General features: G+C 42.9%; 2 protein-coding genes across 4 annotated transcripts in view; both read right to left on the bottom strand.

Annotated features, from left to right (window-relative positions):
* LOC115139223 (kelch-like protein 29) overlaps positions 1 to 3,971 on the bottom strand; it is a 436,865-nt gene extending 432,894 nt beyond the window's left edge. The window contains 1 exon segment of the mRNA XM_029676375.2: positions 3,734 to 3,971. The gene's annotated coding sequence lies outside the window, so the exon portion shown is untranslated.
* A 20,525-nt stretch (positions 3,972 to 24,496) lies between these two features.
* On the bottom strand, positions 24,497 to 34,978 carry LOC115139225 (tribbles homolog 2-like). Of its 3 annotated transcripts, none has more exons than XM_029676377.2 (3): positions 33,629 to 34,978; positions 31,024 to 31,316; positions 24,497 to 26,796 (listed from the first exon to the last, which is right to left on the bottom strand). In XM_029676377.2, the coding sequence occupies exons 1-3, from the start codon at positions 33,902 to 33,904 to the stop codon at positions 26,328 to 26,330; spliced, it is 1,038 nt and encodes a 345-aa protein (XP_029532237.1). In that variant the 5' UTR covers positions 33,905 to 34,978; the 3' UTR covers positions 24,497 to 26,327. The 3 variants fall into 3 exon arrangements, with proteins under 3 accessions (XP_029532237.1, XP_029532239.1, XP_029532238.1); XM_029676379.2 differs by having other exon boundaries at positions 34,862 to 34,977; XM_029676378.2 differs by lacking the exon at positions 33,629 to 34,978 and adding an exon at positions 32,726 to 33,229.
* Positions 34,979 to 72,089: the final 37,111 nt, after the last annotated feature.

The raw sequence follows: 72,089 nt of genomic DNA, 5'->3' as shown, positions 1-72,089 counted from the left end.
TCACTGACAGAGCTCTAGAGTTTATCTGTGGAAATGGGAGAAACTTCTAGAAGGACAACCATCTCTGCAGCACTCCACCAAGCTGGCCTTTATGGTAGAGTGGCCAGACAGAAGCCACCTCTCAGTAAAAGGCACATGACAGCCCACTTGAAGTTGTGGTAGGGACTGGGAGACAAGTCAGGATTGAAGCAAAGATGAACAGAGCAAAGTACAGAGAGATCCTTGATAACCTGCTCAGGACCTCAGACTGGAGCGAAGGTTCACTTCCAATAGGACAACGACCCTAAGCACACAGCCAAGACAATACAGAAGTGGCTTCAGGGCAAGTCTCTGAATGTCCTTGAGGGACCCAGCCAGAGCCCGGAATTGAACCGGAGCGAACATCTCTGGAGAGACCTGAAAATAGCTGTGCAGCAACACTCCCCATCCAACCTGACAGAGCTTGAGGATCTGCAGAGAAGAAAATGGGAGAAACTCCCCAAATACAGGTGTGCCAAGCTTGTAGCGTCATACCCAAGGAGACACGATACTGTAGTCACTGCCAAAGGTGCTTCAGCAAAGTACTGAGTAAAGGGTCTGAATGCTTATGCAAATGTGATATTTCAGTTTATTTGTAATACAATTGCCATTTTTTTTTTTTTTTTACTGTTTTTCCTTTGTCATTATGGGGTATTGTTTATAGATTGAGGGGGGATGATTTAATACATTTTAGAATAAGGCTGTAACGTAACAAAATCGGGAAAAAGTCAAGGGGTCTGAATACTTTCCGAAGGAACCATAAAGAGAACAATACTTGTGCCCCGTCCATTCCATGCCAGCTAGACAAGCCATTGTAGGAATTATATACATTTGCATATGAATGGAGTGGAAATTAGCTGACTTTGTGATCTGTAAGGTATGTAACGTGTCAAGCAGATTACACATTTTCATTTACATTTTCTTTGCTATTTCTTAAACTAGCAATGTTTAAGACATCGATTTCATGTTGTTGAAATGTTAACAAGGTACCCAAAAGTAGTTTGAAGTAATGTTGTCATCTTATTAGCTTAACAAAACTTGTTTAAAAAGCTCAATTGTCGCAAAAATCAGATTTCTTTGCATAGCGGGGATGAAAAGAATGTCATTTAGGTCATCACACGTTGATATAGCAACGGACGCTAATAGTTTATCGAATTCCATTGTAACACTTTTTGGCAGGGACACACCATTTGTCATGACAGGCCCTACAACTGCAAGTGTATTAGTATAACAAACTGAAAAAAACTGCACATGAATTGCCTGCCTGCGTTTCATCCGAGGTCCTACAGAAGTTCAACCAGCCCAGCTCTGTCAGAGACCAAAATCTAACCAACACAGAGCCAAGACGAGCCTCTGTCTCAGAGATCATATAGTAGATTTAAACTAGGCATTCCCAACACACTTTAAGAATTCCCTGATGGTGATGTATGTTTATCACTGCAGAGAGGCAGACACACTTCATGATGCACTTACTGGATTAACCTGAAAAGATTCAATTACCAACATATACCCACACACACCCTTACTTTTCTGCCACCACAGCCCTACCCCTTCATAAAGGCTAGTTATTATAAATATCTAGTGCCAATCCTGCCCCTATATTAAACTGAGGTGAGAAGCCCCTGTTAAATGAGCACAGCTCTGAGACAAATGCATTGTCTCACCTCATCGACTCCAGATCCCCCTGCCTCTGAGATGACTGCTATAAAAGCCCTTAATCCCAGGCTTGATTCACATTACATGCTAGCTTTACCAATGTAATGTTGACCATGGGAGTGTCCCACTACCGTATCCTACCTTAACACCCCACCGTATCGTACCTTAATAAACACCTGAGAAGTGGGCTTTTAGTCATTGAGAACAATTGCCTTTTACAATACTGACCTGGTTACATCCACCTCAGAATGTATAGGAGACTAGCAACACACTATATGTTGCTAATATAGTGCATTTGTGTTTGATGAACAGCTAGGTCTGTTTCTGAGTAGATTGCGAGTTGAAGAGTAAGAAGAAAAACAAACATCAGTATTTTATAACGCACATGCAGTTCAGTACTGGTGTGTTACTGCTATAGTACATGGGTTATAATAAAGTTTAGTTGCAGGTGTCAGTATGTTAATGTATACCACATTAACAGCCAACTAGTGTACTTTATTTTTCAGTTTCATAAACAATGGTTGTCCAAAATGCTGCTTGGCATCTTAAGAGTTATCTTGTAACATGTGTTTAATGGTCCATGCACATTTGGGCTAAGGAATTAGGCTACTGCTGGCAGTGTGCTGTGAAGAGATTGTGCAGGGATTACTTCTGTGACGCATCAATATCCATCTCTAATATGTACAGAGAGAGTAATATACACCAACTGTATAATGTAAATGAGGATTCACCGCCTTGTTTAGCCTACATAGTGGACGAGCCTGGTGATGGGTTTTGTATCTATTCAATATCTCAGACAGTATTGTTATACATGGCCTTGCTACATAGCAAACATAATGCTGCTAGTGACAGCAACTAAGAGACCAGCCTGACCTCAAAGACTAGACGTAACATAGTAAATGTAAATCTGACTTTCAAATTCGTATATGTTAAGTTTGTTATGGTTAAATAAGACAGGTTACTTAAGCCAAAAACAAAAGGAGGTGGTTTAGTTGGGGAGGATGCAAATCAAAGGTTATTTGTTCACATCATTCAACTATATCATTTTAGTTAATTAGCAACTACTTATTTTTAGCTACTTTGCAACTACTTAACTACCATGTTGGCTAACCCTTGCCCTAACCCAAATCTTAACCCCAAACCGAGGTAATGTTAGCCACCTAGCTAACATTTGCCATACCAAATTGCAATTTATCATATGAAATGGATGATGGACACCTGCAAATGAACACATACCATATCATACTAAATGGGAAACAGATGTACTTTTACTATGTCATGTCTACCCCCAGGGTGAACAGGAGAGGATGTGCACAAGAACGTTTGGGGAAAAATAACCCCATCCTTTTTATTGGGGAAATGGAAGGAAGAAGAGCCCGTGACCTGACTTCTGCTTTTGGACGTTAACAAGGCCGCACTCCATCTTAACTCCTCCTCCACATTTACTGGATTGGTTGAACAGTGTAGAAGAGAACCTCCCTGGACATTTGTTATTATATCATCAGGACCTGAAAGAAAGAACCGCGCTGCTCAGGCGCATCTTTTACGCCTGCTAATTTAGGTTAGGCAAGAATAAACCATAAAGATAACTATACTCGTTCTAGCTGTAGCCATTCTCAGAACCAGAATCTAGGGTTCAGAACCTTATCTACCACTTCAACATGGACCTAGCTTGGGCTTTCTATTATTCCGACAATAGCTAGGAGTTAAATTGTAATAAAAAAATAAAAAAAATCACATCCAGCCCATGCCCCAGCCAACAACAATGTCACACTGACCCCAGTTATAAACCCTAGCAGGAAGTTCTCAAGCAGAGGGTCATGGCTAGAAGAGATCGCACAACATGAGAGCCGCAGCGCCCATTTGCTTAGATTATTTAGCTCAGCAAGGGGTGGCACAGATTAACCTTCACACACATTCAGGCAAAGCACGGGACATTCTCATAATGAGACAGGTCCTGCGTAAAGCGTAGCCTAAACTCAGCCTGACACGGACCACATAAAAAATGCATAAAGTAGGCCTATAGTCTTTCGTGCCCTGACACGCAGTTTATCCTTACCTCCCTAGTCGCAGTTGAGCTTCAGCACCGGCGTTCGTCCTAGTTTCACTGCCTATGCGACGCTTATCTTTGAATGATGTTTTAATCCAACAAAGACTGTTGCATTTTACGGCTAAATGTATTATGTTGCCTCTTGCTTCAGCCCTTCTGTTGCCTGTCAGGTGTCCGCTGTTTGCGGGCTACTGTCTCTCCGTTGACAATTGTGAGCGGAGTGGTCGGGAGTTTTGGCAGATGCCACAGAACGCGTCTTTATCCGATCCCTACTCAGCGTCGGTTGGTTAGATTCGAGCGAATGCCTGGTGGGACAGACACACCGTGTGGCTACTTTACTCCCCGATACCGCTCCTCCCCTTTTGCTTTGGCTTTCTACAGAGCCCTACAGCGCCTCTCACTTGTCTTTGTATAGAACTACATAAACTTACATCTTGGAAAGACTGCATCTTGGTAGCTTTATTTGCTGCGGTGTTCACTAAAAAGCAGAAACATTCGTTGCGGAGAGCTGTGGAGTCGACCAAAAGCCCACCTGAGGTCAGGTGTCCAAACGGCGGGAAAAATGTCATTTTTCCTAATCATGTGTACATGGTAGATTCTTTTGTGTCAATTAAATGGACCTTCTCCCAACATTTGAACATAATCCTACTAAGAATAATACATTTCAATAATTCATTTCTAAATTAATACAAATATATTTGTGATATTTTGGGCATGAAAGATATAAGAGGCCTAGGTTATATCGTTCCTCTCAAATTTGATTTGGGAAAATTAAGAAATCCCCTCTAGCCGCAATCAATAATGGAAGGAAATAACAGTCTCTCACAATAACGAAAACAAAGCCCTGCAATACATTTCAGAATATTTTTTTATATTTCTAGTTTTCCAGCTCTAGACCAGCAATATATGTATATTTATGCGCCAGAAATATATGGATATGTATGCGCAGTGGCGTGTGTCGGGTTCGCCGCAGGGCCCCAGTTGCGCTACACTGCATTCCGTTGGGCTTCAACTGACCTGAACGTGTTTCTACAGCTGACCCACAACAGCGTCCAGAGGCCTCAGCAGGTAGCTACTACAGCATGCAATAAAGTTTTTTTGTGTCGACTCAGGCACAAAAAGAGTGCTACATTTCTCAAGCTTCTGCAAGAGTTGCAAACACAGTATATTTCTGAAAAAATTACAATAATTTGTTATAGATGTTATCACATTTTTAAATGATTTAGATGATTTGTAGTATATTTTTTATGTCACCTTTTATTTATTCTGGAAATACCATGGTGTAAATTGTATATTTGGATGTGCAATCTCTTTGAAAAATAATATTAATGAAACATCAATATTACAATTTGTGAGTGCTCTGTGCACACTAGAATAAAGCACCAGGAACATTTTTCTTTATAGTAAAAATGTTGGCCTGTGGCAATTATTTTCAAGTCATAATCTAATTTTACGATTTAGTACTAAAGTACATATAATTGACAGTAGAATAAAACGGATATACTGAAATAAAGTAGGCCTATCAATTGTTAATAGCCAAAAAGAGGACACACTCAGAAATACTGTAACCAGATAAAACTGCTGACCCTGTGCACCCTATGAAGTGAACAGAATCTCAAGGCGATAAACAGAAGTAATTGGGCCCAGGGGGGAGGGAAGGGAAGTAACCCACCGCCTCATCTATAAGTGTAGCCATCTTTGTTTAAACCTCTTGCTGCTGATCTATTACCACCTCAATATATCCGCAGGGGTACTATATTTCAAATGGCTAAGACAAAGGAGCATGTGTCCTAAACAACCTACCTTGATAAATAAGGGGGGGTACACAAACGAAGACAACAACCCCCCCCCAAAAAAATTAGTATATAAAAAACGAATGAACAATATAAAAAGGAACATTGGTTTGGATGGACTACTGAGTAAATATAACGTGTTAATCTTCTCAGCAAACCACCTGATTAATCAAATACAATCCGACCCCCCCCCCCCCATCCATCCACACACACAAAACAGAAAAACACTTTTTTCCTCAGCAGCTTCAGTACGAATCCTAACTTCAATGCGTGACTGAGTGAACATTTGACTAAAGCAGAAGTAATTTCACACCTTTATGTGTGGCTAACAGTGAGGTGCAAGAAAGCAAAAGCTTCTGCATTTGTGTGCAAACTGCTGCTGATAGAACATGATGTCTGTCCTTGATAGTGGAGCTCACCAAGAGGAGCAATTGAATTGCTCCAGCATAGAAATAGAATCCATACCGCTGGGCTGATGGAACAAAGGTCAGAATAAAGAAAATATGTGGCATAGTAGTGGTCTTGAATAAAGGTTTCTGCTATATAAAATAAAGCATTCCAATAATGTGATAGGTCTACCATCAAATCGCCATTGTGATCATTTGGAGCCGCAAACTAAAGGTACTTGTAAGTTTAAGAACTTGGTTAGTGTCTCTTATGCCAATATTATTCAATAGGCGAAAACAATTGAACTGAAGATGTTTTGTAAAGATGACATAGAATTTTGTAGATGATTGTAATATTTTCAGCCCTATTTCTGCGTTAGTAAAATTAGAGGTATACGAGCAACTAACTTCACAATTTTACCAGATCTTGTATCCCACCAACAGAACCCAAAAGGACAAGCATTGACATTATTAACAGTCAACACACTGTTCTGTCATCAGTTACGTTAAGCTGCAGAATTAGAGTAAAGAATTGTGACAAAAAAATGAACACTTAGAAGGAAATTATCCAGAGACTCAGAGAGAGAGAGAGACTCAGAGAGAGAGAGAGAGACTCAGAAGAGAGAGAGAGAGACTCAGGAGAGAGAGAGAGAGACTCAAGAGAGCGAGCGACTCAGAAGAGAGCGAGCGACTCAGAAAGAGAGAGCGATCCAGAGAGAGTGCGAGCGACTCAAAGAAAGTGCGAGCGACTCAGAGAGAGAGAGCGAGAGCGACTCAGAGAGCGAGAGCGAGAGCGACTCAGAGAGAGAGAGAGCGACTCAGAGAGAGAGAGCGAGAGCGACTCAGAGAGAGAGAGCGAGAGCGACTCAGAGAGAGAGAGCGAGAGCGACTCAGAGAGAGAGAGCGAGAGCGACTCAGAGAGAGAGAGCGAGAGCGACTCAGAGAGAGAGAGCGAGAGCGACTCAGAGAGAGAGAGCGAGACCGACTCAGAGAGAGAGAGCGAGACCGACTCAGAGAGAGAGAGCGAGAGAGAGCGACTCACAGAGAGAGAGCGAGAGAGAGCGACTCACAGAGAGAGAGCGAGAGAGAGCGACTCACAGAGAGAGAGACTCACAGAGAGAGAGCGACAGAGACAGAGAGCGACAGAGAGAGAGAGAGAGCGACAGAGAGCGAGAGAGAGAGAGCGACAGAGAGAGAGAGAGAGAGCGACAGAGAGAGAGAGAGAGAGCGACAGAGAGAGAGAGCGACAGAGAGAGAGAGAGAGCGACAGAGAGAGAGAGAGCGACAGAGAGAGAGAGAGCGACAGAGAGAGAGAGAGAGAGCGACAGAGAGAGAGAGAGAGAGCGACAGAGAGAGAGAGAGAGAGCGACAGAGAGAGAGAGAGAGCGCGACAGAGAGAGAGAGAGAGCGCGACAGAGAGAGAGAGAGAGAGCGCGACTCAGAGAGACTCAGAGAGAGGGAGCGACTCAGAGAGAAAGAGAGAGAGAGACCCAGCGAAAGAGCGACACAGAAAGAGAGAGAACGACCCAGAGAGAGAGAGAGAGCGAGCGACCCAGAGAGAGAGAGAGTGAGACCCAGAAAGAGAGAGCGAGACCCAGAAAGAGAGAGCGAGAGAGAGCGAGCAACTCAGAGAGCAAGCAACTCAGAGAGCGAGACAGAGCAAGCAACTCAGAGAGCGAGAGAGAGAGAGACTCAGAAAGATAGAGAGAGACCGACTCAGAGCGAGAGACCCAGAAAGAGAGAGAGCAACTTTGAGAGCTACTTAGAGAGAGAGACTCAGAGAGACTCAGAAAGAGAGAGAGAAAGAGACTCCGAGAGAGAGAGAAAGAGAGAAGTAGAGAGAGCAACTCAGAGAGAGAGAGAGAGACTCAGAAAGAAAGAGAGACTCAGAAAGAAAGAGAGAGAGAGAAAGAGAGAGACAGTTCAATAATGCTGAAAACCACCATGTCTATGGCAATGGAAGCTAGGAAGGGAAAAACTAAAAGCGCCAAGTATTCGGATATCCCGAAAGCCCTTTTTAAAAGGGGAAGACTTGAACTTGGCAAACATTCATTTACAATGACATTTACTTACCCCTTGAGATGATGGAAATATTTCCTGCCTGTGTCCTTGTTGGAAACAGTTTCTCATGCAAAAATATTCCTAATTTCAAACCCCAGGGCCCTTTGAATTTTTTGTGACCCAATAGTGCCATTACACACAGGTGGCTAGTGCTGCACAGGCCTGTTTTAATAGACTTAATTTCTCATACAGCTGTGACATTGAAATATTTTTTCAGATGAGTAAAAATGTTAAATGAATATTCAGTTAATATATTCATAGGAGACATTCCATTCATTGAATATTCATCCCACCAATCTTCCTTCTAGAATCTGAGGACACACAAGCGAGCACACACATTCAACCCAAACCAATTATCGGGGGGTGAATTCCCCAATGAGGTGAACACTAACTCACACCCCTAATGAAGCCACAGGTGTCTCAACCTCTCGGCCAATGAACAGCTCTAATTGAGTAATTTCTGCAGTGTGAGTTGTCAACTGGCTTTAGTTTACTTACTTCAGCCAGGAACTAAACCACCTATTTCCCCCAAATATCTCACCTCCAGAGTCAGATGAATTGGTTTGGTCCAGACTATGATTGGCTGAGGCACATTATTTTGTGGCTGGTTGAAGAAAACACCCCGGCTCTCTCCAGGGCCAGGAAAGGGCCTAGGTGTTCGGAGAGTGTGGAAAAAACTATCCAATATCTAGCTAGGTGTTTGGAGGGGAAAAACATCCAACATTAACACAGGACTTGTACTCAGGTGGTATGTTGCAAAAGCTGTTTTCTGTGTCTGAGAATACCCCAGAGTGAATAAGGCCGAGCAAAATGAGTCTTTAGTGACATGCCATGTAGTAACAACTTTCCTTTTACGCCATTAGCTTTGGATGATAATGGATGTGAACAATAGCTGTTAAGAGCTTTCTGGAAGGAATGGTACTGCTCTGTCCAGAAGTGCCATATAAGAACATGTTTTATCCGGGATGAGTGCCTCATATCACAAAAATCTACACAAGGCAACAAATTACATGAAGTGTATGTCATTACTCCTGTTAGGAGGAAGTTAAACTGTACGGAAGCCCATTCAGAACAACAATCAAATCAAATCAAATGTATTTATATAGCCCTTCGTACATCAGCTGATATCTCAAAGTGCTGTACAGAAACCCAGCCTAAAACCCCAAACAGCAAGCAATGCAGGTGTAGAAGCACGGTGGCTATGAAAAACCCCCTAGAAATGCCAAAACCTAGGAAGAAACCTAGAGAGGAACCAGGCTATGAGGGGTGGCCAGTCCTCTTCTGGCTGTGCTGGGTGGAGATTATAACAGAACATGGCCAATATGTTCAAATGTTCATAAATGATCAGCAGGGTCAAATAATAATAATCACAGTAGTTGTCGAGGGTGCAGCAAGTCAGCACCTCAGGAGTAAATGTCAGTTGGCTTTTCATAGCCGATCATTAAGAGTGTCTCTAGAGACACAGCATGTCTGGGACAGGTAGCACGTCCGGTGAACAGATCAGGATTCCATAGCCGTCAGACAAATAGGGAGTTATTAGCTATGTAAAAAATAGAGAGTTCTCATCATTATTATTCGTAGCCGTTTATTTACCACCACAAAATTAAGCTGGCACTAAGACCGTCAACCAACTATGTAAAGCCATAAGCAAAGAAGAAAATGCTTACCCAGAAGCGGCGCTCCTAGTGGCCTGGGACTTTAATGCAAGCAAACTTAAATTAGTTTTACCAAATTTTTACTAGCATGTCACATGTGCAACCAGGGGAAAAATAATCCTAGACCACCTTTACTCCACACAAAGAGACACATACAAAGCTCTCCCCTGCCCTCCATTTGGCAAATCTGACCATAATTCTATCCTCCTGATTCCTGCTTACAAGCAAAAACGAAAGCAAGAAGTATCAGTGACTCGCTCAATACGGAAGTGGTCAGATGACGTGGAGGCTACACTACAGGACTGTTTTTCTAGCACAGATTGGAATATGTTCCGGGATTCATCCAATGACATTGAGGAATACACCACCTCTGTCATCGACTTCATCAATAAGTGCATCGATGACATCGTCTCCACAGTGACTGTACTTACATATCCCAACCAGAAGCCATGGATTACAGGCAACATCCACATCGAGCTAAAGGCTAGAGCTGCCCCTTTCAAGGAGCGGGAAACTAATCTGGACGCTTCTAAGAAATCCCGCTATGCCCTCAGACGAACCGTCAAACAAGCAAAGCGTCAATACAGGATTAAGATTGAATCCTACTACACTGGCTCTGACATTCATCGGATGTGGCAGGGCTTGATAACCATTACGGACTACAAAGGGAAACCCAGACACAAGCTGCCCAGTGACGCGAGCCTACCAGACGAGCTAAATGCCTTTTATGCTCGCTTCGAGGCAAGCAACACTGAAGCAAGCACAAGAGCACCAGCTGTTCTGGATGACTGTGTGATAATGCTCTCGGTAGCCAATGTGAACAAAACCTTTAAACAGGTCAACATTCACAAAGCCGCTGGGCCAGACAAATTACCAGGACAGGTACTCAAAACATGCGCGGACCAACTGTCACGTGTCTTCACTGACATTTTCAAACTCTCCCTGACCGAGTTTGTAATACCTACATCTTTCAAGCAGACCACCATAGTCCCTGTGCCCAAGAAAGCGAAGGTAACCTGCCTAAATGATTATCGCCTCGTGGCACTCACGTTGGTAGCCATGAAGTGCTTTGAAAGGCTGGTCATGGCTCCCATCAACAGCATCCTCCCTGACACCCTAGACCCACTCCAATTCGTATACCCCCCCAACAGATGACGCAATCTCAATCGCACTCCACAACGCCCTTTCTCCTTTCTTCAAAGGGAACACCTATGTGACAGTGCTGTTCATTGACTACAGCTCAGCGTTCAAAACCATAGTGCCCACGAAGCTCATCACTAAGCTTAGGACTCTGGGACTAAACATCTCCCTCTACAACTGGATCCTGGACTTCCTGACGGGCCACCCCAGGTGGTAAGGGTAGGCAACAACACGTCTGCCATGCTGATCCTTAACACTGGGGCCCCTCAGGGGTGTGTACTTAGTCCCCTCCTGTATTCCCTGTTCACCATGACTGTGTGGCCAAACCCAACTCCAACACCATCATTAAGTTTGCTGACGACACAACATTTGTAGGCCTGATCACTGACAACGATGAGACGGCCAATAGGGAGGAGGTCAGAGAACTGGCAGTGTGGTGCCAGGACAACAACCTCTCCCTCAATGTGAGCAAGACAAAGAAGCTGATCGTGGACAACAGGAAAAGGAGGGCCGAACAGGCCCCCATTAACATCCACGGGGCTGTAGTGGAGTGGGTTGAGAGTTTCAAGTTCCTTGGTGTCCACATCACCAACGAACTATCATGGTCCAAACATACCAAGACAGTTGTGAAGAGGGTATGACAACACCTTTTCCCCCTCAGGAGACTGAAAATATTTGGCATGGGTCCCTAGATCCTCAAAAGGTTCTACAGCTGCACCATCGAGAGCATCCTGACCGGTTGCATCAAGTCTACACTTGTTGGATTCGGCGCATGTGGCAAATAAAGTTTGATTTGAATATGAGAAACAAGCCTTAAATAACAGTATCTCTCCAGATTTAACACCTACACTCTCCCTTAAAGGGGAAATCTACAGTTGCACATACATTTTTGTCATATATTCAATATCATAATGAATTAATGATACTGTATATACCCATTGATTCTTGAAGAACACAACTTATGAGCTTAGTTCAGCTGTCATATCAGTGCGCGTCATATCAGAGACATTACTGTGCAGCCGTATTCATCGATCTGGCCAAGGCTTTCGACTCTGTCAATCACAACATTCTTATTGGCAGACTCGACAGCCTTGGTTTCTCAAATGATTGCCTCGCCTGCTTTTACCAACTACTTCTCTGATAGAGTTCAGTGTGTCAAATCGGAGGGCCTATTGTCCAGACCTCTGGCAGTCTCTATGGGTGTGCCACAGGGTTCAATTGTCGGCCCGACTCTCTTTTCTGTTTACATCAATGATGTCGCTCTTGCTGCTGGTGATTCTCTGATCCACCTCTACGCAGACGACACCATTCTGGCCCCTCTTTGGACACTGTGTTAACTAACCTCCAGACGAGCTTCAATGCCATTACAACTCTCCTTCCGTGGCCTCCAACTGCTCTTAAACGCAAGTAAAACTAAATGCATGCTATTCAATCGATCACTGCCCGCACCTGCTCACCCGTCCAGCATCACTACTCTGGACGGCTCTGACTTAGAATATGTGGACAACTACAAATACATGGGTGTCTGGTTAGACTGTAAACTCTACTTCCAGACTCACATTAAGCATCTCCAATCCAAAATTAAATCTAGAATCGGCTTCCTATATCGCAACAAAGCATCCTTCACTCATGCTGCCAAACATGCCCTCGTAAAACTGACCATCCTACCGATCCTCGACTTCGGTGATGTCATCTATAAAATAGCCTCCAACACTCTACTCAACAAACTGGATGCAGTCTATCACAGTGCCATCCGTTTTGTCACCAAAGCCCCATATACTGCCCACCATTGCGACCTTTACGCTCTCGTTGGTTGGCCCTCGCTTCATACTCGTCGCCAAACCCACTGGCTACAGGTTATCTACAAGTCTCTGCTAGGTAAAGCCCCGCCTTATCTCAGCTCACTGGTCACCATAGCAGCACCCACTCGTAGCACGCGCTCCAGCAGGTATATCTCACTGGTCACCCCCAAAGCCAATTCCTCATTTGGTTGTCTTTCCTTCCAGTTCTCTGCTGCCCATGACTGGAACTAATTGCAAAAATCTCTGAAGCTGGAGACTCATATCTCCCTCACTAGCTTTAAGCACCAGCTGTCAGAGTAGCTCACAGATCACTGCACCTGTACATAGCCCATCTGTAAACAGCCCATCTATCTACCTACCTCATCCCAATACTGTATTTATTTATTTATTTATTTATTTTGCTCCTTTGCACCCCAGTATCTCTACTTGCACATTCATCTTCTGCCGATCTACCATTCCAGTGTTTAATTGCTATAATGTAATTACTTCGCCACCGTGGCCTATTTATTTCCTTAACTTACCTCATTCACACTCACTGTATATAGACTTTTTGTTTTCTTTTGTTCTACTGTATTATTGACTGTATGTTTTGTTTATTCCATGTGTAACTCTGTGTTGTTGTATGTGTCATCTTGGCCAGGTCGCAGTTGCAAATGAGAACTTGTTCTCAACTAGCCTACCTGGTTAAATAAAGGTAAAATAAAATAAAAATCAGTGCGCCCATCAGAACCCAAAATATAAGCTTGTTTAACTCCAATGTTTGTAAACAGAGGAAACGTAAACAAACACTTTATAGCCTCAAAACATGGTTAAAACTATCATTTTAATATCATGGATGGTCAGTCCTTGTCTATGGATTTGAGAGTGGTTTAATTTCTCAAGCCCCATCACTCAGCTTTTTACCAGAAGTTGTGGGGAGGACGCTTTGTTATTGTTTCAACTCAAATTGACCGTTAAGGGCTTTTCAGAGAGCCATAGTAAACTTATAAGATATTTACTGCAGGTGGTTCAGCCATCAGCTGTGACCAACAATCAACACATGATGCAATACGCTTTCTACATCCCTCCAAAGTGGCAAATTACAAACAACATGACCACCAACCATCTACAGCCACAGTCCACTCAGTCATCACTACATGGAATCCTGTGGCACTACCTATCATCAGCTAACACACATTAGAGGAACACAACAAGACAAACAAGCCAATAGTGCACCACCCTCTAAAATTGCTCAAAACCGATTTCAAAACACCTAGTACTGAGGCAACCTGTAACCTTCTCTGTCTCTCTCCTGTTCCACCCTACCTTGCCCACGCACTGTAACATATAAAGCCTCTAATGTTTGATCAATGCTTCAAATGACTCCGGATTGCTGGAATTAGAAAATAGGTCCTCAGAAAGCTATTTTAGGGCCTCCGCTATCACAGGGAAAGGCAACAGAGAGGATAATTGTGTATTGACAAAAGGGTGCAAGAAAAAAGGGTAGAGACGGAACACAAGACCTACCTCTCTCCAATTGACTTTGTCATCTTGATGCTCTGATTACATTGTGTACTGACTAGATAATTGGCCAATCCCTGATGCAAATAATGCTCTTATTCTTTGGTGAAACATCAAACACAGACACCCGCATTGCATAACATAATGAAATATCTATTTTCATGTATCTCCTTTTGTAAGTGGTTTGTGTTAGTTCAGTAATAAGAACAAGTTCGGTGAATGGATGCAGTTGTTGAACACTGTCATGTTGTGGTTCAGTGGGTTATTATCCAGTGGGATGTGTGGTTCTAAAATATATATATATACAGTACCAGTCAAAAGTATGGACACACCTACTCATTCAAGGGTTCTTCTTGGTTTTGACTATTTTCTACATTGTAGAATAATAGTGAAGACATCAAACTATGAAATAACACATATGGAATCATGTTGTAACCAAAAAAGTGTAAAACAAATCTAAATATTTGAGATTTGAGATTCTTCAAAGTAGCCACCATTTGCCGTGATGACAGCTTTGCACACTCTTTGCATTCTCTCAGCCAGCTTCATGAGGTAGTCACCTGGAATGCATTTAAATTAACAGCTGTGCCTTGTTAAAAGTTCATTTGTGGAATTTATTTTCTTCTTAATGAGTTTGTGTTGTGACAAGGTAGGGGTGGTATACAGAAGACAGCCCTATTTGGTGAAATACCAAGTCCATATTATGGCAAGAACAGCTCAAATAGGCAAAGAGAAACACCAGTCCTTCATTACTTCTTATTGGTGGCCAGAATCCCTCAGGGTCTCTCTTAATGCCTGTCAGTTGAAGTGATCTATAATATTTATCTCCAGCATTCACTCTATTTTATGTTTTTCACTAGGCCTATTCCATATTAAAAAATCAACAACCTTCGAATCCTATACATTAAGCTCTTCATAGATCCATAACCTTTATAACCCTAATTTTTCACTCATAATACCTGTGTGTACTTCATACTCCTAAACATGCAGGCATATCTTGTGGCATGCCTCTACTGTGACATGTATTCTGTTTGAAATCAGCTTGTTGACCTTTTTCCGACCACACAAAACAAGAAAATGCCCTCCATTACATGGAGGGCATTTTTCAATCAGTCCTGGAAACAGGCCACTGTCCTCTCTAGTCATCGCCCATTAGACTCCATTTCTGTTAGTGAGCGCCATCTAGTTGTGTACTGAATATGCTACAACTGGATATTCTCAGTTATTGTGTCTCTTACTGGCCATATGTTTTCCCTGTAACTCATGGTGTCTTGAAAGTTCATATACTGACTTAATTGAGGGTTTTGGACATGTGGAGAGTAACTGTGTGAAGTAATGTATTAAGAGAGATTGAAGTTGAAAAGGTTGGGGAAATCTCTTGAACCCTACAGTTATTTGGATCTTGCTCATGTGTTTGCATAATGCACATAAAAATCCTTCATAAACAGACCCTAAACCTGTAACAAATATCTGTAGGGCCGTAAGTCTGCACATCACTTCACATATGGCCAACAGATCTACCTAAGTGAATTCATGTTCCATCCAATCTCTCTCTCTTTCTCAGCGGGCCTGAGCTCAGAGCCAGCCTCAGCTCAACGGATGGAAGGAACACAACAGAGACCATCTGTTGCCTGTGTGTTTGCCTTGGTGCCCTGCCACAAGGAGCTCCACCAGGGGACCCACGGGAGTCTGTACACAGAGCTGCACCAGGGGACCAGCACACAGAAGCACCTCACGCCTGTTGCCTCATTTGCGGGATTTCAGTGTTCCACCGACCAGCAGCAGCAATTATAAAGCTGTGTAGGGAAATAATCTAAGTGTGTGAGGGGACCAACATGGGTTATATAACCAAGCTACCAATGTTAATTTGCCCGGGTTGGCAAAATAAACAACTTTCACTGTAAAGACTGGGTAGTTGTTCCCTCGTGTCACTGAAGCTCTACTAGTTAATTGAATTGCAGTGCAGATTGAAAATAAGGAGAGAGAGAGAAAAGAGAGAAAAGAAAGAGCAGAGAATGCTGTTTTACTTGACGAGAAAATAAAGTATTGTTATTGTTAAGCTGTATCCTATGGTCAGTTCTTGTCTTGAATTACAAGTACACTCTTGGAAAAAAAGGGTTCCAAAATGGTTCTTTGGTCATCCCCATAGGAGAACCCTTTTTGGTTCCAGGTAGAACACATTTTAGTTCCAGGTAGAACACTTTCGAGTTCCATGTAGAAACATCTTTGGAAAGGGTCCACAATGAACCCAAAAGGGTTCCACCTGGAACCAAAAAGGTTCTTCAAAGGGTTGTCCAACGGGGACAGTCAAATAACGTTTCTATGCCCAAGATGGCACCTTTTTTTCCTAAGAGTGTAGAGAAATGAAAACAGACTCAAATCTGTGCACCATAACGGCAGGTTTAGACCAGGGAGACCAGATGTTACACAGGGCTGACTTCACCCAAGAGAAACCTTTGCAATTGTAGAAACATCTTGAAGCCTTTTTCAAGACATCATCAGAAAACCACCAATGCACATAATTCTATTTCATCTGGAGCATGTTTAGTTACACAATAAGTGGTAACAGTTTGCCTACACTGTGGATAAATATTTAGATTTATGTAATTACCAACGTTGTTAATATACATGAGTAATGATAAAGATTGATTAACAACACTTTACTAATGATTATTAAAATATCCGATGGGTCGTTTATAAACATTTCTAATCATTTTAATACTGTAAGTGTTACGACCAGAACTCACCAGAAGAGATGGGCTCGGGACAGGGTTGGGAAAGAGATGTCGGTTCAACTCCCAGGAGTTGAACTTGCTGCCTATGTGTGAAAGGCATTTAACCTGCAGCACCTCAGGAGAAACATCCTGTAGTATAAATTGAATAAATGTTGCTAGGCAGAAGAGTGGAGGCCGTGTAAACTGCTTTGGATTAAAGCACCCACCCAGCAAAGAACCCTGCATGCCATCAATTATGAACTTTTAAATGTTTTCTTCTCTGCTTTGTTTTTCACAAATACTTTAAATCAGCTTCCAGAAAGTCTAGGCCTACTTCATTATTCACCATCTGTGTGACACAGAGATAATGCCTAGATGTGCATTTTGTGAATATGTTGTAGTCTATGTAAACAGCAGATAAATCATTGATGTCATGCCGGGATTGATTAATGTATCGCAGATGAGGGGTTGTGTATGTGTGTGTGTGTGTGTGTGTGTAAAGGGCCGGCTCTAGCCTTTTGGGGGCCCTAAGCTAAATGTTGTTGGGGGGGCCCCGATCTCACAGACAAAACGTTTTGGTGGCACCCCTCTTGACGGCAAAGAGAAAAAATGTACGTTTTAGAGTTAATTTCCTGCAATGCTACACGTTTTGCCATGAGGCGGAAAGTAAAACCTCAGTATTATAGCAAATTTTCAGCAATTCATCACATTTAGTTATGACTTATGTCATGTTAGTATAATATCTGAGTGAGAATGACTTACAAAATCAAGTTCAGATAGCTGGCTAGACTAACTTACCAATCAAAAATGTTTTAGCTGACACAGGCTAATTGAGTGACTGTAAATTACCCATATAACAAGAGAAAAACTGCTGTTGTGCAACCAAATTTCGAAATTGCACCTTGTGTATTCTACTATCCAAACTCTCAACAGTAAGTTGAGACCCCGGTAAAATAAAAAACATTTTAAAAAACAACAACACTTTGTCTGGGGCCCACACTTTGTCTGGGGCCCACATGTCGTTCAGTGGCTAGGGCCGGCCCTGTGTGTGTGTGTGTGTGTGTGTGTGTGTGTGTGTGTGTGTGTGTGTGTGTGTGTGTGTGCCAGAGCGATGGTCAGAGTGAGGTGTTCTCTCATTTACAGTACCAGTCAAAGTTTGGACACACCTACTCATTCCAGGGTTTTTCTTAATTTGTACTATTTTCTACATTGGAAAACAAGAGTAGAGACATCAAAACTATGAACGTTGGGACAGAACAGCCCCCACTCTGACATCCGAAGCATTGGCCTCCACCACGAACTGACGGGAAGGGTCCGGATGAACCAGGATCGGAGACGTGGTGAAGTGGTGTTTAAGGTCCCGGAATGCCCGGTCCGGAACACCCGGTCCGTGGACCATGTGAACGGGACCTTGGTAGAGGCGAGGGCAGACAGGGGGATCCAGGATGGCGGTGTTGCCATCAGATGGGGGGAGACCCATGACAAAGTTCAGGGAGATGTGAGATCAGGGGCGATGAGGGATGGGCAGAGGTTAGAGGAGGCCAGCCGGAGCTTGTCGAGATGTCTTGTTCCGTGCACAGATCATGCAGGTGGCGACGTCTGGAACCATGGTAGGCCACCAAAAGCGTTGTCGTGATAAAAGTTTGTGAACCCCAGGAAGCGTTGCAGCTGCACCCTGGATGAAGGCTGAGGTCAATCTTGACGCTCACAGCAGAGATGATGTAGCCCAGAAAGGGAATGGTGGAGCAATGGAACTCACACTTTTCCACCTTAACGAACAACTGGTTCTCCAGAAGGCACTGGAGAACCTTCCGGACATGGCGGGAGCGGGAGAAGATGAGGATGTCATCAATGAAGATGAACCGGTTCAGTATGTCATGGAGAACATCATTCACCAGAGACTGGAGCACGGTGGGGGCGTTGGTGAGGCCAAAGGGCATGACCAGATATTTGTAGTGGCCGCATTCGCCCCCCTCTCGTATCCGCATCAGGTGGTAGGCGTTACTTAGATCCAGCTTGGAGAACACAGTGGTCCCCTGGAGTGGCTTGAAGGCTGAGGAAATGAGTGGTAGTGGATAACAGTTCTTAACCGTGATGTCATTGAGTCCCCTGTAGTCAATGCATGGGCGGAGGGTCTTGTCCTTCTTCTCCACAAAGAAGAACCCTGAGCCAGCGGGAGAGGAAGAGGGATGGATAAATCCAGTAGCTAGGGAGTCCCCAATGTAGTACTCCATCACCTTGGTTTCAGGTCCCGATGGCGAGTACAGACACCCCCGGAAAGGCTAATCCCTCAGTCATATGGGTGGTGAGGCAGAAGGGAAGTGGCCTTGGACTTGCTGAACACCTCCCAGGGGTCCTGGTACTCAACGGGAATGGCAGAGAGATTCAGAACCACCTCCTTAGGACCCAGGAAGGTGTTACGGGGCAGGTTGCGCCGACTTCAGACAATGGGCGTGGCAGAACGGACTCCAGTCCAAAAAGCTCTAATCGGCCCAAGAGTCAATGAGGACCTGGAGAGATTTGGACTGGTTTCCCCACAGCAGAATTATATGAAAAGGGGTGCGAGTAAGGGAAGCAGAAAAGTTCCCCATATGGCCACCAGGTACTTGGTACTCAACGGGAATGGCAGAGAGATTCAGAACCACCTCCTTAGGGCCTCCACCCAGGAAGGTGTTACGGGGCAGGTTGCGCCGACTTTGCAGACAACTGTCATGGCGTGGCAGAACGGACTCCAGTCCAAATCTCTCCAGGTCCTCATTGACTCTTGGGCCGATTAGAGCTTTTTGGACTGGAGTCCGTTCTGCCACGCCTAGCAACCTAGCTAGAATTTGTAACATATCACACGTTTTGCAAATTCTTAACATATTGTACATTTTGAAAATTCGTAACATAGAATATGAATTGTTATGCATAACATATAATACAAGATTAATGATGGACACTTACAATTAATACATACCATACTAAATGGAGTGTGCCAGATTTACGTACAGAATAATAAGAAATGCTCTTAGACCAGGTTGTCCTATCTGGGATCATCGAAATATAAACTGCAGAAAGTCCATCCAACAATGTGTATGGCAGCATGTATGCAGTTTTGTTTATGCAACTTCTGTTGGTAAACTGGAAGAATCTACATGATGATGGGAGTGATGGGAGTCTAGCTGCTACCTTCTCAGAAATTCAACACAGGCAACACACAACCCAAACATGATAGTTTTTATAGTCACCAGCAGAGAGCAGAGTAGCACAGTTATGCTTTACCCATGTGCTGGTAGCACTTCACTGTGTAAGCTGGTGAGAAATTATCCTGAACATCTTCAGGATTTGTAGGTTTCTGCTTGTCTATAAATATAATTCCAACCTTGTCTAGTAATCAATTATAGGAAATCAATAAGTTCATAACCCTCAATGTAGCCTACAATATACTTATATGCTCTAATGTTGACAATGGAAAAAGGCTATTTGCTAGAAAAAATAATTGATGGTCATAAAATGATGCTTAGGTAAGTGATTGAGAGGGCATCGCCATTCCATATGAGTCATTTGTCTGTGTATGTTTAATCCGGACAGAGAGTCTGTATCTGCAGCCTATACCACAGCAGTTGCCCCGTTTTCCTTTATCCGATGGACATTAATCAGGATTACTCTGCACGACATGACAGGTGCAGTACCAACAACAACAACACACACACCAGATGATGTTCACCACTGGAGGGACAAATAAGATGTGAAGTGCTTTCCTGTAGTGAGATTCAATGAGAGAAGGAGGTCAATCAGAGAATCAAGGAGAGCTCAGGTGGTCTATCAAAAATATTGCCATGGCGAAATAGACAAATGTATTTTGGGAACTCAGGGGGTAGAGTGGTAGAGGGGGCAGGGGTAGAGTACTACCAGGAAATTGTTTAGTGAAGAGCTTTTAACATGATTGTGTGATTGTTTTTCTAATGTCTGTGAAGTTGAGAGGAGGAGGTTAAGAGATGAAAGTCAGTCTTTTTCCACACATATTCCGTGCATATCTGACAACAAAGCGCAAATGGATCGTTTTGTTGAGGGAACAATGTGAAAATCATACTTTTCTAAAGGACCTTACTAATGGCGCTGCCTGGTAGAAGCATCTCAATATCTCATTACACTTGTCCTGTCTGTCAGCCAAGCGATGGGCACCACAGTCACAGTTGTAATGTTATTCAAGGGTAAATAGTTTCTATCCTTTCTGTCCTTATCTGCTCTCAGATCACAACAAAATGACCCCAGCACCATAAACCTTTAAATCTAGATCTGTTGGATCATCCGACAGCGGGCTTCCGCCAAATATAGCCGCCTCAGTAACTATGCCTTCTGTCTGTGCTGCAGGACACTGGGAAAGAGAGAACATTTGATACATTTGTAGTGTGTCTCTCTGTCCTCCTCTGTCTACTCAACAAGCTGAGAGAATTCTCTGACCTGTGACTTTAGAGGACAGTGGTTATGTTTGTCAGGTATAACTGTCTCCTGAGAGAAAGGCTATATGAGAAGAGGTTTGTGTGTTACAGATGGATACTATCTGAAGAAGAGAACTAGTCTACTGTATAACAGGTGGAAAACCTCAACATTGTGTGTTGCATTGTCTGTGGTCAAATACACTTTGCTTAGTTGGGATATTCTTAGATCTGTTTATTTAACACTGTGAGTTCAGCATTTAAAGGAGAAGTTTACCCAAAATCCAGAAATTACCTCATGATTCCATACATTGAAACTAGTAGTTCAGTAAAGTTTGCTCTCTCCCCCGCTCTCTCTCTCCAGTGCTGTACTGGAACAGCCGCAAAAAAAGGTCACGTGACTCATGACGTTTCTGGATGGAGGCCTCACTCTGCTCTGTTGCTAATTTTTATTATATTTTATATATATATATTTTATATATATATGGGTCTGCTATTGACAGATGGGCTGTGTACAGGTACAGTGATTGGTAAGCTGCTCTGACAGCTGATGTTTAAAGTTAGAGAAATGGAGGGCCCTAATGATGATGAGGAGCAGTTACTTTCATTTTGCAACCACAGGGATTAAGCTGCCCACATAAACTCAGTTTTTGCATATTCCAAAAACTAATTGGAGACGCACACCTATTCCAGCTGGGCAAAATGGACAGTTATCTAACGAGTAAATAGCTACTTTATGGTCGCTTATCATCAACCTCTATGAGTGGGACCATTAGTGGGTTTATGTTTTCACATTAGCCCAAAACACTATGTAGCTTAAAATCACAATGTTTTTGGGATGTTCTGTTCTGCAATGTAAGGTGACACGATGTCTATTGTCTCTCAACCCCCCTGTCATAAATACATAGCGAACATAGGCTAACCTGTAGAGCACCTAGGCCTATATGGTGCCTTCAGAAAATATTCATACCCCTTGAATTATTCCACATTTTGTTGTGTTACAGTGTGAATTCAAAATGTATCAAATATATTTTTTACAACTTTTCTACAAACAATACCCAATAATGACAAAGTGAAAACATGTTTTTAGAAATGTTTGCAAATTTCTTGAAAATTAAATACATAAGTATCACATTTACATAAGTATTCACACCTCTGAGTCAATACTTTGTAGAAGCAACTTTGGAGGCAATTAGAGGTTTGAATTGTTTTATGTCTGTCTATATCAGCTTTGCACATCTGGATTTGGGGATTTTCTCCCATTCTTCCTTGTAGATTTTCACAAGCTCTATTATGTTAGATGGGGAGGGGTGGTGAACAGCAATCTTCAAGTCTTTCCACAGACGTTCAATGGGATTCAAGTCTGGGCTTTGCCTGGGCCACTCAAGGACATTCACATTCTTGTTCTGAAGCCATTCCAGCGTTGCTTTGGCTGTATGCTTGGAGTCATTGTCTGGTTGGAACGTCAATCTTCATCCCAGTCTGTTGTTTGCACTCTGAAGCAGGTTCTCATCAAAGATGTGCCTGTATTTGGTTCTGTTCATTGGTCCCTCTATCCTTACCAGTCTTCCTGTCCCTGCTGTTGAAAAGCATCTCTATAGCATGATGCAGCCACCACCATGCTTCACGGTAAGCATGGTGTTAAACAGATGATAAACTATGACAGGTTTTCTCCAGACATAGCGCTTTGCATTCAGGCCACAGACAACAAAATCTTTTTCCTCATGTTCTGTGTCATTCACGTGGATTTTTTGCGAACTCCAGGCGTGCTTTCATGCTCCTTTTTCTCATGAGTGGCATCTGTCTGGCTTCTCTCCCATAAAGCCACATTTTGTGAAGTGCTGTAGAGACTGTAAATTAGATTTCTTTATTTCATTTGAAATACATTTACAAAAAAATCTAAAAACATGTTTTCACTTTGTCATTATGGGTTATTGTGTGTTGATGGGTGAGGGAATTTTTTAAAAATCCATTTTGGATTCAGGCTAAAATACAACAAAATGTGGAATAAGTCAATGGGTATGAATACTTTAAGTCTACATGACACGGTTCAATGATAATAACACAATAGGAATACATAAATGTCAAAAATGGGGCGAGGCTACATACCTCTGCAAGCTTGCTTTGTCGCATTCTCTCCTCAAACGTGCCTGGGTTTTTTGGCACTGCGCCAGATCCAGTCCATAGAAATACAGTAGCAACAGCTGTATCTTTTAGTATCCTTCGGTTTTCTGTCCCCATCATTTCAGATTGACCATCTTGTTTGTATGTATTGTTACTGAGGCACTTGCTACACACAAGCAGCGATGCAAGGTGTGTTTACATCATATTTACCATTTCAAACTGCTACTAACCATCTTCTGCATCTCTCCGTATCTTTTATCAGAAAACAGTGACATTTGGTGCCTTCTTCCCTTGATTTCCTGTATAAAGTGCAGCCAGGGACCGAACACTAGCTTGTTCTTGCTGACATCTCTTTTTCTCCCTTTGCATAACTATCTTTACCTGCTGTAGGCCAAACTCTATCAACTTTCGCACCAGCTCTGCTGCTATGGTAGTCAGCTACATCAAATAATGATATCAATTCATCTCAAATGTTTTAGGTGGAAATGAACACGTTTTTTTACTCAAAACCGATAGTACTTTTGATAAAAATGGCTAATTCGGCCATACGCTTTCAATAAAACAAGTAGTTTGTCCACACTTTGTGGATTTCTGAATCAGGAATTCACTGGCAACGTGACCCATTTTTGCAGCTGTTTCAGTACAGCACTTCACGGAGAGGGGGAGAGGGGGGGAAAACTCTACTAAACTTATTTCAATGTATGGAATCAACTGGGAGTTTCTGGATTTTGGGTAAACTTCTCATTCAAAGAAGCTTACCACTCAAAAATGATCATATCGTGACACTTTCCTTATTTTCAAAGTTTTATGTCTTGAAAACTTGATTATTGACATGCAAAACATTTTGGGACTGTATCAACAGTGGACTAATGAAACAAATATCAAAATAGTAGTTTGGTGTTGTCATTTCCTTTAAGCATTGAGACATTCTGGAGTGTGTTTAGGTGCTCCTCAGCCAAAGATGTTTGAAGTGGTCATACTATATTGTACTCCAGCAAAATTAAGATGTTATCACTGAGGCCTTCCTGAACATTTATTTTTCTTTAGACATGATGAATTCCCTGATAGACAACACTTTGTAATAACCATAAGGGGGCTTGTGTAAAAATATACAGAGGCCTAATGTTATGAAGAATCCATATCTAAGGTGTGCTAGGAGAATAATCAAACCAAATGTGCAGTTCACAATTTATTTACTGAATTAATTTGGACAAAACACCAAAATCTGTTACATTTTACAATCAGAACATCCGAGGCAGAATTCCCACCATGCACCACTCCCCTCCAAAACAAAAACAAGAGGACTTCTAAGCATTAGCACCAAATCAGCACCAATGCAAATAAGGGCAGCTCATTCTACGAAACAAAATAAAAGCAATAGTCAGTTTTAAAAGTGACTCAAAGTAGCACATTTCCGATAACATTTTCACTTGTGTTTTGACTTTATAAAAAAAAAAAAGCTTATTTTGTTTCACCCTGCTAGGCAGGCTATAGCATTCATAGGGTGCATGCCAAGGACTAGTTCATAAAAACACAAATTCAAGTAACATTGAGATACGACAAAACATGTCCACTGGTACCCATTCAGAACAGGACAGTTTTACAGGACCTACGCAGGCAGAAGGAAATCAACATGGGCTACTGCAGACCATGTTACTGTGATAGTATTGTTTAATAACTGGTGTCAAGTTCAAAATAAAATATATTAAGGGGTGACTGAAGTTGGCATGGGTGGTGGGGGCAGACAAATACTGGCACAAAAGTTGAATTGTTTATTCTAAAAACGTTGGACAGACTTTTTCCCATCATGTCCTGTGTCCAAACTATTGCCTTTAATATACATGAAAAAGGAATCTCTGAAAAAGAAAAACCCTGCAATTTTTTTTATTTTTAAATATATATATATTTATATTTATACTGTTGTTACAATTTAAATAAAATGTTAAGTTTTCCTCTCCTACAATTGAAAAGCTAAACTTAAATAGAGAAAGCGAGTCTAGAGAGATGGAATTGATTGTTCACCTAACCTAACAAACAAATCAAGTGCATTATGCCATTAGTGGAGGCATAACGGGAGAGGGAGGTTACAAATGAAGGTTAAGCAGAAGATATCAAAGCAGCATTAATAATTTAATGGAATAGCTTAATACAACAAGGTGATATCAGACTTAAAACATAGCCTTATTATTAAATGACAAATTGATGGTGGTGGAAGATAGTTTTTTTTAAAGAAATGCACATGATGAGTGGGGGAGAGAAATAAGGCTACACAGAAAAAGATGATGAAGTACATACGTTTCTGAAGACATAAAATAGTTTAGTCAGTATCCATATACTATGTCAATGAAAGAGCTTTATAACCTAGGTTCAAAGGTCATGTTAAGTAATGAGAGACAAACACTGAGTGACAAAACAAAAATGAGGTCATCTGTCCTGATGATTGTTGGAACAGAGGAGGTAGAAGTTGGCCCTGACCACAGGTCCAGGGTCAGATATGGTTTAATCCTCATAATGGTTAAGGTGAGGATTGAGGGTTATGTGATCTGATCCTAGATCTTTGGTTAGAGGGTAACTTCTACCTGGGTGTGTGAGAGCACATAGAGGAGTGGTGTTCTTATTCTCCTTGGCTGAGGTTTTTGTCCCTTCGTGCTTTCTGCAGCGTCACAACATGGCGTATGTCTCTACTTTTAAAAGCACCACTTAAAAAAAACGAACAACAAAAGATAATGTTTGCTACATTGTTTGTGACTTGCATGTCCAGTGGCGGCAACTCCTCTTAACAGAAGTCCCGCCCCCAATTATGTTAATACACCATTCGCCACCTGGCTCTGCCTCGAGGTTGGTTTTCCATGAAATGGAAAGAAAAAAAGATGGATACACCTTTTCTGTGAGTGACAATGTTTCACCTGCTAAACAACTAATCTACCTTTAGGCTCTTTCAGAGCGTGTCGCATTTGTTCCGCTCTGTGGCGTAGTCCTCCCTTTGTGCTCACTGTTTCCTGTCTTCTCAGCTGAAGAACTGATCCAGCTCCTCCTCCATGTTCACCTCGGGCACAGTCTGCTCCTGCTCCCCTCTCCCCTGGACCATAGCAACACCTGCTGCCCCGGAGGATAAGAACCAGGGGTGCTCCAGGATCTCCCGGGACGTGAGGCGCTCTGCGGGCTCCCGGCGGAGGATACTCCGGATCAGACACTTGGCCTTGGGCGTCAGGTTCTCTGGGATGCTGAAGTGGCCCCGGCGGATCTTACTGAACAGGGAGCTGGGTTCTACGTCGTGGAAGGGGTAGCGGCCCACCAGGATGGTGTAGAGCATGACGCCCAGGGACCAGACGTCGGCCGCCTTGCCTGAGTAGCTGCCGCTGGCGTTGAGGATCTCGGGGCTGACGTAGGCAGGGCAGCCATGTTTTTCTGACAGAGAGTCATCATTGCCCTCCAGGATGTAGGTGTCTTCTAGGCTCTCCAGCTTCACAAGGCTCCTGGAGGGAGACAAGAACCAACAACAAACAAATATTAATACCCAGAATCCTCTTATTACAGGAGGGTGACTAAATACAAAAATTATATAACCGATATGTTAAATCAATGGACAATGACCCATTTTCTAATTTTAATTGAGTCTGTCCATAAAATCAAAAGAACATTGTGAGTATAGAAATGCTACTGCCGCATGGTTCAAGATTACAGTAAGCAGTTGCCCTCTTCTAGTGGGAGGGCATTATAATTCACTGTGATGGACATCATCCGTATGTTTTAGATCCATAGCTTTGGACTTTAAATGAAGTGGAGCACATAATGCCTGGGGCTTACAGTACAGCTAACATTTCCATTCACAGTGATAAGAGCAGTGCAGTCTGCCAGCCAGCATGCATCAGCTTATAAATAACCCATCTGATTCAATAGGCCTCTCCAGCCCAACAAAGACCAACCATTATGGAAGACTTCAGTTCAGCGGCCTTGAGTCAGCGTGCAGTAAGAACAGTTTCAAAAAGGGAATCAAAACTCAAAAGCCTTATCATCATCAGTGCCTTTTAACAGAGAACCATGAAGTCTCTTTTCAAAGCAGACCATCACAGCCATGGTTTTGTGAAAGCTGCTGATCATAATGATGGGTTGTTCAGGGACATCGTGACTGATGAGGGCTCTGGAGTGGCCCAGGGTACACAGACCCTACACACAGATGATGAGAAAGGGACACTTATGAAGCGCCGCCTAAAGTGTCTCCATCTGTGTGTGAGTGCGTGTCTGTGGAAGTGTGAGGGGCTGTTAAAGACACACACACACACACACGCACACACACACACACGCACACACACACGCACGCACATATACCTCATCCATTTTAATTGAGGAGGAGAAGAGCAGGGCTGCAGCAGTGGCTAATGCCTATTCAGAAAATATCTCTTTACTGTCTGTGACACGTGCACCCACACACATGCACTGATTTTTGCTATGGCCTGAATTTCTGTTAATTGTGGGGTTTTGTACCGTCCTGTTCACTTGTTTGATTTCAGATAGTTCGGAGTATTCAATCAATGTATTGCCTCAATCAGGCCGCTAGAAACCTTTGTAAGCAGCCTGTTTGTAAATATCACTTAAAGAGCTACATGCAACATAGAAGTCAGCAATCTCTGTAAGCAGCCATTAGGATAGTGGGGCTGACATAATTCTTAATACTGCTGACATAGCATCTCATGTTAAGTATGACCCACATAATGATGTTAAAAATGAATTAGAACACCAACGACAGTGCTTGTAGAAGGTTGGGTTCCAGATCTCTCCTGGCTGACACCGCAGTGGATTCCCAGCCAGTATGACCTATGACCTATAACCTTTCCTGGGAGGCAGTGATAGGTCAATCCAGCCATGATGACATAAGCAGGTCGCCCAGTCTGTCACCATAAACTGCTGTGGCCATATCACCTTACCGGGTAGTCTCTCTCTCTCTCTCTCTCTCTCCCTTCTCTGGCCTTCCATTCACTGAAGCTCTGGGACTTGGCTTTTGGCTAGGGTGACTCTGAATTGCCTGAAATGGCTTCCTCTCCAGTCTCCTCGTCTCCTTTCCTTCATCTACACTGATTCGAAAGAGCTGGATAGGTGAAGCAGATTCCTGGTTGCCTACCACTGCTTTCAACTTTTACAAAATGTTATAATCTCGTGCTAGCTTGTTTTCAGATCGGTGCGGATGCAGGAGAGGATATAAGGATAGGAGGAGAGGAAGAAAGTCACTTAGAATTAGATGCACTCCTAGACCCTGACTCCCCACCCCACAATTTCTCTCCTAACCCCCCTCTGCCCCCATCAATCATTCAGTGGAGGGTTTTGACATCCCACCTTGGTAGGTCCTGTCATGGCAGCCAAGGTCATTAGACTGCTATTAGATAAGTGTGGCAGTCAGCTCAGCTTCCCTTTTCCATGAGCAGAGCCAGAGGGTGACACTGCCACAAATTCACAAAGATACAGGGAATTTTTCCTCTAAACTGCGCCCGCGCCCGAGACTGCCGCGCAGCTCGCAGGGACTGCCATGCAGAAATATCAGCCCACAGAGAGAAGCACGAGATTGAACATCACTCAACTTTCTAGAGCAGTGGTCACGTCGATCTCCAAGCCATTCCTAGTCGGCTGGCAAACATTTATGTAAAAAACCCAACAATAAAGCCTTGGATTCCTTTTTTTCCCTCTTCGGGCTGTTGGCGGTAGGTGCACTTGATTCAGCTGCCCCTGCGTGCTGGGTAGGTGAACTGTTGCCAATCTGAACCATTTCATGTGTCTGAAGGTACAAACTCTGCCTTCCCGGCGGGCCCAGAGAGCAAATCAAGTGCACTATAGGCTTACTGTGCACCACAGATTACTGTGTCTGCAGTAACGTAGCAGGCATAAAAGAAAACTACAGTAAAGTTGATACTGTGAGATTTCAAAACGTTTAAAACCATGACTAGAGAGAGACTGTCAACGAATACAGCAAAGAGCTGCTGTTTTTATGGGCGAGTTCATGTGTAAGTCCTCAGCCCTGTTAACGCTTTGTATTCAACACTTTTAAAAACCATAAATGCGCGTTCTTCCTATTTCCACTCACCGCTACAACAAGCACTGCAGCAGTCATGAATGAGTAGGAGAGTGTATCTATAGGCTTGCAATGTTATTATTAGAAGCTTGGGTCTTTTTTAATATTGAGGAATATTTCCCTTTTCTCATAGTGAATTTGTGCATGAGGCAGAAATAATGCGGTGCAACTCAAGTTTTGCCATCAGCTGGAAGACAGTGTCCCTTTTTGGTCAGTGTCAGTGGAGGAAAGGGACAGCGGAGGGATGTTGAGAGGCGGACCGCTGAAACTGACCATCAGATGTATGCCCCATCAACCCAGTAAAATAAAAATGAAAAGTTAATTATTTAAATGTATGCTCACTCAGCTGTGCCTCACAAGTAATACAACAACATATCTATTAATGGTGTGATCATAAAGCCTACCTCAAAAAAAAGTATATAATTTAAAACAAATGGCCCGAACAACAATGCATTGGCAGGGCAATTCAAGGAAAGCCAGTATGCGGTGATAATATATTGGGCCTATAGCTTACTGAACAAACATTACTACAGTACTACAGTACTGTTTTTAATTGGTCAATGTTGCATAGGCGTAGTTTAAAAAAAAAGTAATGTTAAAAACAAATCTGAGCGGAAGATCTCGGCTTGCATTTTGACTCAGAAAAGGTTGGTGACCGCTGTTCTAGAGTTTTCCTTCACACTATTAACGTTCCCTTTACTGTGGCAATTGTGATCGAATCAAAGCAAAATTAGCCACTTTCAATGCATAATACTGAAACAAAACTAACTATGCAAGAGAATTTGTTGTAGGCAGAACACATCGGAGTAGGATTCTATTGTATTGACATGCATTATTCAGCCCGTACTCTACACAAACTGTAGCGACATAACCAATCAGAGCTGCAGTAGGCCTATAATCAAACAGACCATAGCAATATATGGATCTATATTTACAGCATGAGTGGTCATGAGTAGATGCGCTTGTTTTGAGATCAAAGTGAGAGCTGCATGTAGACACGTGTGAATATTTAGTTAATATCCTTTGCTAGTTAGTGAGTTATTAGCCCAGATATATAATTTGTAGTCAGCAATAGGGAATCGATTGCTTCCTACAAGAGCACAAAACGTGTACATTTCTTTGAAAAGCGAGTTTTATCAACAGTCCACCACCAGGGGTCTGTATATACTAAACCCTGTTCGAGCTGATGTCTGGAGCACTGATTCATTACTCTGTGTCACAGCCTTACATGGTAAATCCCACCCTAATTGAACATCTGTCAGACAAATCTAATCCTGGCATCTCTGCTGTCACTGTCCACCAGTTTAACAGCAGTTCGGCTAGCTGGCATGGGCCCTGACCTGTATCCAGCAGTCTCCCTGGTTGTCCCCAAGTCACATTCGTGTGTGTCTACTCCTAGTTATATTGGGTACCTTCAATATGGTAACCTCTGATCTAAATATAAACTACTCAACTCCATAACTATGTTACAACAATATCTTACTGTAGTAATTACAGTGTTACTACACAGTGTAACTTCATGTAAAGAGTTACTGTAGGGTTATGTACACTCATATCTATTTACAAAGAGCATAAGGTAAGAGACTCTTTCCTTTCTTCCCCTCCCATCCATCACCCCTCCTCACACTGTCCCCTTCCTCACCTGTCCTCGTTCCTGAAGACAAACTTCCTCAGCTTGAGGTCCCGGAGGACCACGCCGTTGTCATGGCAATGTGCCACTGCTGAGGCTATCTGACGGAAGAGTCTGGCGGCCTCGTCCTCACGCAGCTTCTTGCAGGTGCGGACGAAGGAGTGCATGTCTCCGTGGCTCCTCTCGAAGAAGACGTAGGCCCGCTTCTCCCCCAGCAGGACCTCCACCACCTGGTTGATGTGCTCATGTCTGCCCAGGGAGAAGTAGGCCGCCAGGGACTCCTGGTAAATGCCTATCTCAAACACCTGGAGAGGCGGCGGGAGAGAGGGAGGGAGGGGGTGGGTAGAAAGGGAGGGAGAGAGTTTAGTATCCAATGGAGATGATAGTCATTGTTCAGCACATTGTGTAGACTAGAACGGATGTGATTGTCTATCATCGTGTAGAATAGGGAATCGTGTAAACTCTATAATTCGCCAAGTTCTGAACGCTTCACGTTACTGAGCATGCCTACACCCCCCAGGGCTCCAGAACCTTTAGATCAATGTTAATTCAATGGGCTGCAACATTTAGAATGCTGCTGCAGATAGAAAGGTAAAACCATAGAGCTACATGGTGACCATTCCATATTCTGCATGCATACTTTTCTATCTGAATGTGAAGATTCTGTAACTTCGCCGCCATTGCCCAAGTACATAAACAGTTAGAGAGCAGCAGGCTCTGTCTCACCCTGCATTGTGTGTGTGCATGTGATTCTCAAGGTCTACAATTGTAGCTGGGGTTTACTAATACACATTGGTTGTAAACGGTCAATTCTGAGATCACAAATGTATCTCTTTGATGTCGCTCGGTAGTAAAAATGAAAGGCATATATACACTACTGGTCAAAAGTTTTAGAACACCTACTCATTCAAGGGTTTTTCTTTATCAGTGGAGGCTGCTGAGGGGAGGACGGCTCATAATAATGGCTGGAATGGAGTAAATGGAATGACATCAAACACAAGGAAACCATGTGTTTGATGTCATTCCACTGATTCCTCTCAGTGGAATGCTATCAGTCATGAACCCGTCCTCCCCAATTAAGGTGACACCAACCTCCTGTGCTATATATATATATATATATAGCTTGCTGGCAGTGCCAAAGACCATAGGCCTAGCCTACTCCTATCACTGTGACACAGTTTAGGGTCATACTCTAGGACTGTGTTCCTGTGGGGCCTATGTGCTTTTAACCTAACATTTCTGTTAATCAGGCCAGGTTCATAACATTTTAATGTACCAAATGGTACATGTATCCAATGCTCCAATAATCAAACTGTACAGTTAAGTTAACACTGTACCATACAGGGGTGGGAACAAAGGCCAAAAGGTTGGCCTATGCACTTGAAAAGCCATATGCCTACTGCATCTTTCAAACCCTTGGTGATGTGTGTGCTACTGTATATAAGAAAAACAACAACATGCAGAGTTTGAGATTTAACTACAATGAAATGTATTATATTCATATTGCACTAGAAACACTTAAACAAGATTCTACATAACATCAATTTACAGTAGGAAATAGTGTGTTATTCTGGTAGTGAATTAAGCAGAGCACATGAGAATGAGGAAAACCTTTAAAAAACATTTTTTTTTACGAGGAACAAAGGCATTGGTAGTGCTATATGTACTATGAGTTTGGGAGAGTATGGAGCGTGCATGGTGCGTGATTACTCACTCCTTTGTCAACGTTACATCATCCCGACCCATACAACTCTCGAGACACGCGCAAGCTGAGCTGCCTGCTTTGCACTCCATTAACTTTTTCCATTACTCTTTCAGTCGTATCCATTTCCAATTCATGCATAAAATATCAGGAGACAAAGTTCGCAGCAACACCGGGTACTTCCATGGGCTAGTATACAGTGCATTATTTATTTCCTGTTGGAGATTATGTGCGTAATTTGCATTAAAAAACGAGCCAGAACGCCTACAGCTATAAACGTGTAACTACTGTAGGCCTATATTTATGGCTCTATCCATACCGATTAAAAATATAAACGCAACATGCAACAATTTCATTTTTTTGTGAGTTACAGTTCATATAAGGAAATCAGTAAATTGAAATAAATAAATTATGCCCTAATCTATGGATTTCACAGGGTTCCAGCCATGGGTGGGCATAGACCAACTGGGGAACCAGGTCCAGCCAATCAAATTAGTTCTTCCCGACAAAAAGGGCTTTATTACAGACAGCAATTCAACCCCCCCCCCCCCCCCACACACACACGTTTTGTGCATATGGAACATTTATGGGATTTTTTATTTCAACTCATGAAACATGGGACTAACACTTTACACGTTGCGTTTTATATTTTTGGTCAGTGTAGATGGCTGTTTTGTGAGCAAGGTCATGTTTATCATAGTGCTACAGTTCTATTCTAGCTATATTACACCTGTGTGTGGGACTGGTAGATTGACCAAATATGGTGTTTTATGGTTAGGCTCCAGCGTTATCTGCTCGAGATGAATGGAATGTTCATGATGTAACGTTCGCGACAATGTATCTGCTGCATTCTCTCTATGACTAATGCGCCCGTCAATCAACTCAATGTCCTATAAAAACACTTAGAGGACCCACCTTACATACGAGCTCTTCCCCGGTGTGCAGGTGGGCGGCCCTGAAAACGTGATCCCCCTCCAAGGGCTCGAGGAGTAGGTAGTTACCGATGCAGGAGATACAGTGGGATGAATCTGGTGTTTCGGGGGGGCTAGGGGATCCTAGGTTAGGGCTGAAACTCTGGCTGTATTCTGTAGTCCTCAAACAAGATAGGCCTAACTCCTCAAAATCGGTCGCTTTGTGCCGTGATCTCCCATAACGCGAGATGTTAATGGGATTAGATATTTGTATGTTCATCAGGATTCCCTAATACTGCCAAACTATCCGGTTGTCTTCTCTTTGACGGCACTTTGGGTTGTAAAACTTGAGTAAATAGATTGGTTGTAGTGGTCCTGTACTTTGTTGCTGCCCTTTAAAAAATATACAGCGAGATTATATTTTGTGCTACCCTTGCAAGTGCACCTATTACAATGTAATACGTAGGTTATGTCAAACTCTCATCTGTATGCGAGGCTACTATATGTAATACATGTAATGAAATAAGCAATTCTGAGAGAACGTTTGCAATATATTTGCTTTATCTACCCAAATATGGGACTAAAACAAAAGCATTGTTCACTGCACCGTGACGCACGGCAGCCCTTTGCACAAAAGATAGTGCTGAATTTGAGCATAAACGCTTTACCAGAGTGCGAGAGACAGCAATGCCGATTTGCAACAAAGGAAAAACTCAAATCCTACCGATTGCAGTTTTGTAATGATGATTGCACTACTAGATTAAATATAAGCACAAAAATAGCCCGCTAGTCTTGCGATTCATTGAATTACATCACACGTTTCCGAAAATACCTTGCAGACAGAGAATATACAAAGTAACCGCGGTTAAAAACGCACCGAGGTTGCAAACTACGGTAGGCCTATATTTAAATCAACATTAATTCTTGATAGCAAAAGCAATGCTATTGCTTTATAGCTACCAGGTCAGTGTCATACGGTCCTTGTTCGTTTAACACATAATGTCCATGCAGCGAGCTTCGGGGATTGCCATCGACCAAATATGGAGAGAGAAAACCATCCAGAATTCAAAGACCTTTGTAGTGTTCGGAAGTGGATGTCCTTTGCGACGAATTCGTTTTTGAATCCAAAGGAACTTTTGCCGGCTGTTTCAGCTGCTGGAAGTAAAGGATGGCCGACTTTCCAAGGCCTTTCCCTTGATTCAGCAAGACATCCTCTCCGGCGGTGGTGTGTACTTACGTGGCTGCGAAAAATCTAGCTAGTCCATTCAGTGCGAGGTCAGCCGCTTAACACACACCTTTCCTCAGCGCAGGAGCCGACTGCCTGGCGGATAGGCTTCCACACTCACACACACATTCGCTTACACACATACGCATAGGCTACACACAGACCTGCCCCCGACCCGCCTCCCTACGTCACATACACACACACATACAGAGAGGAACCCCATTGGTTTGCCTGCCGATGCCTAACACAATTACCGTTTACTCTACAGTAATATAGCAGTCATGTGAGCTGCATGTACACTACATGGATCTAATGTTAATTGGCTTTGATGTTAATTGGTGGGGTGGTGAACATACATTTCCCTATAGAAATGCCATTCATATAAATATTTGGAAACATTTTCTAACCAGCGGGGTAGGCTACTGAATACCACCGTGGCTGCCTATTGCATGATTTGAGATATTGGCTGATCTGCCAGGTAATGCATTACATTCAGTAATTTGTATTTGTATTTATTATGGATTCCTATTAGCTCCTGCCTTGGCAGCAGCTACTCTTCCTGGGGTCTGGCAAAATTAAGGCAATTATACAAATATACAAATATTACAATCCATTTATTACAGAATTCACAACACACTACGTGTGTGCCCTCAGGCCCATACTCCACTACCACAAATCTACAATGCAAAATCCATGTTTATGTGTGTATAGTTATCATGTGTGTGTATGCATGTGTCTGTGCCTATGTTTGTGTTAATTCACAGGCCCCGGTGTTCCATAAGGTGTATTTGTACCTGCTTTTTAAATATGATTCTACTGCTTGCATCAGTTACCTGATGTGGAATAGAGTTCCATGTAGTCATTGCTCTATGTGCACAGTACTGCGCCTCCCATAGTCTGTTCTGGACTTGGGGACTGTGAAGAGACCTCTGGTGGCATGTCTTGTGGGGTATGCATGGGTGTCAGAGCTGTGTGCTAGTATTTTAAACAGACAGCTTGGTACCTTCAGCTTGTCAACACCTCTTACAAAAACAAGTAATGAGGAAGTCAATCTCTCTTCCACTTTGAGCCATGAGAGATTGACATGCATGCCATTAATGTTAGTTCTCTGTGTTAAGGGCCAGCTGTGCTGCCCTGTTTTGAGTCAACTGCAATTTTCCCAAGGCCCTCTTTGTGGCACCTGACCACACGACTGAACAGTAGTCCAGGTGCGACAAAACCATGGCCTGTAGGACCTGCCTTGTTGATAGTGCTGTTAAGAAGGTAGAGTAACACTTTATTACGGACAGGCTTTCCCCCGTCTTAGCTACTGTTGTATCAACATGTTTTGACTATGACAGTTTACAATCCAGGGTACTCCAAGCAGGTTTAGTCACCTCAACTTGCTCAATTTCCACATGATTCATTACGAGATGTTGTTGAGGTTTAGGGTTTAGTGAATGATTTGTCCCGAATACAATGCTTTTCGTTTTGGAAATATTTTAGGACTAACTTATTCCTTGCTACCCATTCCGAAACTAACTGCAGCTCTTTGTTAATAGTTTCAGTCATTTCCGTTGCTGTAGTAGCTGACGTGTATCGTGTTGAGTCATCCGCATACATAGACACACTGGCCTTACTCAAAGCCAGTGGCAGGTCGTCAGTAAAGTTTTTAAAAAGCATGGGGCCTGAACAGCATGTCATTTGATGTTTATAACATGTAGTAAAGTGTTACTGATGATCTGTCTTACTAGTTTCTATGGTGGGTGGGCCTGTGCGTGACATAAGTGCGTGACATAAGTGCGTGACATAAGTTACACCATTTTGTTTGTCTGAATCCGCGGGTTTTACGCACCAGTCAAGCTATTTCAAGGAAGGAGGTCTGAGAACAAGATTGAGCAATTCCATGTCGGAATGTGGGACATTTATATTTTAGTCATTTAGCACACGCTATTATCCAGAGAGATTTACATTCCTCTTAAAACAGCTTGGTGGGACAACCACATATCACAATCATGGTATGTACATTTTTCCTTAATTAAGTAGATATCAGCAGAGTCAGAGCTAGAAAGGAGGGTAAAGAGTCAAGTTAGTTCACAAATGGCTTTTTATTCTGTGTGTGTGTGGGGGGTTGCTGTGGGATTATTTAAGATTGAAGATACTCTTTGGGGGGTTGCTGTGGGATTATTTCAGATTGAAGATACTCTTTGGGGGTGCACTGTGGGATTATTTAAGATTGAAGATACTCTTTGGGGGTGCACTGTGGGATTATTTAAGATTGAAGATACTCTTTGGGGGGTTGCTGTGGGATTATTTAAGATTGAAGATACTCTTTGGGGGGTGCACTGTGGGATTATTTAAGATTGAAGATACTCTTTGGGGGGTTGCTGTGGGATTATTTAAGATTGAAGATACTCTTTGGGGGGGGGGGGTTGCTGTGGGATTATTTAAGATTGAAGATACTCTTTGGGGGGGTGCACTGTGGGATTATTTAAGATTGAAGATACTCTTTGGGGGGGTGCACTGTGGGATTATTTAAGATTGAAGATACTCTTTGAAGTGGTAGAGTTTCAGATGTTTTCGGAAGATGGGCAGGGATTCTGCTGTCCTAGTTTCAGGTGGAAGCTGGTTCCACCATTGGACTGCCAGGACAGAGAGTGGGAGGGCCAAGAGACCAGAGGTGACAGAATGGAGTACAGAGGTTGGGGTGTAGGGTTTGAGCAGAGTCTTTGAGCAGGGTGGGGCAGTTCCTCTTGCTGCTCAGGCAAGTACCATGGGCATTTAAGAAAGGCCTGCAGCTGCATGGGAGGGAGACAGATAGCAGTGTTAATGTTGCATACTGTCAACTATAGAACTGCAGAAAGGATTCCACACAGTATTATGAGGAAGGATATTCTCCATTATTTCTCATTGGAAGGCTACAGCCATGCCTGACTAAACCCACGCTACATGTATTTTTCACACAGAGGCCTCTTCTATATCATTGGTGGTGGTTGGCAGCTGCTGAAGGCCATGCACCCACACGCTATCATATAATGTGGTCCGTGTGTGTGTGTGTGTGTGTGTGTGTGTGTGTGTGTGTGTGTATGGACTGCTCCAATATGCACTGCATGCCACTGCTCCCACCCACCTAGGTTCATTCTGTGTATCATTCCTGCATAGAGATTATCTTACAAAGGCTTTGTTTGTCCTTTACAGACATCAGAGACCATTTTCACATCTAATGAATTCAGATCATGTAAACATGTACATTTTGGTTTCAGTTATCACTGGGGGATCAGTTATCACTTGGGGCATCAGTTATCACTGGGGGATCAGTTATCTGGGAGATCAGTTATCACTGGGGGATCAGTTATCACTTGGGGCATCAGTTATCACTGGGGGATCAGTTATCTGGGGGATCAGTTATCACTGGGGGATCAGTTATCACTTGGGGCATCAGTTATCACTGGGGACCAGTTATCACTGGGGGATCAGTTATCTGGGGGATCAGTTATCACTGGGGGATCAGTTATCACTGGGGATCAGGTATCACTGGGGGATCAGTTATCACTGGGGGATCAGTTATCACTGGGGGATCAGTTATCTGGGGGATCAGTTATCACTGGGGGATCAGGTATCACTGGGGGATCAGTTATCTGGGGGATCAGTTATCACTGGGGGATCAGTTATCAGGGGACTCTGTTATCACTGGGGGATCAGTTATCACTGGGGAATCAGTTATCACTGGGGGATCAGTTATCACTGGGGGATCAGGTATCACTGGGGGATCAGGTATCACTGGGGGATCAGTTATCACTAGCCAAATGCTCTTGGAATTTACATGCCTACCCACTCCAACTTCAAACATCCGAGCTATGGCCCAACCTACACACATCCTGCTGGATTTCACCATAGTTTCTGTTAAGTCATGACAACAGAGCAGATGTGCATGAAATAGAAAAATAATCCGCAAACACTTTAACCAATTCCCTTGCAGTTTGATCCCTTCCTATAGGAGAGGAAAGGAGAAGAGAGGAGGAGCGAGATGAGAAAAAACACAGAAACACATTAGCTCTCTAAACACAATTGTACTGAGGAGAAATAAATGGCAGGCCTACCCAGTGCCCCGGAGCGCGTGTGTGTGAGATCTGCCCTAGAGGATTCCAAAGGTCAGTGAGGATGACTCCCTTCTGAATCAAGTCCCTGGAGCATCCTTGCTCACTACCCATCACACTAGGAATAGGAGGAAATTGCCCCTAAGATTTAGACCAGTTTTCAACCCTAATGTTAAAGAGGCAATCTGCAGTTCAAACAATAGCAACGCGTTTCCCCGCCACTGTTTCTATAAAATGCTAAGGGTTGGGGCTGGAGAAATGTAACCACTCCAATTTGTAGACAGCTATTGATGGAGCTATTTATATCAAATTCGTTTTAACCATGTTTTGAAGTTATACAGTGTTAGTTTACATTTACTTTGTTTACAAACATTGGAGTAAAAAAATCATATATTTTGGGTTCTGATGGGGTACGACAGCTCATGAGGTATTTCTGCCCATGAGACCATGGAGGGAGAGGGGAAGAGAGGGTCCAGGGACTCACTAACCTGCTCTCTAGGCTGGAAGGACGGAGACAGAGAGAAGCTGTCTGTCAGCCAGCCATCATCTAAAAAACATAGAGGCATTTGGCATTCGAGATATTACTTCCTCGTCATGAAGAAAGGAGGTCAAATGAATATAAACATTCAACATTTTTCATAATTCTGCCAAAGTTGTTGGTGTGAAACATATTACGGTCCAGGCTACCCCAGATACTTCTTTGTAACAATATAAAGCTTTCTAAGATGAATATATTCAGCAGGCCTTATTTATCATAATTACAGTACATCAACATTATTCACATAGGCCACACTTTATTTGGATCGTCCAGATAGTCCATCTGTAGATGCTTTACAGATGGTCATACTATCAACAAACTATCTGTTGATAAGCAACATACTATTTGTTGATAAGCAACTGCTTGCTAGGGTTAGGGTTAGGGTAAAGTTTAGAATACGGGTTAGGGTCAGGGTTAAGGTTAGAGTTAAGGTAAGGGTTAAGTTTGTAGTTAGGATAAGGATTAAGGTTAGGGTTTATTTCTAGGGTTAGTAGATAGTTAGTTAAAATGTTACTAATAGTCTGTAGAGCATCTACAGATGGACTTTCAAAATAATTTGTTACCTTCACACATATAGCGCATAAGCACATTGTGTACCTATCACCTTTTTCAATTCAGAACTTGTCATAGGCATTCTCAATTGTCATTTCGACTGGGTGAAAAATATATGTTCTCACTCCACCCCATCCCCTATGCATCTCTTACGCCTTGCACAACTTAGTCTCTGGTTGCATGAAATCAACCCTCAGAAGTCATCCATGGGTAAGATCCATGACTCAGACCTCGCTGTAACTCATATGTTTTAGCTGCAGTGCTCCGGCAGTGAATTAGTCTATTGGGCAGAGCAGTTACAACGGCTGTCACTTTCAACTGAGTGGAAAATTGTTTTTTGGGAGGACGGGTACATACTGTCTGTCTGTCACATTCTGTCCCAGGCCTCGTGCCCTCGTAGGAACTGCACAACTGATTTCACCTGAGAATGTGAGAGAAGGAGATGGAGAGAGACGGAGAGAGATGTGAGTCATATTCACCTTCCTTTCTTTCCTCTGTGAACTGTTTGTGACAGAGGCTGGTCAAATTGAATAACAACACAACGACAGATGCAAACAAAGCCAACACAAATTACAGCTGTATTAAGGCTGTCGACCACGGACAATGACAAGGTCGTCCATGTCAATAACAATTTGCCAATTGGGAACATGCAGAGCAGTTATTATATTTCTGAGCTCCTTGCCTTTGTTAGCTCTAGATCTAGGACAGTGTGTTGATTGTTGTAGCAGGGTAGACACTCATTTGACCTTTGTTTGGTTTTGACCCTTTCCCAAACAACCCTTAAATTACATTAACCATTCGGAAAGAATGCCTTAACTTCATGTTTTAATTCTATCCAAAAGTTGAACTCTTAACTAAACAATTTGGAACAATGCAGAGCAGGAGGAGCAACCCAGGGTGAAATTGGATAAATGTCAGAATCTGAAGTCAAATTGGTGAGATCTTGTTGGCTCAGAAACAGACAGCTCAATATTTATTCACTGTATATAGACTTTTTGTTTTCTTTTGTTCTACTTTATTACTGACTGTATGTTTTGTTTATTCCATGTGTAACTCTGTGTTGTTGTATGTGTCGAATTGCTACGCTTTATCTTGGCCAGGTCGCAGTTGCAAATGAGAACTTGTTCTCAACTAGCCTACCTGGTTAAATAAAGGTGAAATAAATCAATAAAATCAAATAGGTCTGCATACAGTGCATACCTCCAGATCTGAAGCTTGGCAGTAAGGACATGTACTGGGGGAGGGGTGGTCCAAAATATGGGAGGATTGTAACTTTTATTATACCACAGGTCAATATACTGTAGTCTACCAGTCTAACTGTCTATCCTGCCCTCTATCCACCATTCATACTCTAGAGACTATAGTGGTAGGTGGATCATTTGTTCAGATCCACAATAGGCTAACTAGCAATCATACCACACATAAAGAATTCAAAGCGGCATAATGTGTTTTATATGAATCCTCAAGAACAAATAGGAATAGCTGATAGGCAGTGGCAGGCCAGGTGCATCATTGCAAACGAGACACACAGCGCAAACAGCTTGATCTTGATCTTGTTTAGGGACAATACAATTATCCAACCTAGACTAGCCTACAAAACCGCAATGCAATGAATCATTTGATTATTGTTTTCAAGTGAGTACAAAATTCTACTCTAGGCTGCAGTGAAAATGTCATTTGAACAACGGCACAAAAGCCTTATGATTTGAATGTTTCATTCCATTTGGATCAGTTGACTCTGGACAGTTTATACGGTCTAGAAAGGCACAGTAGCAGGCCAGTCTGGCTGTATTTTTACTTCTCATACTGAATGTGCTGTCGGTTGCAGATCATCCCTCTCCCCAAATCATCTTATAATAATGTGCCACAATGCTCCCGACAGGCCCAGTTATTCAGGAAAGCTTAACATGCACTCTGCGTCCTCTCCTATCCCGACGGCTATTCCATCGGGCACCTAGAACCTAGTGCTTCAATATAGCCTCAATATTTATCAACTTTTAAAATGTATTACCTTTTATATGTTTCATAAACAAAACCAGTCACAATGTTTTGATCTGATTAGGCTACTTCAAAAGTCTCCTGTATACACGTTCATCCAAAATATAGTTCCAGCATCCTCAAAATGACATTCACCAGGTTTCCATCCAACCTTTTTATGCTAGTAAAGTAGTCTTCATGTTGGATAGAAAAGATACGACATCATAGGTAAGCATACAGTTTATTAGGTTACAGGGTGGGGAAAGTGCACGGTGATGAGCTTGATGTTCCTTTCAATAAATATCCAGGGTCTTATTCTGGTGACATGATGATTGATGCTTGGCTGCCATTTGACAAATAAAAATAATCTCACACTTTGTCCATAATAATCATGTAGTCGGCTATATCTGCACTGTATCTGCGAGCTGTTGCCTAGAGTGCACTTGCCAATACCAGAGTGGGCACATTTTCTATACCTATGCAACAAAAATTTACAAAACCATCAGTAGGCCTAGAGTTGAAAATGAATTTAATTTCTAAAATACCTTAAAACCACAGTATTTATCAGGCCAGTTATAACATACTAGCAACACACATAACCACATAACCACCAAACCAGACAGGAAAATTCAGGGCAGCTAAGACAACGCAAGCCATGGACAAATCGCCTTAAATCTATAGTTTTATATAGAGCCATAGCTGAATGAAACTGTTTACCAATCCATATTTCTATGGCAAAAAGTCAAGAAAAAAAAGAACATCTAATGTGATAGACCATATGACTGGACAGGAAATAGAAAGCATCTACTGAATGTTTAATGTGTTTCCTGCCAGGTATTTTAATGATCTGTATTGTCTACTTGTTGAATGTTTGTGAAGTCTTGATTTGTGGTTTTGTAATGTCTTGTTAATTGGTGTTGGACCCCAGGAAGACAAGCTAGCGTTACGGCGTTAGCTAATGGGGATCCTAATAAAAATGACAAAATTACCTCCATCTTGTCTATTTCAAGTCTTCTCTCATTGATAGAGACAGGTGGCTGGTCATCATGACATGCGGTACTTTGGGGTGGACACCCACTTGTCTCAATCAGTGAGAGAAAACTTGAAATAGACAAGATGGCAGCGTACACTTTGTTGGATTACTTCATGGAGCAAAAAAAAATATTTATTTTAATAACGGAGCATCTTCTAAATTCAAACAGACCCCCTGCAACTGGACAGAGACATTTTATGAGACTCCCATTTCCACATATCAAGTACGAAGACAGTATCTCCAAGGTTGGTCTAAAATTCTCTGTGCTACCCCCAACAGTACCAGTAATGGATACCAAAAATCTTTGGTTAAATCACATTATCTGGTGTAACAATCTGTAGCTACAGTTTTGTGGACTTTACTATACCTAAGTGTACACCACACACACACTGAACTGTACTACACTGTTCATACTTAATGTTTTTGTATGTTACTCTTACCATATAACATTCTTGTTGAATGCCCAGTTCTCCTTTTGAGTTAGCATTAAATCGTGTTCACTCCCCATGTACTTTGAAAAATTAACGTTCTTTGGATAAATCTGAATGTCTAACATCTGTTTGATGCTACAGAGGCCGGTACAGCTTATACAGTGGCTTGCAAAAGTATTCACCCACCTTGGCATTTTTCCTATTTTGTTACCTTACAACCTCAAATTAAAATAGATTTTTTTGAGGGTTTGTATCATTTGATGTACACATCATCCCTACCACTTTGAAGATGCAAAATATGTTTTCTTGTGAAACAAACAAGACAAGACAAAAAACAGAAAACTTGAGCGTGCATAACTATTCAACCCCCCCAAAGTCAATACTTTTTAGAGCCACCTTTTGCAGCAATTACAGCTGCAAGTCTCTTGGGGTATGCCTCTATAAGCTTGGCACATCTAGCCACTGGGATGTTTGCCCATTCTTCAAGACAAAACTGCTCCAGCTCCTTCAAGTTGGATGGGTTCCCCTGGTGTACAATAATCTCAATTGAATTGAGGTCTGGGCTTTGACTAGGCCATTCCAAGATATTTAAATGTTTCCCCTTAAACCAGTCAAGTGTTGCTTTAGCAGTATGCTTAGGATAATTTTCCTGCTGGAAGGTGAACCTCCGCTGCAGTCTCACATCTCTGGAAGACTGAAACAGGTTTCCCTCAAGAATTTCCCTGTATTTAGCGTCATCCATCATTCCTTCAATCCTGACCAGTTTCCCAGTCCCTGCCGATGAAAACATCCCACAGCATTATGCTGCCACCACCACTCTTCACTGTGGGGATGGTGTTCTCGGGGTGATGAGAGGTGTTGGGTTTGCGCCAGACATAGTGTTTTCCTTGATGACCAAAAAGCTCAGTTTTAGTCTCATCTGACCAGAGTACCTTCTTCCATATGTTTGGGGAGTCTCCCAACTGCCATTTGGCTTTGGGGATGATCCGTGAAATATACCTGCTGGCGTGCGTGCTACGGGAGACGAGAGCATACAGGTTGCAGTGGTGGGTAGTGTCGGATCGGTAGGATAGTCAGTTCTACGAGGGTATGTTTGACAGCATGAGAGAAGGAGGCTTTGTTGCGAAATAGGAAGCAAATTCTAGATTTAATTTTGGATTGGAGATGCTTATTGTGAGTCTGGAAGGAGAGTTTACAGTCTAACCAGACACCTAGGTATTTGTAGTTGTCCACATATTCTAAGTCAGAACGTCCAGAGTATTGATGCTAGGTGGGTGGGCAGATGCGGACAGCAATCGGTTGAAGATCATGCATTTAGTTTTACTAGTATTTAAGAGCAGTTGAAGGCCACAGAAGGAGTGTTGTATGGCACCTCATTTGGAGGTTTGTTAACACAATGTCCAAGGAAGGGCCAGATGTATACAGAACGGTATCGTCTGCGTAGTGGTGGATCAGAGAATCACCAGCAGCAAGAGCGACATCATTGATATATACAGAGAAAAGAGTCGGCCTGAGAATTGAACCCTGTGGCACCCCCATAGAGACTGCCAGAGGTCCGGACAACAGGCCCTCCAATTTGACACACTGAACTCTGAGAAGTAGTTGCTGAACCAGGCGAGGCAGTCATTTGAGAAACCAAGGCTGTTGAGTCTGCCGATAAGAATGCGGAAATTGACAGAGTCGAAGGCCTAGGCCAGGTCGATGAAAACGGCTGCACGGTACTGTCTTTTATCTATGGAGGTTATGATATTGTTTAGGGCCTTGAGCGTGGCTGAGTTGCACCCATGAGCAGCTCGGAAACCAGATTGCATAGTGGAGAAGGTACGGTGGGATTCGAAATGGTCAGTGATCTGTTTGTTTAAAATTGGCTTTCGAAGACTTTAGAAATGCAGGGCAGGATGGATATAGGTCTGTAACAGATTGGGTCTGGAGTGTCTCCGCCTTTGAAGAGGCTTTCCAATCTCTAGGGATCTCAGATGATACGAAAGAGAGGTTGAACAGGCTAGTAATAGGGGTTGCAATAATTTTGGCAGATAATTTTAGAAAGAGAGGGTCCAGATTGTCTAGCCCAGCTGATTTGTAGGGATCCAGATTTTGCAGCTCTTTCAGAACATCAGCTGTCTGGATTTGGGTGAAGGAGAAGTGGAGGGGGGGCTTGTGCAAGTTGCTGTGGGGGGTGCAGAGCTGTTGGCCGGGGTAGTGGTAGGGGAAGCCAGGTGGAAAGCATGTCCAGCCGTAGGAAAATGCTTTTGAAATTCTCGATTATCGTGGATTTATCTGTGGTGATAGTATTTCCTAGCCTCAGTGTAGTAGGCAGCTGGGAGGAGGTGCTCTTATTCTCCATGGACTTCACGGTGTCCCAAAACCTTTTGGAATTAGTGCTACAGGATGCAAATTTCTGTTTGAAAAAGCTAGCCTTAGCTTTCCTAACTGACTGTGTATATTGGTTCCAGAAGTCAACAATGAGAGCGCCTGGGGAATAAGTGTGATGCTGGGGGCTACAGGGCCTGGTTTAACCTTTACATCACCAGAGGAACAGAGGAGGAGTAGGATAAGGGTACGGCTAAAGGCTATGAGAACTGGTCGTCTAGTGCGTTGGGAACAGAGAATAAAAGGATCAGATTTCTGGGGATGGTAGAATAGATTCAAGGCATAATGTACAGACAAGGGTATGGTAGGATGTGAATGCAGTGGGAGTAAACCTAGGCATTGAGTGACGATGAGAGAGCTTGCATCTCTGGAGACACCAGCTAAGCCAGGTGAGGTCTCCCCATGTGTGGGGTGTGTGACAAACGAGATATCTAAGGCATGTTGAGCTGGACTAATGGCTCTACAGTGAAATACAACAATAACTAACTGAAACATCAGAAGACAAGGCATATTGACATTAGAGAGAAGCATGTGTAGCCGAGTGATCATAGGGTCCAATGAGCAGCAATAGGTGAGTCCGGGAGCCTCTACTATGCTAGGCGAGCGGGAGGCACGGTGTTCAGAAAGCTAGCGGGCCGCGGCTAGCAGATGGGTCTTCAGTGACATCGCAACGGAAAAGCCTGTTGAAACCACATCGGACGTTTAAGGGTCCAGGCAAATTGGCCAAAGAGGTATTGTAGCCCACAAATTAGCAAGTATACCTCTTCAGAGATGGGCCTAGCTCGAGGCTAGCTCAAGGCTAACTGGTGCGTGCATCGGGACCGAGGCGTTAGCCAGCGGTAGGCACTCAGTTGCAGCTAACTAGCTGCGATGAACCGTCTGTTGATATCGCGCTGTGCAGACTGGCAGGTATTGACCGAGCTAAAGCTGGCTGGTGTCCGAGCTAAAGGTGAAGACCGCTAGCCGTGGCTAACAGTGACTACTAGCTAGTAGCTAGTTAGTTGGCTAGTTTCTGATGGAGGTCTATGTCCCATCTCTAGGCGTCACTGAACTGTCTCATTATGCACATGCATGTATAATGTACTCGTTATTACGGGTCTCGTCCCGGGGATTGTTGTGCACTTGTTATCACGGGTCTCAAACCTGGGGATTGTTGTGCACTTGTTATCACGGGTCTCGTCCCGTCTATTGTTATTACAGGTCTCGTCCCGTTGTAATTATTAGAGGTTTAACCTCGCTCTTTTGTTTGGGTTTACATCCCTGTGTTTTTGTATACGTGTTTGTTTTGGGCTTCGTCCCCGTGCCTTTCATGGCATGTTGTATTTTTGGGTGGAGAATTAAAACCCCCTATTACATATTCCTGCACCTGTCTCCCATCCTTTCTACAACATGACATATCTAAGTAATGTGTCTGTATCTATATAATTATATATGTATCTATGCAACGTGTCTGTATGTATGTAATGTGTCTGTATCTCTGTAATGTGTCTGTATCTATGTAATTGTATATGTATCTACGTACGTGTATATGTATCTCTGTAATTTGTCTGTATCTATGTAATGTGTCGATGTAATGTGACGATGTATTGATGTAAAAAATAGGGACCACAATGGAAATAAGTCACTTTTAAAATATTTCTACCCACTGGGCACTGGGCACATCTGGTTGAATCTTATACTATATCAACAAAGTTATGTTGAATCAACTTGGATTAGATGTTGAATTGACATCTGTGCCAGTGGGTACTGTGTGTATATGTACAGTACCAGTCAAAAGTTTGATCACACCTACTCATTCAAGGATTTTTCTTTATTTTTGTTATTTTCTACATTGTAGAATAATAGCAAAGACATTACAACTATGAAATAACACATATGGAATCATGTAGTAACCAAAAAAGTGTTAAAGAAATTTGAGATTCTTCAAAGTAGCCACCCTTTGCCTTGATGACAGTGTTGTACACTCTTGGTATTCTCTCAACCAGCTTCATGAGGTAGTCACCTGGAATGCATTTCAAGTAACAGGTCTGCCTTTGTAACTGATGTGAAATGGCTAGCTAGTTAGTGGTGGTGCGTGCTAATAGCGTTTCAATCGGTGACGTCACTCGCTCTGAGACCTTGAAGTAGTTGTTCCCCTTGCTCTGCAAGGGCCGCGGCTTTTGTGGAGCGATGGGTAACGATGCATCGAAGGTGGCTGTTATCGATGTGTGCAGAGGGTCCCTGGTTTGAGCCCAGGTAGGGGCGAGGAGAGGGACAGAAGCAATACTGTTACACCTTGTTAAAAATTAATTTGTGGAATTTATTTACTTTTTAATGCGTTTTAGTCAATCAGTTGTGTTGTGACAAGGTAGTGGTGGAACACAGAAGATATCCCTATTCGGTGAAAGACCAAGTCCATATTATGGCAAGAACAGCTCAAATAAGCTAAAAGAAACAACAGTCCATCAATACTTTAAGACATGAAGGTCAGTCAATACAGAAAATGTCAAACTTTGAAAGTTCCTTCAAATGCAGTCGCAACAACCATCAAGAGCTATGATGAAACTGGCTCTCATGAAGATCGCCACAGGAAAGAAACACCCAGAGTTACCTCTGCGGCAGAGGATAAGTTCATTAGAGTTACCAGCCTCAGACATTGCAGCCCAGATAAATGCTTCGCAGAGTTCAAGTAACAGACACATCTCAACATCAACTGTTCAGTGGAAACTGCATTAATCAGGCCTTCATGGATGAAGTGCTGCAAAGAAACCACTACTAAAGAACACCAATTAGAAAAAGACACTTGCTTGGGTCAAGAAACACGAGCAATGGACAATAGACCGGTGGAAATCTGTCCTTTGGTCTGATGAGTCCAAATATGAGATTTTTGGTTCTGACCGCTGTGTCTGTGAGACGCAGAGTAGAACGGATGATCTCCACATATGTGGTTCCCACGTGAAGCATGGAGGAGGAGGTAGGATGGTGTGGGGGGGCTTTGCTGGTGACAATGTCAGTGACTTATTTAGAATTCAAGGCACACTTAACCAGCATGGCTAAAACAACATTCTGCAGCGACATGCCATCCCATCTGGTTTGCGCTTAGTGGGACAATAATTTGTTTTTCAACAGGACAATGACCCAACACAACTTACACACACAGGCTGTGTAAGGGCTATTTGACCAAGAAAGGAGAGTGATGGAGTGCTGCATCAGATGACCTGGCCTCCACAATCACCCGATCTCAACCCAATTGAGATGGTTTGGGATGAGTTGGACCGCAGAGTGAAGGAAAAGCAGCCAACAAGTGCTCAGCATATGTAGGAAATTCAAGACTGTTGGAAAAGCACTCCAGGTGTAGCTGGTTGAGAGAAGGCCAAGAGTGTGCAAAGGTGTCCTCAAGGCAAAGGGAGACTTTGAAGAATCTCAAATATGAAAAAACACTTTTTTGGTTACTACATGATTCCATATGTGTTATTTCATAGTTTTGATGTCATCACTATTATTCTACAATGTAGAAAATAGTACAAATAAAGAGTAGGTGTGTCTAAATTTTTTTACCCCCTTTTTCTCCCCAATTTCGCTGTAGTCTTATCGCTACAACTCCCGTACGGGCTCGGGAGAGACGAAGGTCAAGAGCCATGCGTCCTCCAAAACACAACCCAACCAAGCCGCACTGCTTCTTAACACAGCACGCATCCAACCCGGAAGCCAGCCGCACCAATGTGTCAGAGGAAACACTGTACACCTAGCGACCTGGTGAGCGTGCACTGCGCCCGGCCCGCCACAGGAGTCGCTAGTACGTGATGAGACAAGGATATCCCTACCGGCCAAACCCTCCCTAACCCGGATGACGCTAGGCTAATTGTGCATCGCCCCATGGACCTCCCGGTCGCGGCAGGCTGCGACAGAGCCTGGGCTCAAACCCAGAGTCTCTGGTGGCAGACCACTGCGCCACCCAGGAGACCTGTGTGTCTAAACATTTGACTGGTACTGTATATATTCTACTTAAACTGACAAATAAAATCCATCCAAACTGTGCAGCGGCCAGTTGATGAATGGAAAATGCAAGCCATGATATTGAAGTGCCTGAAGTCGATATGCTTTGTATATTGGTTGTGTAGTGCATTGGCACAGAAACCTGTTGGTGGAAAATTTGGTGCATATATTTTATATAATTATAAATATGGCAAAAAAAAAATTAACGTTGGAGAGGGGGGGTTCTTGTTTTTAATGACACCTTGAACTGTCCTTATGCATTTTTCTCCCTGTTTGTCACAACAGTGAATGTAGTGAGGGGGTTCAATACTTACAAACTAACACTTGAGAACAAACCATTTGACAACATCCCAGGGACCAGTGCTAAGTGACACAGCTATATAAATTCTGTAGTCCCATACCTCCAGATCTGAAGCTTGGCAGTACAGTAAGCATTTATCTCCCTGTCTGTCACAACAGTGAATGGAGTGAGGGTTCAACTGTGAGAAACACCAGAGGCTGATTCAAACCTCATGTCTTCTCTCTGTGTCTGACACAGAGACAAAAGGTTGTAACGTCAGAGAAGTTTGTCATCTCAACATCAAAGAATAGGAGAGAAGGAACCCCGATGCACTGTTGATATTATGGATGAGTCATGATTATTTAGTGCCTGTATGGATGTGTTATGAATGCTTTATGTATCACATACTATCCCCATGGCAATATGACCAAACATCGCTGATCCTCTTTTCATTTTCCTTTGGTTTTGTCTAGTCTTCCATCACACCTAGTTCCAATCCCATCATTTACATGTTGTGTTTTTAACCCTCTGTTCCCCCTCATGTCCTTGTGGGTGATTGTTTATTGTAGTGCTTGTGAACGTCTGTCCTGGTGTGTGATTGTTTATTGTAGTACTTGAACACGTCTGTCCTGGTGTGTGATTGTTTATTGTAGTACTTGAACATGTCTGTCCTGGTGGGTGATTGTTTATTGTAGTGCTTGAACACGTCTGTCCTGGTGTGTGATTGTTTATTGTAGTACTTGTGAACGTCTGTCCTGGTGGGTGATTGTTTATTGTAGTGCTTGAACACGTCTGTCCTGGTGTGTGATTGTTTATTGTAGTGCTTTTGAACGTCTGTCCTGGTGTGTGATTGTTTATTGTAGTGCTTGTGAACGTCTGTCCTGGTGTGTGATTGTTTATTGTAGTACTTGAACACGTCTGTCCTGGTGGGTGATTGTTTATTGTAGTACTTGAACACGTCTGTCCTGGTGGGTGATTGTTTATTGTAGTACTTGAACACGTCTGTCCTGGTGGGTGATTGTTTATTGTAGTGCTTGAACACGTCTGTCCTGGTGTGTGATTATTTATTGTAGTGCTTGAACACGTCTGTCCTGGTGTGTGATTGTTTATTGTAGTGCTTGAACACGTCTGTCCTGGTGGGTGATTGTTTATTGTAGTACTTGAACACGTCTGTCCTGGTGTGTGATTGTTTATTGTAGTACTTGTGAACGTCTGTCCTGGTGGGTGATTGTTTATTGTAGTACTTGAACACGTCTGTCCTGGTGTGTGATTGTTTATTGTAGTACTTGAACACGTCTGTCCTGGTGGGTGATTGTTTATTGTAGTACTTGAACACGTCTGTCCTGGTGTGTGATTGTTTATTGTAGTGCTTGAACACGTCTGTCCTGGTGTGTGATTGTTTATTGTAGTGCTTGTGAACGTCTGTCCTGGTGTGTGATTGTTTATTGCAGTACTTGAACACGTCTGTCCTGGTGGGTGATTGTTTATTGTAGTGCTTGAACACGTCTGTCCTGGTGGGTGATTGTTTATTGTAGTACTTGAACACGTCTGTCCTGGTGGGTGATTGTTTATTGTAGTACTTGAACACGTCTGTCCTGGTGGGTGATTGTTTATTGTAGTACTTGAACACGTCTGTCCTGGTGGGTGATTGTTTATTGTAGTACTTGAACACGTCTGTCCTGGTGGGTGATTGTTTATTGTAGTACTTGAACACGTCTGTCCTGGTGGGTGATTGTTTATTGTAGTACTTGAACACGTCTGTCCTGGTGGGTGATTGTTTATTGTAGTGCTTGAACACGTCTGTCCTGGTGTGTGATTGTTTATTGTAGTGCTTGAACACGTCTGTCCTGGTGTGTGATTGTTTATTGTAGTGCTTGTGAACGTCTGTCCTGGTGTGTGATTGTTTATTGTAGTACTTGAACACGTCTGTCCTGGTGTGTGATTGTTTATTGTAGTACTTGAACACGTCTGTCCTGGTGTGTGATTGTTTATTGTAGTGCTTGAACACGTCTGTCCTGGTGTGTGATTGTTTATTGTAGTGCTTGTGAACGTCTGTCCTGGTGTGTGATTGTTTATTGTAGTACTTGAACACGTCTGTCCTGGTGTGTGATTGTTTATTGTAGTACTTGAACACGTCTGTCCTGGTGGGTGATTGTTTATTGTAGTACTTGAACACGTCTGTCCTGGTGGGTGATTGTTTATTGTAGTGCTTGAACACGTCTGTCCTGGTGTGTGATTGTTTATTGTAGTGCTTGAACACGTCTGTCCTGGTGTGTGATTGTTTATTGTAGTGCTTGAAAACGTCTGTCCTGGTGGGTGATTGTTTATTGAAGTGCTTGTGAACGTCTGTCCTGGTGTGTGATTGTTTATTGTAGTGCTTGAACACGTCTGTCCTGGTGGGTGATTGTTTATTGTAGTACTTGTGAACGTCTGTCCTGGTGGGTGATTGTTTATTGTAGTACTTGTGAACGTCTGTCCTTGTGGGTGATTGTTTATTGTAGTGCTTGAACACGTCTGTCCTGGTGTGTGATTGTTTATTGTAGTGCTTGAACACGTCTGTCCTGGTGGGTGATTGTTTATTGTAGTACTTGAACACGTCTGTCCTGGTGTGTGATTGTTTATTGTAGTACTTGTGAACGTCTGTCCTGGTGGGTGATTGTTTATTGTAGTACTTGAACACGTCTGTCCTGGTGTGTGATTGTTTATTGTAGTACTTGAACACGTCTGTCCTGGTGGGTGATTGTTTATTGTAGTACTTGAACACGTCTGTCCTGGTGTGTGATTGTTTATTGTAGTGCTTGAACACGTCTGTCCTGGTGTGTGATTGTTTATTGTAGTGCTTGTGAACGTCTGTCCTGGTGTGTGATTGTTTATTGCAGTACTTGAACACGTCTGTCCTGGTGGGTGATTGTTTATTGTAGTGCTTGAACACGTCTGTCCTGGTGGGTGATTGTTTATTGTAGTACTTGAACACGTCTGTCCTGGTGGGTGATTGTTTATTGTAGTACTTGAACACGTCTGTCCTGGTGGGTGATTGTTTATTGTAGTACTTGAACACGTCTGTCCTGGTGGGTGATTGTTTATTGTAGTACTTGAACACGTCTGTCCTGGTGGGTGATTGTTTATTGTAGTACTTGAACACGTCTGTCCTGGTGGGTGATTGTTTATTGTAGTACTTGAACACGTCTGTCCTGGTGGGTGATTGTTTATTGTAGTGCTTGAACACGTCTGTCCTGGTGTGTGATTGTTTATTGTAGTGCTTGAACACGTCTGTCCTGGTGTGTGATTGTTTATTGTAGTGCTTGTGAACGTCTGTCCTGGTGTGTGATTGTTTATTGTAGTACTTGAACACGTCTGTCCTGGTGTGTGATTGTTTATTGTAGTACTTGAACACGTCTGTCCTGGTGTGTGATTGTTTATTGTAGTGCTTGAACACGTCTGTCCTGGTGTGTGATTGTTTATTGTAGTGCTTGTGAACGTCTGTCCTGGTGTGTGATTGTTTATTGTAGTACTTGAACACGTCTGTCCTGGTGTGTGATTGTTTATTGTAGTACTTGAACACGTCTGTCCTGGTGGGTGATTGTTTATTGTAGTACTTGAACACGTCTGTCCTGGTGGGTGATTGTTTATTGTAGTGCTTGAACACGTCTGTCCTGGTGTGTGATTGTTTATTGTAGTGCTTGAACACGTCTGTCCTGGTGTGTGATTGTTTATTGTAGTGCTTGAAAACGTCTGTCCTGGTGGGTGATTGTTTATTGAAGTGCTTGTGAACGTCTGTCCTGGTGTGTGATTGTTTATTGTAGTGCTTGAACACGTCTGTCCTGGTGGGTGATTGTTTATTGTAGTACTTGTGAACGTCTGTCCTGGTGGGTGATTGTTTATTGTAGTACTTGTGAACGTCTGTCCTTGTGGGTGATTGTTTATTGTAGTGCTTGAACACGTCTGTCCTGGTGTGTGATTGTTTATTGTAGTGCTTGAACACGTCTGTCCTGGTGTGTGATTGTTTATTGTAGTACTTGAACACGTCTGTCCTGGTGGGTGATTGTTTATTGTAGTACTTGAACACGTCTGTCCTGGTGGGTGATTGTTTATTGTAGTGCTTGAACACGTCTGTCCTGGTGTGTGATTGTTTATTGTAGTGCTTGAACACGTCTGTCCTGGTGTGTGATTGTTTATTGTAGTGCTTGTGAACGTCTGTCCTGGTGTGTGATTGTTTATTGTAGTACTTGAACACGTCTGTCCTGGTGTGTGATTGTTTATTGTAGTACTTGTGAACGTCTGTCCTGGTGTGTGATTGTTTATTGTAGTACTTGAACACGTCTGTCCTGGTGGGTGATTGTTTATTGTAGTACTTGAACACGTCTGTCCTGGTGGGTGATTGTTTATTGTAGTGCTTGTGAACGTCTGTCCTGGTGTGTCGGGTTATGGACCCATTTATTTTATTATTCTGTTTTCCGGTGGGTTTTGTTAATAAACTGCGCCGTTGGAAACACAGTTATTTCTCTCCTGCGTCTGACTTCTCTGCCGCCAGTTCGCACCCCTTACAACATTATAATGTGCAGGAGATGTGCAGTTCACACCCCTTACAACATTATAATGTGTAGGAGATGTGCAGTTCACACCCCTTACAACATTATAATGTGCAGGAGATGTGCAGTTCACACCCCTTACAACATTATAATGTGTAGGAGATGTGCAGTTCACACCCCTTACAACATTATAATGTGTAGGAGATGTGCAGTTCACACCCCTTACAACATTATAATGTGCAGGAGATGTGCAGTTCACACCCCTTACAACATTATAATGTGTAGGAGATGTGCAGTTCACACCCCTTACAACATTATAATGTGTAGGAGATGTGCAGTTCACACCCCTTACAACATTATAATGTGTAGGAGATGTGCAGTTCACACCCCTTACAACATTATAATGTGCAGGAGATGTGCAGTTCACACCCCTTACAACATTATAATGTGTAGGAGATGTGCAGTTCACACCCCTTACAACATTATAATGTGTAGGAGATGTGCAGTTCACACCCCTTACAACATTATAATGTGCAGGAGATGTGCAGTTCACACCCCTTACAACATTATAATGTGCAGGAGATGTGCACAAGCGAGCACTTGAAACGGCACAAAAGGATTTCAGAGTTTATATAGCAATGTATCGACCATACACACTGTCTGGGAGCTTCTAAACCAACAGTGGCAGTTTTGGGTCCTATCTTAGCTATTTGTAACTTTATAACTTCATAAGAATCTTATTTACTTAGAACACCCAGGGGAAATGTAGGGGTTGAAAATGATGAGGCCTTTGCTGAAGTCTGGTGGAACCAGTCAGCATCAGGGCAAAGGAACCCTGCAGGACTTCCATAATCAAATAAACACTGCCACTTCCACTGACCCTAATTTCACATGTTGGCTTCAGCCCAAAATCTCTATATGCCTCAACAATAGAACATGATTCTAAAAGTATTCACAAGTTTAGGATGTAAATGTCTTTCGGTAGACACTTCATTGTGTTTTGAGTCTTTTGTGTAGGGCTGGAGGCTGTTGTGTGTGTGTGTGCGTGTGCGTGCTTATAATTGTGTGTGTTTGTGCATGCATGTGTGTGCATGTGTGTGTGTGTGTCTGAGTGCGATTGTGATAATGTGTAGTGGTGGCTTCCACAGAGGAGATGCTCTGTGTAGACAGTTGTTGCTCTCATCATGGGCGTCAGTGGCTTGGATCTCTCCCTCCACTCATCGAGCCAGTAGTAACAGGCCTTGTGGCGGCTCTGTCATCTCACTGAGTGACTCATTTATAAGTCGAGAGAGGTTAACGATAATAATGCAGGAAAGCCAAACAAATGAAAATATACATGTGGCTGGAGGCTAAAGCCTTCCAAATGTACTCTGTTCTGATCGTATATTTGATTAAGTATGAGTGAAATCACTGAATGTGTTATGTATTAATTTACCATAAAAATCTAAGAGCACAATGTTCAGAATAGACTGCAGTGTAAAGTATAATGTTTAAATGTGCAGTAGGTCTATTTGCTATTCCCCTGTGTGTGTTTCAGTAGCTGAGTTTGCTTTTTCATATTCTGTTGAGAACATGGAACTATCTGGGTGACTACAAGCTCAGCAAAATGAAATGGAACTATCTGGGTGACCACAAGCTCAGCAAAATGAAATGGAACTATCTGGGTGACCACAAGCTCAGCAAAATGAAATGGAACTATCTGGGTGACCACAAGCTCAGCAAAATGAAATAGAACTATCTGGGTGACCACAAGCTCAGCAAAATGAAAATGAACTATCTGGGTGACCACATGCTCAGCAAAATGAAATGGAACTATCTGGGTGACCACAAGCTCAGCAAAATGAAATGGAACTATCTGGGTGACCACAAGCTCAGCAAAATGAATAACAAGCACTACAGTGTATTCTCTCTCCTGGCTTCCATCACTAATAAGAGCTTTAGTCCCCACATGGTGTGTGTGTGTGTGTGTGTGTGTGTGTGTGTGTGTGTGTGTGTGTGTGTGTGTGTGTGTGTGTGTGTGTGTGTGTGTGTGTGTGTGTGTGTGTGTCAGAGGTGGGACCAAGTCACTATTATTCAAGTCACAAGCAAGTCTCAAGTCACAAGGTCAGAGTCTAAAGTCAAGTCCCAAGTACAATGGGTCAAGACTCGAGTTAAGTCCAAGTCGTGTATTCTAAGAGCATGTCAAGTCGAGTCGAGTCACAAATTAATATCGAGGCTACAGGACAGCCCTTTTCATGATTTGTTTACATCGTATTTTGATTAGCCTATGTAATTGTGAAATAGGGACCTTGTAGCAGTGGTAAGGGCATGAAATCAGCAGGAGTCAAGGAAGGTTGTGTGTAGATTTATTTACAGGTCTTGGTGATCCAATGGGGAAAGTGCCATATCATAGAAAATATACAAGTAGATTTACCAAATATACATGGCCAATATTCCAAAAGAATTAGCCTCTGTATCAGGCTTAACCTGTCCTAATCTGAGAACCCAAATCAAATCTAACAGGAGCTCAAACAGGTACACCTACATAATAAGGAATTGGACCCCAAGACCATACAATTACCCAATTGGCAATTACATCCAATAAACTGGTTCTAAAACGTAAAAGGCCATTTCCAAATCCATTGTTACATTGGTACATTCATCTTAATCAGACTGAATGATTATTAATGATATTCCAATAACATGGCACAATAATTGTTTTATCTTATTCAACGTTCTGACTACAAAGTGTGGAGCGCAGGCCACGTAGCCTATTTCTATGTGCACTAAGGTGCGCACGCTCCTATTACATCACGCACAACAAAAATGACAAAGACATAGGACACAGACACACGGAACTCTGCCATAGCCCGGGAAATATGAACAATGGAAACTATACATTGAATTAAATAAAAATAACTTAATGTGCACTATAAACATTGCGTCCACTCAGAGCACAGTAAGAAATGGTTGGCTATAAAATGAAAATGTATTGTAGGCCTATCAAACATGAAACAGAAACGTCTACGCGTTCCAATAAACAGTAAGGTAGTTGAATGATGAAACGCTAGAAATGATTGTAGTATTAGATGGAATATAGATTTACCACATAGGTCCTATGCATTTAAATGTGTGAAAACTACAGCAAATATTTCAAAAAGAGAAATAAAGCACTCTCCACCGGGGGGAGTTTGAAGAGTGCGTCTACGCCAGGGTAATATTTGATTTTAACAACAAATTCCAGATGCAAGCTTCATTAGTAAATTATCAGTATCAAGAAATGGTTACATAGGTCCACCAAAGGACCAGCAGACCTATCCAAGTAGACTCAGTGCCACAAAATGGGTGACAAAACATTACAAAACCTGGACAGACAATTTCAAGTCATCAGTCTCAAGTCAAAGTAGACTCCAGAGTCTTGAGACTTCAAGTCCAAGTTATTTTATTTTTTATCAATTCCAGTTTGAAGTCATCAAATGTGTAACTTGAGTCAGATCCCATTCCAAGTCATGTGACTGGAGTCCACAATTGTGGTGTGTGTGTGTGTGTGTGTGTGTGTGTGTCTGTGCGTGCGTGCGTGCGTGCGTGCGTGCGTGCGTGCGTGCGTGCGTGCGTGCGTGCGTCCAACAGGCCATTGGGAACCAGGCGGTTCATTAAGGAGTGATTTGAGTTGATCCACAGAGACAGGTTTGTCTGTGACAAGGCTTGACTTGAAATAACAGGGAAGGCCCATGGTCTTTTGGGAGTTTGTCTAACTGGTATTAGCTAGGAGGAGTAACAGCTGCCACAAGAACTTACTGTTCTGAAAGAGTTTTTTTATTTTCAATACACTGCCAGTTTTGCCCATTGGTTGTAGGGTACATTAGCCTAGTCAAGCAGACAAAATGTCAGGCTGGTTCCACCAGGCTAAGGGAACATTATTCTTCTACTAAATCACTATCAGTTTATCTGTTGTAATGCACAAGGGTTAACCAGGGTTAACAGGGCTCAGAGGTTATGTTTATGGTAATGTAATTACTACAGTGTTATATAAGCCTTCTGTAGGGTTGGCAAATGTTGGTTGACCTCTATGTCCCATAGCCATTTATTAAGGCTGTGAAATGATGGCTGGCACATTGTCCTTGTCTGGCCCCTGCATCAAACAGACTAACACACATTCACACACACACACATACACACACAGACACACACACACACACACACACACACTGCTGTGAGCGTTCAAGCTGCTACCATGGCAACCCTGCCTGCATCTCCAGGGAACACACGATGCAGTACTACATATGCAAGCACGCACATACGTGGACACACACACACGCACACACACACATGTACACACACTCTTCCCCCCGGGAAATAACGCTCTTCGCTCCATTTATAAACGCTGTAATGTTTCAAAAAGGACATTTTGTGTCCTGTGCTTTCAGATCAAATAGAACAAGCTAACTGAGTGCATTGATGATGCACCATTCATATCCACTAGATCTCAAAGTACTCACCTCATCTAACACCAACGTGAAGCACCATTTTGCAACAGAACGCTCACTTCACATCTACTATCATAGTGGAGAGTTGAGGAGTAACATTCATCAATACTAAACACCAGGATACTGCATTATTCCCAGGTTCTTAGTCATGCCTCAGGAAGCATTCATGAGAAGTCATCGTGGCATGATTATGGCATGCAGGTTGGTGTAGCCATCAGTTATCCAGAATTAGGAATAACGGTGAAACATTGTACCCATATTGTAATTATCTGATGAGACCAACAACATATCCCCAAGGGAAGAATTAAGTCAGTAAAGGAGTATGTAGACCTGTTAAAATGTCTCACTGCAGCAACTGCAGCAGTACTTACAGTATAATGTGCTTGTGTTTCCCTTGTTAGCTGCAACAGGGCAACTCTTTGATTCTGTGAAGCACAAGAAAAACGTCAGGTGGTACTTCCTCCCGCCTGCCTCAGTATCCTGCCCGCCTGCCTCAGTATCCTGTCCACAGTGTGTGTGTGTGTGTGTGTGTTTGTGTGTGTGTGCCCACTCTGCCTCCATGTGCCAGATAAAAGCAGGCTGAGGTTGCGCCCATCTCTTCGTGTGAGAACACTGTGGATAGGAACACACACACACACAGCTTCTGTTCCATTTCGTACCACCTTTGATGTCGCACCATGGCGGCATCATCGGTTATGACATTGCAGGTGGCAGGCACTCTCGTCTCGACTGTAGCGTAGCAGGGAAATGTGGTCGCTGGCGTCAACAGAGGCCCTGGTAGATCTGAGCATCAGAAACACAGTTCAAAGAAATAAACTACCCCTGTTTAGATATTGGTTTTAAACATGCATCAAACAAGTAGAAGTTTTCCACTGCACTGTGCTGCACTGTGTTGTACTGTGCTGGGAAGTTAGTCAAATAAAGTAGGTGTCGTGTTTGGGTTTCCTTGCCCTCTTATCTTCTTTGTTCAGAAGTGAATCTAGGCCATGCCCTGTCGGGTCTAGTGTTGTGTGAATGAATTCAGAACTCAAATGGATGCACTCAACATTCAAATGGATGCCTCAGGGTCAGATAGAGGCCACTGAGCAATCATAGGTCTCGATGGATGATCGAACAAAAATATAAACACAACACTGAACAAAAATATAAACACAACATGAAACAATTTCAAAAATGTACTAAGAGTTACTATGATGGCTCAGGATAAAGCCCAGATGGGGAAACACAGGAGGCGGATAGTTTGAATCTCAGATATTCATCATAACACATGGGGCAGGCAAAGGGCAGGTCAAAGGCAGGCAGCGGTTTGTAATCCAGGTCAGAGTCAGACAGGTACAGGACCGCAGGCAGGCGTATGGTCAGGACAGGCAGAAAGGTCAGAACCGGGAAGACTAGAAACAAAACTTGAGAACAGGAAAACAGGAAACATGCTGGTACGACCTGACAAGACAAGATGAACTGGCAACAGACAAACAGAAAACACAGGTATAAATACACATGGGATAATGGGGGAAAATGGGAGACACCTTGTGGGGGGTGGAGGCAAGCACAAGACAGGTGAAACAGATCAGGGTGTGACACTATCCCCCCTCTAGGGGCGCCACCTGGTGTCCTACCCAGGCACATACCTGGTTGACCGGGGTGCCGGCTGTGGATCTCCAGAAAATGGCAGAACGGCTTCAACCCATGATAGAACCAGTAGACCAGTTGATCAGGGGATTTTGAAAACCCCAAAACCACTGGTACATGAGGAGATTCGATGAGCTGCATAGATTCAGGAACTGCATAGATTCAGTGTGATTACCTGACACTCTCAGGTTGATAGGAACCGTATTGTGGGTGACTCTGCCAATAGAGCGCCCATCCAGAGCTCTGGCGTCCATGAGAATGGAGAAGGGTTGTATGAAGATTCCCAACTCCAACACCAGGGTAATGTCCATAAAGCACATGTCGGCCCCAGAGTCAAGGAGCACCCAGAGAGATTTGGACCGGTCACCCCACAGCAGGATGGCATGGAGAGGGGTACAAGTAATAGAGATTGGAAACTCCCCATCTTTATAAAGCCTGGTCTTTATTTAACTAGGCAAATCAGTTAAGAACCAATTCTTATTTACAATGACGGTCTACTCCGGCCAAACCCTAACAGCGCTGGACCAAGTGTCCGCTGCCCTATGCGAGGCTGGGCCAATTGTGTGCCACCCTATGGGACTCCCAATCACAGCTGGTTGTGATACAGCCTGGAATCGAACCAGGGTAGTGACACCTCTAGCAATGAGATGCAGTGCCTTAAACCACTGCGCCACTCGGGAATCACAAAATGGACAGGTAGTTGTGTAATGTCCTGTTGTTCCAGAATACAGACAGCTCATGGTGCTCAGTCTGCGTAAGCGTTGAGCAGGAGATAATCTAGCCCTGCCAAGTTGCATGGGCTCCGGAGGAGGTGAGTCGACAGCCCTTGGTGATTCCCGAGGGAACTCCGGTGACATCGGATTCTCTCGGTAATGTAGACACCGGGAACTTCTGGGAATTCCTCAGAGGCGAGTGGGGAACCATGGACGAGCGAGGGTGACTGAGAACAGACCTCTTCTCCCTCCTACATTCCAGTAGTCACCCATCGATCCGCATGGTCAAGGCTATGAGAGACTTTAGGTCCATGGGAAGCTCCCGGGCTGCGAGCTTGTCTTTAACCACCTCTGATAATCCATGAAGCAACGTGTCAGGTTCCAAGCACTCTTGGTGGACAAAGTGCAAAAATCTACCACATAGTCTGGCACATTACGGGAGTCTTGATACAGTTGAAGTAGCTTCCGAGCAGCCTCTCTCCCAGACAACGGAGAATCTAACACCTTTCTTACCTCCGCCACAAACTCCTCCAGACTGAGGCAAACGGTATATAGTTGCTCCCACACCGCCATAGCCCAGGCGAGTGCCCTCCCGGACATCAGCATTATCAGGTACGCTATCTTCGAGCGATCCGAGGGAACCAAAGAGAGCAGGTCGAAGCACTGGGAGAGAAACGCCTGGCAGGTTCTTGGCTCTCCAGCGTAGCGCTCCGGATGAGGTAAGCGTGGTTCTCGGGAAGCCGGGGTAGGCTGGGGAGAGGCGCGCGCTGGCAGTGGGGTTACTGAAAGTCTGGGAAGTTATCGTTGTGGCTTGCTGCCTAGTAGATCAAACGCATAATTTCTACAGCAATGCATTGAAAGCGTGGTCATGAGAGAGTCCTTCTATAAGGTTTTGAAGTAACTCCTTGTGTCTTCCAATGGTGGCTTCTTTAGAAGGAGACAGCGTTGAGTCTCCTGAGTCAGTCATTGCCAGTTCGTACTATCACAGCTCAGGATAAGACCCAGATGCAGACACAGGAGGCGGATAGTTTGAATCTTCGAAATTTATCACAACACAGGGGGCAGGCAAAGGGCAGGTCGAAGGCAGGCAGCGGTTCATAATCCAGGTCAGAATCAGGCAAGCCATGGAAGAACTAGGACATTTTCAGCTTCCAGGAATTGTGTACAGATCCTTGTGACATGGGGCTGTGCATTATTATGCTAAAACATGAGATGATGGAGGTGGATGAATAGCACGACAATGGGCCTCAGGATCTAGCAACGTTATTTCTGTGCATTCAAATCGCAATCTATAAAATGCAATTGTATTTGTTGTCCATAGCTTATTCCTGCACATACCATAACCCCACCACCACTATTGGGCAGTATGTTCACAACGTTGACATCAGCAAACTGTTTGCCCACACAACACCATAAACACTGTCTACCATTTGCCCGGTAGAGTTCAAATCGGGAATCATCTGTGAAGAGCACACTTTGCCAGCATGCCAGTAGCCATTGAAGTTGAGCATTTTCCCACTGAAGTTGGTTACGACGCCGAGCTGTAGTCAGGTCAAGACCCTGGTGAGGACAACGAGCACACAGATGAGCTTCCATGAGACAATTTCTGACAGTTCTTCACTTGTGCAAACCCACAGTTTCATCAGCTGTCCGGGTGGCTGGTCTAAGACGATCCTGCAGTTGAAGAAGCCGGATGTGGAGGTCCTGGACTGGCATAGTTATACGTGGTCTGCAGTTGTAAGGCCAGTTGGATGTACTGCCAAATTCTCTGAAACGACGTTGGAGGTGGCTTATGATAGAGAAATGAACATTCAATTCTCTGGCAACAGCTCTGGTGGACATTCATGCAGTTGGCATGTCAATTGCACGCTCCCTCACATGTGTGGCATTGTGTTGTGGGACAAACTGCATCTTAGAGAGGTTTTTTATTGTTCCCAACACAAAGTGCACCTGTGTAATGATCATGCTGTTTAATCATCTTCTTGATTTACCACACCTGTCAGGTGGATGGATTATCGTGGCAAAGGAGAAATGCTCACTAACAGGGATGTAAACAAATTTGTGCACAACATTTGAGAGAAAAACAGTTTTTGCGTGAATGAAACATTTCTGGGATATTTTATTTAATATTATGAAATATTGGACCAATTCTTTGCATTTATATTATCAGTTTAGTTAAGTTAGCTAGCCAACTAGGCAAATTGAGGCTGCATGCCCTTTCTCGTCCTACAGTTACAAACAACAACTCAGAATATAAAGTAGCAGCCTACCTGTTGGCTCTTGGTCGTTGTGGCCTATCCTTCTCATTTAACTTTTAATTCCATAATTTTAATTCCATTGATTATATATCTCCTAATTTTTGCTCCACACTGAGGCTCTAAGACTGTAGCCTATTGCCGCTTGATGACAACAACAAGCTACATGTGCCACTATCTTGAAAAACAAAGAGCAGCAGCATAAATGATAAAACATTTCTCTCTCTCTCTAACTGCAACTGTGGAGTTTGGATATATATGGGTCCTTCCGGACAAGTCAGTTCAATTCCACATATCTGAGGCCCGTGACAATCATATCAGATGCAACCCAGACCCTTGACATTATTTCAATTTTGGAACCGGACCCGTTGGGGTTTAGGGTACTGGTGGATCCGTGAAGACCAATAGTCCCTACTCAGTGTGTAAGATGTATTACCAGTGAGTGACAGCAATGAAGTGTTGATACTATAACCAGCTAACAGAAGACAACATGTTGTACAGAACATGCCTGTGGTGGACAGTACAGGTCATGAGGTCCCAGCTGTTAGCATTCTTTCACAGCTCAAATGACTGGAACGTTAGCTACTGCAGGCAAGCCAACATGAATGGAAACCATTAAAGAAGTATGTCTGTCTGTCTCTGTCTCAGTTTTCCATGAATAGCAAATCATGGTTTATAGGAATGGAGATGGCTGTTGTGGCTATAATGGAGAACACTGCCTTATACTGTATTTGGGGTCACAGGCAATGTTCCTTCTAAACTGTGTGAGTATGCACTTGTGCGCAGTAGCCCCCAGATTGCCACGCAGCTCCAAGTGGACTGTCACACAGAAATATCAGCCCACAGAAAGAAGCAGGAGATTGGATTTCTCAACTTTCTAGAGCAGTGGTCACCTACCGGTCATCACGATCCAAGGCATTCCTAGTCAATCGCCAAACCTTTCTGTAAAAAACCCAACGATAAATCGTTGTGTTCCTATTTTGTTTTCATTGGTCTCAGGCTGTTGGTTGTAGGTACATCCGATTCAGCTGCCCTGTGTGCTGGGTAAGCGAACTGTTGCCATTTTCATATGTCTGAATGTACAAACTCTGCCTTCCCGTTGGGCCCAGAGAGCAAATCAAGTGCAGTAAAGGCCTACTGCTGGCCAATCGGTTGGCTCAGATTACTGTGTCTGCAGATACGTAGCAGGCATAAATGAAAGCTACAACAAAGTTGATACTGTGAGATTTCAAAACATTTAAAATCATGACTAGCCTCTCTGGTAACGCTAGCTTCCCACCTGGCCAAAAGCCAGGGAAAATGCAGAGCGCCAAATTCAAATAAATTACTATAAAAATCGAACTTTCATTAAATCACACATGCAAGATAGCAAATTAAAGCTACACTTTTTGTGAATCCAGCCAACATGTTAGATTTCAAAAAGGCTATTCAGCGAAAGCAAATGATGCTATTATCTGAGGATAGTACCTCCGTAAACAGAGAGAAGCCATATTTCAACCCTGCAGGGGCGACACAAAACGCAGAAATAAAAATATAATTCATGCTAGCACTCCAATATGTCCCATAAACATCACAAATGGTCCTTTTGTTCGATTAATTCCGTCAATATATATCCAAAATGTCAATTTATTTGGCGCGTTTGAACCAGAAAAACACTGGTTACAACTTGCTCAACGTGACTACAAAATATCTAAAAAGTTACCTGTAAACTTTGCCAAAACATTTCAAACTACTTTTGTAATACAACTTTAACTATTTTTTTACGTAAATAATTAATAAAATTGAAGACGCGATGATCTGTGTTCAATACAGGAAGAAAACAAACTGAAGCATGCTTTCTGGTCACGCGCCTCTATCTAATAGTACACTTCAAGTGACCCGTACTTCATTACTTCAAGATGGCCGTACTTCATTACACAAAGGAATAACCTCAACTAATTTCTAAAGACTGTTGACATCCAGTGGAAGCGATAAGAACTGCAAGAAGGTCCCTCAGAAATCTGGATTCCCAATGAAAACTAATTGAAAAGAGAGTGACCTCAAAAAATAAAAATCTGAATGGTTTGTCCTCGGGGTTTCGCCTGCTAAATAAGTTCTGTTATACTCACAGACATGATTCAAAAACTTTTAGAAACTTCAGCGTGTTGTCTATCCAAATCTACTAATAATATGCATATCTTATATTTTGGGGATGAGTAGCAGGCAGTTGAATTTGGGAATGCATTTCATCCGGACGTGAAAATACTGCCCCCTGTCACCAAGAAGCTAGAGAGAGACTGTCAACAAATACACCAAAGAGCTGCTGTTATTATGAGTGAGTTAATATTTAAATTCTTACTCATTCAACAGTTGTATAAACCAGAAAATGCTCATTCTTCCTATTTCCACTCAGCGCTACAACAAGCAGTGCAGCAGTAATGAATGAGTAGGAAAGTGTATCTAGACTTGCGTCATTATTAGCGGCTTGGATCTTTTTTTTTAATATCGAGGAATCTTTAACTTCGTTGTTCATAGGAGTAACATGAATTTGTGCATGAGGGATAAATGATGCGGTGCGACTCGAGTTTCCCCATCAGCTGGAAGACAGTGTCCCTCTTTGGTCAGTGTGTGTGGAGGAAAGCGAGAGCAGAGGGATGTTGAGAGGCGGACCCTCAGTCTGCTGCTCTCTCCCACCTTGGAAACTGACCATCAGATGCAGGCCCCATCAGCCCAGTAAAATAAACAGCTAATTATTTAAATGTATGCTCACTCAGCTGTGCCTCACAAGTAATACAACAGATCTATTCATGGTGTGATAAAGCCTACCTCAATTTTTTAAAAATATCTTTTTTTTTTTCAATGTTATGTCCCTAACTACAAAGCATTGACAGGGCAATTCAAGCAAAGCCAATACGCAGTGATAATGTATTGGGCCTATAGCTTACTGCACAAACACTACGACAGTACAGTTTAATTGGCCAATGTTGCATAGGCTTACGTCTTAATGTTAAAAACAAATCTGAGAGGTAGATCTCGGCTTGCATTTTGACTCAAAAAGTGATAACTCAGAAAAGGTTGGTGACCACTGTTCAAGAGTTTATTGTTAACACTATCAACATTTCCCTTTACTGTGGCAATTGTGATTGAATTCAACACAATATTAGTGTTATGTACACCTCCAGGAAGAGGGAACGCAACACCCTGCTACAACTCAACTCCCCGTGGAGTGAAAGAGGGACTGTAGGTGCGAGTAAGGATGACAAAAGGCAGAGAAGTGGTACCGTTTACAGGGAATTTATTCCGTCATATGGTAATTTTGGGGAAAAGGTTCTGGACAGAACCAAAGCAAAGAAAGTAAATCAAAGCCCCCTCTCCAACCTACCTACTACTTACTTAACACCACCTGGTGCGCTAACCAAAATACAGGGGGTGGTCCACCCAGATCTTACTTATTGTGCATAGACAGAGTATATACTATGGGTATATGTATGCACGCAGGCCTCTTGCCTAAACACTCCCAAGGTGCCTTCCCCTGCCCCCCTGGGAACAAATGAAACAGAATAATCCAAACGTAATTAAACAATTTCAAGAATGAAAAGCGCAGTTCTATCGGCACACACATACCTCAAATCAGCAGCTACAAAAATACTTAACCACTTGGCTACCACACCTCCTCCTCCATGATTCACAGTGGGAACTACACATGCGGAGATCATCCATTCACCTACTCTGCTTCTAACAAAAATGCACCGGTTGCAACCAGAAATCTAACATTTGGACATCAGACCTGTGGCTGTCCTCATGAGAGCAAGTTTCATCATAGCTCTTGATGGTTTTTATGACTGCACTTGAAGAAAAAGTTCTTGAAATGTTCTGGATTGACTGACCTTCATGTCTTAAAGTATTGATGGACTGTCATTTCTCTTTGCTTATTTGTGCTGTTCTTGCCATAATATGGACTTGGTCTTTTACCAAATAGGGCTATATTCTGTATACCATCCCTACCTTGTCACAACACGACTGATGGGCTCAAACGCATTAAGAAGGAAAAAAATTCCGCAAGGCACACCTGTTAACCTCTTGCTTCTACTCGGGACGCTTGCGTCTCAACTAGAGCTCTGGAAATGCAAATGCGCTACGCTAAATGCTAAAAGTATTAGTTAAAACTCAAAAGTTCATTAAAATACACATGCAGGGTATCGAATTAAAGCTACACTCGTTGTGAATCCAGGCAACAAGTCAGATTTTTAAAATGCTTTTCGGCGAAAGCATGAGAAGCTATTATCTGATAGCATGTAACACCCCAAAAGACCCACAGGGGACGTAAACAAAATAATTAGCATTTCGGCGTTACACAAACCGCACAATAAAATAGAAAACATTCATTACCTTTCACCATCTTCTTTGTTGGCACTCCTAGATGTCCCATAAACACTATTTGGGTCTTTATTTCGATTAAATCGGTCCATATAAAGCCTAGATATCGTTATATGTAGACTGTGTGATAAACGAAAAAAACATTGTTTCAAAACGTAACGTCATTTTTTAAAATTCAAAAAGTCGACGATAAACTTTCACAAAACACTTCGAAATACGTTTGTAATGCAACTTTAGGTATTAGTAAACGTTAATAAGCGATAAAATTCATCAGGAGGCGATGTAAAGATCATTAGCTGTCCGTCTGGAAAAATGTCCGGCTAGAAACTCAACGAAAATATCCGGTCCTAGACCCGAGGAGATACGGTGCCCTGCATGTGTTTGACCAAGAAAAAACTCGAAGGGAAATGACAAGACTCTAGACACCGTGTGGAAGCTGTAGGTACTGCAACCTCAGTCAATTAATTGTGGTTCACCTTTATCAATGGGTTCAAGTAGCGCATGGATATATTTTCCCATTTTCAGTGATCAGTTTTTCCTGTGCTTTTCGATGTAAATGCCGTTCTGGTAAAGCCACAGCAGTGATTTAACCAGTTTTATAAACGTCTGAGTGTTTTCTATCCACACAGACTAAGCAAATGCATATACTATATTCCTGGCATGAGTGGCAGGGCGCTGAAATGTTGCGCGATTTTTAACAGAATGTTCAAAAAAGTAGAGGGTCGACTTAAGAGGTTAATTGAAATGCATTCCAGGTGACTACCTCATGAAGATGGTTGAGAAAATGCCAAGATTGTGAAAAGCTGTCGTCAAGGCAAAGGGTGGCTACTTTGAAGAATCTCATATATAAAATATATTTAGATTTGTTTAACACTTTTTTGGTTACTACATGATTCCATATGTGTTGTTTCATATACTTTTGATATCTTCACTATTATTCGACAATGTAGAAAATAGTAAAAATAAAGAAAAACCCTTGAATGAGTATGTGTGTCCAAACTTTTGACTGGTAGTGTAGTCACTCATACAGATATATTGGTCTATAAAGCCTGTCTGCATACCTGATTTCTGTAACTGTTAGCTTACCTGTGTAATTTTGACATACAGTTGAAGTCGGAAGTTTACATACACCTTAGCCAAATTCATTTGAACTCAGTTTTTCACAATTCCTGACATTTAATCATAGTAATAATACTCTGTTGTAGATCAGGTAGGATCACCACTTTTTTTTTAAATGTGAAATGTCAGAATAATAGTAGAGAGAATGATTTATTTCAGCTTTTATTTCTTTCATCACATTCACAGTGGGTCAGAAGTTTACATACACTCAATTAGTATTTGGTAGCAATGCCTTTAAATTGTTTAATTTCGGTCAAAAGTTTCGGGTAGTCTTCCACATACTTCCCACACTAAGTTGGGTGAATTTTGGCCCATTCCAGCTGGTGTAACTGAGTCAGGTTTGTAGGCCTCCTTGCTCGCACACACTTTTTCAGTTCTGCCCACAAATTTTCTATAGGATTGAGGTCAGGGTTTTGTGATGGCCACTCCAATACCTTGACTTTGTTGTCCTGAAGCCATTTTGCCACAACTTTGGAAGTATGCTTTGGGTCATTGTCCATTTGGAAGACCCATTTGCGACCAAGCTTTACCTCCCAACTGATGTCTTGAGATGTTGCTTCAATATATCCACATAATTTTCCTTCCTCATGATGCCATCTTATTTGTGAAGTGCCCCAGTCCCTCCTGCAGCAAAGCACCCCCACAACATGATGCTTCACGGCTGGGATGGTGTTCTTTGGCTTGAAAGCCTCCCCCTTTTTCCTCAAAACATAACGATGGTCATTATGGCATTTCTCCAAAAAGTACAATCTTTGTCCCCATGTGCAGTTGCAAACCGTAGTCTGGCATTTTTATGGCGGTTTTGGAGCAGTGGCTTCTTCCTTGCTGAGCGGCCTTTCAGGTTATGTCGATATAGGACTCGTTTTTACTGTGGATAGATACTTTTGTACCTGTTTCCCCCAGCATCTTCACAAGGTCCTTTGCTATTGTTCTGTGATTGATTTGCACTTTCGCACCAAAGTACGTTCATCTCTAGGAGACAGAACGCGTTTTCTTCCTGAGCAGTATTTTGGCTGCATGGTCCCATGATGTTTATGAATGGTGTACCTTGAGGCGTTTGAAAATTGCTCCCAAGGATGAACCAGAATTGTCGAGGTCAATAAAAACATTTATGAGGTCTTGGCTGATTTCTTTTGATTTTCCCATGATGTCAAGCAAAAAGGCACTGAGTTTGAAGGTAGGCCTTGAATTGACTCAAATTATGTCATTTGGCCTATCAGAAGCTTCTAAAGCCATGACATAATTTTCTGGAATTTTCCAAGCGGTTTAAAGGCACAGTCAACTTAGTGTATGTAAACTTCTGACCCACTGGAATTGTGATACAGTGAATTATAAGTGAAATAATCTGTCTGTAAACAATTGTTGGAAAAATGACTTGTACAAAGTAGATGTCCTAACCGACTTGCCAAAACTATAGTTCGTTTACAAGTTATTTGTGGAGTGGTTGAAAAATTAGTTTTAATGACTCCAACCTAAGTGTATGTGCACTTTCAACCTCAACTGTAAGCTCAGAGCCATTTGTTTTGCCAACATATTTCTGTTTCATCCATTTCTGTGCTGATCAATGGACAGTTCATTACATCGGTCAAATGAATATGTAGTCTATAGTTATGTTTGTATTTGTATTTCTTCTTGCAATTAAGATGGCGACGCTGCAATATACATTTACGCTAGGCCTATATCTAAAAATACGCACAGCCTAATGATATACACTCAGTGGCCAGTTTATTAGGTACACTACCCCATTCACCTTGACGTGGCCTTGCCTTGCTATATAAATCAGGCAGACAGGCATCAAGGCATTCAGTTACTGTTCGATTGAATGTTAGAATGGTCAAAACTAGTGACTTAAGCAACTTTGAGCGTGGTCTGATTGTCAGTGCTGATCAAATTAATCAGGATTTGGCATAGCCAGTCCTGCCTGGTATCAACGGTACAGGCTGTTGGCAGTGGTGTAATGGTGTGGGCAATGTTTTCCTGGCATACTTTGGGTCCCTTGATACCAATTGATAAACGTGTCCATGCCCTGAAGAATTCAGGCTGTTTTGGAAACAAAGGAGTGTCCAACCCAGTACTAGATGGGTATCCCCAATAAACTGGCCACGGATTGTGTATGTATTGTTGCAGGTTCAACGGTGTGGGGTTTCCACGTCACCAAGTTCAATAACCAAACACTCACAAGGAGCACAACTAGATTGCAAACTGGGGAAAAGTTTTGAAAACTGGGGAAAAGGGGGGAATTCACCAACCATTTCACAGTCCATAATCCGTTCTCGTTGTCCGTTCCATTCCGGGACGGCCAAGCTCCCTAGAGCATCCCTCCTGGAGAATGCATTGGCATTTCCATGGGCTGCACCTGATCTGTGGATGACAGAGAAAGCAAAGGGCTGCAAGGATATCCTTATTTCGTGACATCTGAACCAGTGGTGCATGGTCCATTACGAGGGTGAAGTGCCGTCCCAGTAAGTAATACTTCAACGTCTCCAGCGCCCACTTGATCGCTAGACATTCTTTATCCACAGTGGAATATCTTTGTTCCAGTGGCAACAGCTTCCGGCTAATGTACATGACTGGATGTTCCTCACCTTCTTGTAGCTGTGATAGGACAGCACCCACCCCTGTTTCGGATGCATCGGTCTGTACCCCCAGTGGTTTGTAGAAATCCGGGGTCACCAGCATGCACCAACACAGTGCTCCCTTTAGGGCCTGGATGGCTTTCTCCATCACCTCGGTCCACGTCACCTAGGCGGGCAGATGGCTCCTGGTCAGATCTGTCAGGGGGCTGGCTAGGGAGGCAAAGTGGGGAATAAATCTCAGGTAGCAACGAGTCAACCCCACAAACGTCCATACCTGCTTCTTGGTGAGGGGGCGGGGCCAGTCCCAAATTGCCTCCACTTTCTTCACCTGGGGTTTGACACATCCCCCTCCCAATCGTGTCCCC

The sequence above is a fragment of the Oncorhynchus nerka genome, linkage group LG13 (assembly GCF_034236695.1).
Source record: "Oncorhynchus nerka isolate Pitt River linkage group LG13, Oner_Uvic_2.0, whole genome shotgun sequence".
Classification (NCBI taxonomy): Eukaryota; Metazoa; Chordata; class Actinopteri; order Salmoniformes; family Salmonidae; genus Oncorhynchus; species Oncorhynchus nerka.
This window is presented reverse-complemented; position numbering and strand designations above follow the sequence as displayed.

Excerpts from the sequence above, each read along its gene's own strand:
- LOC115139225 (XM_029676377.2), bottom strand. The coding sequence starts at position 33,904 with ATGAACATACAAATATCTAATCCCATTAACATCTCGCGTTATGGGAGA. Across the intron at positions 31,317-33,628 it reads GGGAAGAGCTCGTATGTAAG|GTGTTTGAGATAGGCATTTA; the intron begins GTGGGTCCTCTA and ends CCGCCTCTCCAG. Across the intron at positions 26,797-31,023 it reads GTCTTCAGGAACGAGGACAG|GAGCCTTGTGAAGCTGGAGA; the intron begins GTGAGGAAGGGG and ends GTCTCCCTCCAG.